The 72,089-nt window shown below is 40.1% G+C and overlaps 2 long non-coding RNA genes across 3 annotated transcripts; one reads left to right on the forward strand and one right to left on the reverse strand.

Annotated features, from left to right (window-relative positions):
- Positions 1-18,088: 18,088 nt before the first annotated feature.
- LOC139354947 (uncharacterized) lies at positions 18,089-54,050 on the forward strand. Of its 2 annotated transcripts, XR_011605774.1 has the most exons (4): positions 18,089-18,563; positions 33,925-34,303; positions 44,183-44,299; positions 44,359-44,629. It is a non-coding gene; the product is annotated as an uncharacterized lncRNA (long non-coding RNA). The 2 variants fall into 2 exon arrangements; XR_011605773.1 differs by lacking the exons at positions 44,183-44,299; positions 44,359-44,629 and adding an exon at positions 52,738-54,050 and having other exon boundaries at positions 18,096-18,563.
- LOC139354946 (uncharacterized) lies at positions 18,722-19,916 on the reverse strand. Its single transcript, XR_011605772.1, has 3 exons — positions 19,798-19,916; positions 19,065-19,725; positions 18,722-19,009 (listed from the first exon to the last, which is right to left on the reverse strand). It is a non-coding gene; the product is annotated as an uncharacterized lncRNA (long non-coding RNA).
- Positions 54,051-72,089: the final 18,039 nt, after the last annotated feature.

Consider the following 72,089-nt stretch of genomic DNA (forward strand, 5'->3'; position numbering starts at 1 on the left):
TATAAAACCCTCTTCTCGTTTTTCTTCATAATGCTCCCTGTTGCCGTTGTGCTTTTCTAACATTTTTTGTTTAGCGCTATCTATATTTTCTTTTATTTTTGTCAATTCTATCTTATTGTTGTGGGCTTCGCTGGGGGTACATTTGGTTGTGGAGTGATATCTTTCATTGTAATTTCTCACTGCTCTCTGCATAATTTGTTTTACTGACATATTCGACGCTTCCGTTTTATATGTTATTCTAAACTTTTCTGCTAGTGAATTGTGTAGTCTTTCTACATCTGAATTGCCAGTGTGACTATTCGGTTTTGTTAAGTGTAATTCTATCCCTTCTTGTCTTAGTAGTTCTTTAATCCTGAATGAATCAAATTCGTTATCAGCTATTATTTTACCTGGTTTGCCTATTTTCGTAAAATGTTCCTCCAATTGTTCTACTATAGTGATATGATTTCTATCATTTAATGGGTATACTGCTGCGAACTTTGAAAATTTATCTATGGTCGTTAAAAAATGTGTATTTTTTATTACATATGTATCCAAGTGTATTATCTGATTTTTATCTGATGGGGTTTCCGTTTTACTGAATTTATTTTGAATAGGATTTCTATCATATTTTATTTCTTTGCAAAAATCGCATTGATTTATAACCATTTGCACCAACTCTAACAATTTTGGAAAGTAAATCTTGTTTTTCAATTGGTTATATGTTTCCTGAATTCCTGAGTGCATATTTTCTCTTACATGATAAAACGAAATTTGTCTTACTGCTTCTGTTTCATGTTCAATATCTTGAGCTCTGAGTGTGCATTTTATGAATTCTAATTGTTTGTTGTCTGAAAACATTTCTATTAGTTTTTCTTGTACTATGTTATACTCTTGATACGATAATTCTGAATAGATTCCGACTTTTCCTTTGTGTATATATTTATTTATTTATTTATTTATTTATTTATTTCGCCAACAGTTGGTACCTTAACTGGCTACTTGTATATTATTAAACTAAATACTAAGGGACGAAAGGTAATTGTAAAGGGTTTTCTTAATTAATTCCCTAGGAGAGCATGGGTCCAGCCGCATGTGAGATGGAAGTTTGTTCCAGTAGAACAAGGCTCTACACAGAGGCTCATTAAAAGCATAGTTAGCTCTATATGCCGGAATAAAAAAGGGTTCAAATGACCTTAAAGACCTACCAGGTACGGAAAAGCCTATGCTACTCAGCAATGCAGGGCAGTCTATTTTGGAGGACAGCAGGTCACAAATAAAAACTAGTGCGCTAGTTGTTCTACGATCTTGTAGGGAAGAAAGGTGCACAAGACGACATTTCGCAGAGTAAGAGGGAACCGGGTCATTAAAGTTTAGAGAAAGAAGGGCAAAAGATAGGAATTTTTTTTGAACACGCTCAATACGATTGATGTGTGTAGTTCCAGTCGGACTCCAGACAAACGAAGCATATTCCAATCTGGACCTAATGAACGAAGAAAATAGGCTTAGTTTCGTGTACGGATCTTTAAATTGCGTGGAATTTCGTTTTACAAAACCATACATAGCGTATGCCTTTGGAATTATGTAGATTATGTGATCCATGAAAGTAAATTTGGTATCAAACATAACTCCTAGGTCCAGTGATTCATTTCTTAAGGAAAGAACATGGGAACTAATGGAATAAGAGCTAAGGACATTAATTAATCGTTTGCTGTACCTAACGTAGAAACATTTTGACACGTTCAGAGGCAACTTATTACGAGAACACCAATTTCCCACATTTACTAGGTCATTTTGAAGAAGTTCACTATCGGAGATTGAATTCACAGACCTAAATATTTTAAGATCGTCCGCAAACAACAGGAATTCAGAATTTGTTATGCAATAGCTTAAATCATTAATGAAGATGATGAATAGAAACGGACCCAAAGCACTTCCCTGAGGAAGGCCAGAAGTAGCCACATACGGGTTTGAGAAAACACCATTGCACTCTACTCTATAAATCCGCCCATCTAAATAAGATTTAAACCAATTTAATATTGATGAATGAAATCCCAATTTCTGCAATTTTGCCAATAAAGCATTATGGGAGACTTTGTCAAATGCTTTGGCGAAGTCGGTGTAGACTACATCAACTTGATGATGACTGATAAACGAGTGGATGCAAAAAAGATTAAACGTAGCTAAGTTAGTGGTAGTTGACCTTCCAGGCATAAAACCATGTTGGTTAGGACTGATGATCCGACCAGCAAGAAAAGTTAGCTGCTTAGCTACAATTCGTTCAAACATTTTTGAAACATTACTTAGCTTTGCAATTGGCCTATAATTTGAAACAATGTTTTTGTGACCAGACTTGAATATAGGAGAAACTGTGGCAAGTTTCCATCTATGCGCAAATACGCCAGTGGAAAGAGACTTGTTGAAGATCATTTTTAGGGGCTCACAAAGAACATCTATACAGTTTTTCAAAATAAATGGAGAAAGGCCATCGCAGTCTAATTTTCCTGAGTCGTTAAAACTCTCAGCCGCCATATGACAGTCCAAATCAGTAACATCTAAGCACCCAATATTTAGCATCGTGGCAATGGCACCGAGTGAATCATCGTCATTCCACAGCGAGCTCGGTTCAAAGTTAGATACAAAATACTTAGCAAATAGATTAGCGACCCCAATATCAGAAGAAGCTGAAAGACTTTCATATGACATATGGGAAGGAAAGTAGGAGGTTGTACGTTTAGAATTGATAAAGTGCCAGAATGACTTAGGATTGGTAATTAGTTTACACTCTATATCAGCAATATATTGGCTGTATAAGAATTTATTGAGGAACTCAAACTCACGCTTATGTTGTTTGTACCGATCAAAGTCGGCAGCTTCACCGCTTTCTATGTAGCGCTTATAGAATTTATTTCGGAGATTTTTGTATTTTTTTAGTCCTTGTGTGTACCATGGTAGTCTATAAGAACTTTGAACTCTAGTTTTAGCATATCTGCCTATAATAGTAGAGAGAAAAGATATAAAAACTTCATAGGTTGTATTCACATCCGCATGCGAGAGGACTTCCGCCCATCTGATATTAGAAATATCACTACGGATAGAATCTAAACTGCTAGAATTAATATAGGTAAGAGGCAAGCGAGAATTATTTGGAGAGAAAATATAACAAGTAATTAAGATTAATAGGGGCTTGTGATGAGCATCACACGCGGCTAGCGGATTATCGCTGCAGCATAGAGTAAGGCATAAATCAGGGTGTACAAAAATTAGATCTAGAAGCTTATTTAAGTTATTAAAAACATGGTTAATCTGGACTAATCCCATACTAAGAAGCTCATCGATGACTAAGATTTCATGAGGAAGATGCAGATTACTGGGAACCATTGCTGAAGACTCAAGATCATGAGCCCACACGAGCGAAGATAGGTTGAAGTCGCCCAAAACACATATATATTGGCCATCTTCCAGCTCCTGGTATAGGTGGGCAATGTTGTCAACATGCGCTTTATATAAATCAAAACTGCTGCTTGGGGGTATGTATGATACTGTCAGGAAAATTGTTTCCATCGGACCAGCGAGAGATACACAGAGTTGGTCGAGCAGAGAATCCTCGTTCTGGAGACAAATAGCAATGCAACGCAGCTCACGCCGCACAGCAATTAAAACTCCGCCACCTCTGGAGCATCGTGTTTTAACGGAATCTCGATCCTTACGGAACACATGATAAAGATTTGTATCGAAGAATTCATTATCGAAGAAATCCATGTTGAGCCAGGTTTCAACAAAAATGATGACGTCATGATCACCATGAGACGTTGCCTGGAAAAGGGATTGAGCTTTCGTACGCATACCACCGATATTTTGAAAATAAATATTGAAATTTGTATTGTTAGCGCATATCCGGTCATCCATGGTCATGCTATCAATAACTGGTCCAGCATCATGGCCCGAATCCGTAAGAGGCCTCGCTGGGATTTTATCATAATTAATAAAATTATTTGTAAGAACCTTCAGTAAAGTAGTGGTACGGATACGAATAGGCTGGTGATCGGCGCTCCAAATATTAGGTGGGCAGTCAATATAAGCATTCAAGATATAACTGCACGCAGGTGAATCCACTCCTGGTAATAATGAGCGAGAACGTTCTACAGCAGCCGCAGTCCATTGTTGTTGTTGATGGCGAAAGCATCTCCAAAGAGCACCTTCAGAGAGAGCACTCTGAGAGAGTTGTTGTAGAAAGTCGAACGTCAGAAAGGTAGAGACGGAGAGCGCATGACTATTAGGCGATGAAGAGTAAGAATCCACCCGATTTTCTAGGTAATTCCGGAGAGAGACGCCAGATGATGAGAGCGCAACTCCGAGGAGCGCGCCGATATTAGAGCCAGGCGGACGGCGAATGTCGCGCACAGCGGACAACAAAAGCTCCAGCTGATGTTGTTGACGGTGCAACGGGAGAGAGGCGCAAGATGATGAGAGCGCAACTCCGAGGAGCGCGCCGATATTAGAGCCAGGCGGACGGCGAATGTCGCGCACAGCGGACAACAAAAGCTCCAGCTGATGTTGTTGACGGTGCAACGGGAGAGAGGCGCAAGATGATGAGAGCGCAACTCCGAGGAGCGCGCCGATATTAGAACCAGGTGGACTGCGAACGTCTCGCAAAGCAAACAACAAAAGCTCCGGCTGATGTTGTTGATGAAGCATCAGGAGAGCCACGGAAAGTGATGTGAGCGCAACTCCGAGGAGCGTGCCGATATTCAAGCCAGGCGGACGGCGAATGTCGCACAAAGTGGACAACAAAAGCTCCGGCTGATGTTGTTGATGGTGCGTTAGGAGAGAGTCAGAAGATGAAGAGAGCGCAGTGAGAAACGCAAGCAGCTGCCGATGTTGTTGCGAAAACGACTCCGACAAATGAGGAAAGGCTTGCAGACGATGTCCCGCAAAAGTATCGACGCCAGTGGCGTCGAACACTAGGGGTTTTTTGACGGCTGACTTGATGATGAAGTTGGTCCAGGCTCCGGCAAATTAGATAAAATTCCATCCCCTACCACAGTGGCCCGCTCTCTATGAATAAATCTTTTGACCTTAACTGAGTTCGGCCAGAAATCGTTTTTGAAGACTATATCGTAAAGCTGATCAGGGATACCAAGCTTGAAATTTACAAATTTTAAAGTTTGAACGTCGACATCTTTTTTTACAAGCTTTGCACAAGTGAGAGAACTAGCATCCACCTTAAGCTTGGTGGACACATATTTTAAAACAGCATTCGGATCTGTATCAGTTGCAAACTTTCCGACATGCAAAAATTTCTTGGTCGGCAAAACATGAAGGTCTTCAGCATTAGGAGCCACTCCAACAACATGTTTATTGGGCTTGTTGTTGTTCCTTCTCCTCTTATTTCGTACTTGTATGAAATTTCCTCTCTCCATATCCAGAGCATGATTAGAAGGGTCAACGACCGCGGAAGCCGTAGCAGCAGCAGCCGCATATGACAGGGGAGCTGCAGCTACGTTGGTAGGCCTCGGTAGACGAGGTTTCGGATTTACATTCTGATGCAATGCATCATCTTTAGGGGGGAACGCCTCCATGAATTTATTTTGAAGGCCCTGATATAAGCGCTCCAGGGCTTTCAATTTTTCATCGAATTCATCTATTTTAGAATGCGAATCATTCGCAACCACACAGCTATCACATTGCCATAGTATATTTGGATTTAATAAGAGTTTGAGCACATCATCCGGTAGGGCTACGCAAGAAGTATGATAGGCGCGACGGCACAAAGAAGAGCAGCGAACAGCATCCGAAGCGCGAAGCTGGGCCAATGTAACATCGGTTTTGCACTCGGGACAGCGGGGAAGTAACATAGCGAGAATTTAAGCACGTCTGGACGCAAAGAAAGCTAGATGACGACTGAAATTTCCTGAAAATATCTCCCATTGTTGGAAAGTCATGTTTTGCTATAAATATTATTGATTTTCCATGTATTGTTTTATACTCGTCTGTTTTACTGTCTGTAATAATTATTTGTGTTTTATATTTGTTAACTATTTCCTCTTTTATATAAAAATGATTGTGTAAATTTTCTTCGGCTGAGTGTACTGTTGATGTTGAGAGATTATCTTCAATGTTTGCTATCATGTTTATGTCTGAAATATTATCTTTGTATTCATTGTCTCTTTCGTTTTCGGTTTTCTTCGTGAGGTCGCTGTCTTCCAGTCTGCTAAGAAAATCTGCCACTCTGTTCTCTTTTCCTTTCAAGTAATCTATCTCAAATTGATATTCTCCTAATTTTAATAACCATCTCTGGTGTCTGGGTGAAATATCTTTACCTTTATGTTTTGAGTGTAAGAATTTTATTGGCTGGTGGTCAGTTAATATTTTGAATTTATTCCCGTAAAGGTATGGTCTGAAATAATTGACGCTCCATAGTATTGCTAGGAATTCTTTGTCTGTTGCTGAGTAATTTTTTTCATGATTGTTTAGCGTTCTTGATGCAAAGCAGATTGGATGACCGTCTTGAGATAGGACAGATCCAATTGCATAATTTGATGCATCTGTAGTTAATGTAAATTTTTTTTCAAAATTGGGATATCTTAAAATTGGGTGAGAACTGATTAAATGTTTTAATTTTTCAAATGCTTCGACATAGGTGGGGTCTTTTAGATTTATTTTAACATTTTTTTTCAAATACTTGGTTATTGGCTGTGCTACTTTAGCATAATCTTTTATAAATTTTCTGTAATAACCTGTTATACCTAAGAAGCTTTTTATTTGCTTCTCTGTTCGTGGTAACAGTAATTTTTCTATGATTGCGATCTTATTTGGATTTGGCTTAATGCCCTCTTTTGTAAGGATATGTCCTAGAAATTCAGTTTCCTTTTTCATGAAGTTACACTTGTCAATCTGTATTTTTAAATTTTTCTTTTCTAATATTTGGAATATTTCGTTAATAGCTTGAATATGTTCTTTTAATGAGGTGCTGAAAATAAGTATATCGTCTAGATACACGACGCATTTTTTATTAATGTGATCCCTAAGTATTTCATTCATAAGTCTTTGGAATGTGGCAGGGGCATTTTTTAACCCAAATGGCATTCTTATAAACTCATATAGTCCATGTGGCGTTACGTTTTTTTTTCTGTTTGATTCTCGGACTAAGATCTGATGGTAGCCTTTGGCTAAATCTATTGTAGTGAAGTATTGAGCTTTTCCTAGTTTATCCAAAATAGAATTAATGTTCGGAATCGGAAATTTGTCGTCTATGGTTATTTCATTTAACTTCCTGTAGTCTATTACAATCCTAAACTTTTTCTTTCCTGAGTTGTCGATCTTCTTCGGGATTACTATAAGTGGGCTAGAGTATCTTGAATTACTCTTTCTAATTATACCCTGTTCTTCCATTTCTTTTATTTGTTTCTTCCTCGTGTTGTGGTGGGTATCTATAAAGTTTTGAGTTTAACTGTTCCTCTGTATTGGTCCGTATTTCGTGTTCAATTTCTGTCGTACTAGTTAGTTGGTCTCCCTCCTTAAAAAAAAGTTTGCTAAATCGTTGTACAATGACTTTAATTTCTCTGACTTCTTCTTCATTTAAGTGGTCGAGTTTCAAATTCTCTAAGTTTTTACTGCTACTTTCTAATACGGAAACTTCTTCGTATTGATATGGATTGTTTATAATTACGTTTTCTTTTTGATTTAAAATTAAAACCTTCCTCTCAATGTTTATAAATGTATTTAAAAAATTTAGGAGGTCTATCCCTATGATAAAATTGTATTTTCTTCCCTTAAGCGGGGCTAATTTCCATCGTACTCTTGCGTTATTTGGTAAGTTAAATTCTTTTGGGGCTGTGGTATGAATTTCGTACGCTATTACGTCTTTGCTGTTAATTGTAGTGTATGGTATGGGCGTATTTAGTCTCATTTTTCTGTAACCGTTAATCTGGTCGCTAACTAAACTCAAGGTGGCTCCTGTGTCTATTAAGGCCACGTATTTCTGTTTGTCTATGTTAAGTTCTATTAGTGGTAACCCATCCGAGGCGGCTTCGTAAAAAAAACCGTATTATTGAATTCTGCCTGTGTATAGTTTTCCATTTGATTATTATCGTGTTTACTGTTCGAGTTATGGTCACTGTTGTAGTTGTCATTTTCGTATCTGCTTTGGTCGGTATTGTTTTGGTGTTGGTTGGCTTCTATGTTATCTACCTCCATAGGTACCACATTCGCTGGCCTATTTTGCCTAGACTGATGTGATCCTGCTTGTTGATTCCACTGATTATTTTGATATCGTCTACTTTGTCCGGAGTTATTGCCTCTAAAATTCTGAGGGGTATTGTTCTGTCTAACTTGTCCTGAATTGTTGCTCTGATAATTTCGATGTACATTTTGCATTGTATTGTTTTGCTGATTATATTGTTGATTGGTATTCTGGTTGTTGTTCCTGTAATTGTTTTGATTAGGTCTACCTTTCCTATACTGATACCTAATGCAATTATTCTCATATCTGCGTTGCATCATTATCTTTAATATAGTGCTTAAATCTCTGACTTCGTAGATCTTGTCTAGTAAAGTGCCTTGTGTCATTTCTTTGGCTGTGTTAACTAATAAACTTTCGACATTACTTAAATCTATAAAATTATCATTCATATGATAATGATACACAATTAATTCATCATTTTTATATTTTATATTTTGAATTTCTACTGCAAGCTCGCTCACCGAATTCACTCTCAGGTCACATATCCTCTTGTAGATTTGGTGCGGCTCCGTGTCTGGTCTGTACCTTAACTTCAAGGTGGCTTTTATCAGGTCCCAGTTGTCCGGCTCCGGGATGTTTATTACTGCATCCTTTGCTTGACCCTGAATTGTCCTGTAGAATATTGTCCTTGTGGCTTCTCTCTTGAGTTGTGGGTCCTCTACCGTCTGTAACAGGTACTCCACGCTACTGAAGAAGGAGTTGATGGAGATTTCCCCGGTTCCCGTAAAGGTTGCCAAACGATTGATGTTTTTGAACAACCGCTCTTGTTGGGCTGGGTTGTTTCCATTTCCTTGGAGCTGTACATACGCTTGTTGCAGTTGCTCCAGCTGTCTTTCCCTTATGGCCAATTGTTCCAAAAGATCCGCTTGGGGCATCTGGCCGTTATCGTGAGCCATCCTGCTATTGTCGTATGAAGCGATCCTTCGCTGCCTTCTTATATCCAGGTTGAGTTGATTTCCTTCTTAGCGCAGTCTAAGTCGATTTTAGTTTGATCTCTACAGGCATTAATCCACTGCTTTTTAGTTGGATTTAATGCTGTTGCGCTGCTTGGTCTGGTTTTGCTTTGATCAATGCACTTTTCTATGCACTGCACCACGTTCACTTAGCGGACTGATTTTTAGTTCGCTTCTGTTCGCTGACTTTTTGTATTTTTTATTTATCACAAAAAATTTTTGTTATTTTTTTTTTCTTCGCGTTAAGTTCGATTTAACTAAACACTGGTAAAACACGTCAAGCGGGTTTGGTGGGCAAAAATCAACTGAATATTCTTTATTGATAATGTTTTAAAGAAAACTTAATTTAGGTTTACAGAAGTGCTTATTAGGTTTTCTTACGAATTATTCTGGTCGACATGTGTAAGATCGTTGGCCTCTAGTTAGCCTGAATTTAATAACGATCGATGAACTATGCATTTCCTGTTTACTGTGTTATATTGCTTATTTGGATTTTATATTTTCTTAGAACTTATTTTGGTTGGCATGTGCCAGATCGTTAACCTGTGCATTTCCTGTTTGCTGTATTGCTTTAATATATTGTTTATTTAGCATTTAATGAGTTAAGCAATTCTTGTACTTTATTATTAAGAGGTGGTAAAGAAGAAATTGGGTTTTGGACATATGTGGGAAGTGAAGTGGGGTTATACGTAACTTGCGCGCCATTACATTTTTGGAACTGACCGTTGACGACTGCATGGATTTTATCGCCGCTTGGCTGTCCACGAACAAGTTGACCACATCATGTGATCGGTTTATATTTTGAGCAGGTTAAAGTTTTTTAAAAAAATGTAATTGGTTTTCCTTCCTGAGAAAGAACAGCACCAATAGCTAAATCAGATGCATCAGCTGTTAGAGTAAATTTTTCATTGTAATCTGGTAGTACTGATTATATTTGTGTGCTTAAATTATCTTTCAGCTCGTTTATATTTTGAGCAGGTTAAAGTTTTTTAAAAAAATGTAATTGGTTTTCCTTCCTGAGAAAGAACAGCACCAATAGCTAAATCAGATGCATCAGCTGTTAGAGTAAATTTTTTATTGTAATCTGGTAGTACTGATTATATTCCGCTTTTACAGCGGAATCTTTCAACTGTATTACGTTTTACGTGATGTATTTTAAGATACTTGCCATTTTGGCCTTCTAAATATTTTGTTAAAGGTTTCGCAATCTTTGCATAAATTGTAATACATTTTCTGTAATATTTTATTAGGCGAAGAAAGCTTCTAAGCTCTCGAATATTTTTAGGAACTGGATATTTTATAGTTGTAGAAATTTTTATCGGAATCGGTTTTCCTTAGATTGTGGAAAACAACGTAACAGAGAAAGTTAGTTTTCATACCCGTTTCAGTAATGTGCCAAGCCCACTCCAACGCCCATAACGCCTAAATTTGTCTACCGCCCACATAACGACATATTGATCTCACGGGTAGGTGGCGCAAGTCAATCTCGCTTTACTGCTTGCATATCTCCATTTCCCTTTGGTCCCTTTAGCTGAGTAACGGGTATCTGATAGTCGAGGTACTCGACTATAGCGTTCTCCCTTGTTAATTTAAAGAACTTTGATTTTTCAATCGAAATTTTCATGCTTCTGTTCAACAAAATTTTAATTTGACAATGAAATTTAATAATGTCGTCTATATAAACACGACACGTTTTACCCACTTGTTTTCCTAAAACATCATCCATTGCTCGTTGAAATATTCTAAGAGCGTTTGTTAGCCCAAAAAGCATTCTTAGGAATTCGTGTTCCATTGTTTATTGAGAATGAGGATTTCTGAATATCTGTTTCATTCATGAGGATCTTATAAAATCCTGATAAATAGCTCTATCATTTTCGGTATTTCTTTCACTGCGTATATCTGTCCTAAGAGGGATCTGCATATTTCTTCAATACTTCAATATTTCATTCTCCAAATCATTTCTTTGATCTGCAGGTGATATTTATACCCGTCACTCGTAGAGTAAAAGGGTATACTAGATTCGTCGGAAAGTATGTAACAGGCAGAACCCCATTAAGTATATATATTCTTGATCAGAATCACTAGCCGAGTCGATCTAGCCATGTTCGTCTGTACGTCTGTCCGTCTGTCCGTATGAACGCTGAGATCTCGGAAACTATACAAGCTTAAATACTGGGATTAGGCCTGCCGATTCCTGAGATTCCTGCGCAGCGCAAGTTTGTTTCAGCAGAGTGCCCCGCCCACTGTAACGCCCACAACCCGCCCAAAACTGTGGCTCCTACAGTTTTGATGCTAGAATAAAAATTTTAACTGAAATGTATTGCTCTCGTCAATACCTATCGATTGACCCAAAAAAAGTTTGCCACGCCCACTCTAACGCCCATAACGCTTAAATCTGTCTACCGCCGGTAGGTGGCGCATTTCTATCTCGCTTTGCTGCTTGAATATCCCCATTTCCCTTTGCTTCTTTTAGCTGAGTAACGGGTATCTGATAGTCGAGGTACTCGACTATAGCGTTCTTCCTTGTTATACCCGTTACTCGTAGAGTAAAAGGGTATACTAGATTCGTCGGAAAGTATGTAACAGGCAGAAGGAAGCGTTTCCGACCCCATAAAGTATATATATTCTTGATCAGGATCACTAGCCGAGTCGATCTAGCCATGTCCGTCTGTCCGTCTGTCTGTCCGCCCGGATGAACGCAGAGATCTCGGAAACTATGAGATTTGGCGTGCAGATTCCTGAGCTTCTTACGCAGCGCAAGTTTGTTTTAGCACAGTGCCACGCCCTCTCTAACGCCCACAAACCGCCCAAAACTGTGGCTCCTACAGTTTTGATGCTAGAATAAAAATTTTAACTGAAACGTATTGTTCTCATCAATACCTATCGATTGACCTAAAAAAAAGTGTACCACGCCCACTTTAACGCCCACAAACCGCACAAGCCTGTGACGCCCACAATTTTCAAGCTAAATAAAATTTTTTGCTGAAATGTATTGGTCTCGTCAATACCTATCGATTGATCCAAAAAAAAATTTGCCACCCCCACTCTAACGCCCATAACGCTTAGATCTGTCTACCGCTGGTAGGTGGCGCATTTTAATCTCGCTTTGCTGCTTGCATATCTCCATTTAGCTGAGTAACTGGTATCTGATAGGCGAGGTACTCGACTATATCGTTCTTCCTTGTTTTATTTTGTGATCGTCACTGTCTCTTATTCATTTAATAAAGTTTAAATTAGAGAAGATAAGTCTTTAGGGAAAGAAGCTGTTAATGTCGAACTATCTGCTTAAGATTTTAAAAAGCCATGGGTTATTTTTAAAAGGCCTAGAAATAAGATTATAAAAGATTGTGAGGTGGTATTTACTTTAAAACATCATGAGATGGAATATCCAGTTATTTTTTTATATTACACAATATATCAAATATATCGCGGAGAAACGTTCGCCCCTGTTGCTAGAATTTCTTCCGTTTTTTTTTATTTCTTGCAAACCAATATATTTATACTAGTTACTCGCAGAGTAAAAGGGTGTACTAGATTCGTCGGAAAGTATGTAACAGGTAGAAGGAAGAGTTTTCGACGCCATAAAGTACGAGTATTGTGTGTCTTGGAAACAAGGAGTCTTGTGAAGCTGGATGAAGCTGAGTATCCTGTGAAGCTGGATGAGGCTGAGTATTCTGTGAAGCTGGATGAAGCTGACGTTCCTGTGACGCTGTAAGAAGAAGCGTGTCCTGTGAAGCTGAATGAAGCTGTGAGTCCTGTGAAGCTGGATTAAGCTGAGTATCCTGTGATGCTGAATGAAGCTGGGTATCCTGTGAAGCTGAAGTTCCTGTGACGCTGGAAGAAGAAGCGTATCCTGTGAAGCTGGATGAAGCTGAAGTTCCTGTGACGCTGGAAGAAGAAGCGAATCCTGTGAAGCTGGATGAAGCTGAAGTTCCTGTGACGCTGGAAGAAGAAGCCGATCCTGTGAAGCTGGATTAAGCTGAAATTCCTGTGACGCTGGAAGAAGAAGCGAATCCTGTGAAGCTGGATGAAGCTGAAGTTCCTTTGACGCTGGAAGAAGATGCGAATCCTGTGAAGCTGGATGAAGCTGAAGTTCCTGTGACGCTGGAAGAAGAAGCCAATCCTGTGAAGCTGGATTAAGCTGAAATTCCTGTGACGCTGGAAGAAGAAGCGAATCCTGTGAAGCTGGATGAAGCTGAAGTTCCTTTGACGCTGGAAGAAGAAGCGAATCCTGTGAAGCTGGATGAAGCTGAAGTTCCTATTACGCTGGAAGAAGAAGCGAATCCTGTGAAGCTGGATGAAGCTGAAGTTCCTGTGACGCTGGAAGACCAAGCGTATCCTGTGAAGCTGGATTAAGCTGAAGTTCCTGTGACGCTGGAAGAAGAAGCGAATCCTGTGAAGCTGGATGAAGCTGAAGTTCCTGTGACGCTGGAAGAAGAAGCGAATTCTGTTAAGCTGGATGAAGCTGAAGTTCCTGTGACGCTGGAAGACGAAGCGTATCCTGTGAAGCTGGATGAAGCTGTAAGTCCTTTAGTGGGAAGGGGGTTGCTTGAGTGTGATCCTTTGTTGTTAAAGGATCACTTCGGGGTCACCAATGTTTATGCCTAACCGAAGTAGACACTTCCGGGTCACACCGCGGGACAAGGGGGTAATGGGCACTTGTCGCTGGCACGGGGACGCTTTGCTGGCAGGACGATCGCGTCGCGGCAATGGTAACGATGGTTACTGCGATGCCGGACCACAGGCGATGCGGAACTGCGCTGAGGTAGAGCTAACGTGGTTAGCTGCTAGTTGGGATAGCGTAATACGAGCCCTATTCCCAGAGGTAGGAAGTAGAACCGCGGAGTTAAGAGGTGTGTTGATAACTGATTTATTCTTCATTTGATACCTGCTTATATACTACTTGGAACACGGAAGATTAGTGTAATGATTAGTGAAATAAGCTATAATCTAAAGTAGGTCAGGGAATTATGATTATGGTGCAGTTGGCTCCGCTAAAACTGCAACATGTGCTGACTGCAGGTGAGTTAGTGAGACATATAATATGCTGATCAGCACTTCTCATCTGCAGTGAGTGCTACTGAGCGCCTGGTACTGTTCCCAACTTGGTTTCTGCTTGATTTGTTGGGTGTGGTCATGCTGAGTACCTTTGGGTAAGAACACTTACCTTTACGACAGAAAATTTGTTGTGAGGTGCTGCTATATCTGATTATTTCACTGTTGGAGCTGGAGTTCCCTAAGGTAGCGTGCTAGGGCCAACATTATATGTCCTCTACACAGCAGACATCCCGACAAGCACACGACTAACAACATCTACGTTTGCTGATGATACACATATTCTTAGCCGCTCAAAATGCCCGATGCAAGCAACTGCGCAGATTGCTCTTCATCTGGTCGATGTTGAAAAATGACTATCAGATTGGCGAACTAAAGTGAACGAACAAAAATGCAAGCATGTTACGTTCACCCTGAACAGGCAAAACCGCCGCTTACGTTAAACAACACTCTACTCCCGCAAGCAAACGAAGTGACATATCTAGGAGTACACCTCGACAGAAGACTCACATGGCGCCGGCACATTGAAGCCAAAAGAACAGACCTAATGCTAAAAGCCAGCAGCCTTCATTGGCTTATCAACACTAAGTCTCCGCTTAGTCTTGAATATAAAGACCTGCTGTTAACTCGGTACTAAAACCTATATGGATGTACGGCTCCCAGTTATGGGGGAATGCCAGCAATGGCAGTATTGACATAGTTCAGCGAGTTCAGTCGGAGATCTTGAGAACAATCACCGGGCCACCGTGGTACGTTCGCAACGAAAACATGCATCGCGACTTAAACATTCTACCAGTCAAAGAAGTGATCGCAAAACAGAAGGAAAAGTACTTTACCAAGCTATTGTTGCACCGTAACCCCCTGGCGAGAGGTCTAACAAGGTTGAGCAACCAATCGCGAAATCGTTGCAATGACTTACACACCCAGCGACCGACTTGAGGGACGCTCAATCAGAATGCAGTCTTAGTATACTGTTAGTTAAATGTTAATGTTAAGATTCGTAAACTTATTCTTAGTCTCAAAATTAAGATAAGATTCAATAAACAAAAGCAAAGTTAAAAAAAAAAAAAACTCTAAAAAATTACACAACTTTGCGGGAACTTATGTCGTTTAGCACCGACATAGTTCCGCGGCTGGCGAAATTATGTCGTTTTTTTTATGGCTTTCTCAAACGTCATAAGATCGCGAGAAATTATGTCGTTTTAAAACGGCGGAATTATGTCAACGCAGAGGACCGTGGAAATTCAGTTGCCAAAAAAAATTGCAAAACAGTGCAAAACTAAATACAATTTTTTTTTTATGGAATGGTTTCATCGCCAAATGATTTTTTCATTGCAATTAGCAAAATAATCAACGATGGGACTTCCATTAAGGTATGCGTAGTGAATGTTCATTAGGGACTTGGGACCACAGTAACGCCACTAGAAATTAATTTTTTTTGTCTTTCCTAGACGTGTATTTTATATGGAGGAAAAAGTCGCTTAAGCGGAATTTGGTCGCTGAAGCAAAAATAGGGTCTAACAGATTCACTAGTCGAAAAATGTAATTTTTTGTTGTGCCACCGAAGTTATCAGAGCTTTCCCGCAATGCACGTAGCACGGTCCTTCTGTCAAGTAGCTGGGCTTGATGACAAACAAAAAACAAATCAATTGAATTGAATTGACTAAGGAATCTGCTGGTATATAAAAAAATTGAAATAAATATAATTGGAATGTTCAACGTTTTTATTTATGTAAATTAGTAGCTTAACGATTCGTCGTCTTAAGCCCAATTTTGCATTACGCGGTATTTTTGGCAGCACATCCCACGCTTTGCAGCAAAAGCAACTATTTCGAATTAATTTCACTTTAGATGGTTGTCATATCGAAATACGGCCCAGAGCCCAGGATGCAACCGATTACTACAATTACAAAGGATTGCATTCCACTATCCTATTTGCATCCTATACTTCGATTACTGTGTTTTTTATTTTTACTACAAATTTCCGTGCCATTACAGGTAGTGTTTGGAGTCCTGTAACGCCGAAATTTTCGTCCCTTTTTTTTATGGGATTTAAGGCGCGTTAAATGGCAAATAGATGCAAACTTGAGGCGCTCATAGTGGAAACGGGCCCTTATTCTCTACCTTGGCAGGAGCATCTTTCCGACGCATGCTGCTGCGGCTTCCAATGTGCCAACATGGGCTTTAAGGGAACTTGCTTGTTATGCCGCTGCCAAGCATCCTGGCAATGGCTGGTGATGCTAGCGGCCATTTTTTCCTTCTTCCAAGGGTGTCACAGAACCGTCTAAGATTTTGGGGACGATTGGTTTGGAAACCAACCAACCAAAACCATCGGTGTCACAGAGTCTATACCCTTCAATTCCGAAAATAAAGTTTCACTCGTGAATCACTTTGTGAATAACGAGTGACATGTCAGCTTGCACTCGTAAAGAATAAGTGACACTACATATAAAATATTGTATGGGATGTCCGCTTTTTCCCCAAGTGAAAATTGAATTAGCCTAGTACTCACATCGACGAAAACCGCGAGCTAACCATAGGAGTGAGCGAAGGGCAAATACGCAGGTAACATTTTTCGTCGGGTCTGTTTTTCAGCGCGGTACTCAGATAAGCTAAGGAAATACCAGAAAAAATACCAGATTTCGCGAGTGAATTTCGATGAACGCCGTTAGCCGCCGCCCAAAGAATAAGAAATTTTTTCGTTGGCGGTGTTCGTGGGAAATTTAAAAATTAATAAAAATGCAAAAAAAATGCCTAAGGAGGTCCGTGCAGATGAAAAAGGACGCCGAATCCAAGCTGTTGCCCGTTATTGTGGGACTTGACCGACAGGAAGCAATACCACAGCGGGGAAAATCCGCACAATAGTTAAAGTGCTGGAGGAGATCCAATAGATAATCCCAGTGGGAAGGAACATGGGACATCGCTCGATCTCCATTGAGGACTCCACGTCCACCAGCTACTTGGCAGCTAAAGCGGAGATGGACGACGCGCCGGCTTCTATAGGGAGGAGGAAATAAGGTCGTCCGCTAAGGGGCAGCTGGAGGAGCCATTACCAGCCATTACTAGGATGCTGGGCGACTTCATGCAGCATCAGACGAAACAACCCCGTTCCCAATTCGGTTTCCACATCCTAAAGGTTCAAGATTTGATTTGTTTTCTGTTTGGGAACAAGCCCAGCTGCATGATAGTAAGACCCTGCCACTTGCATTGCGGGTGAACTTTGAAAACTTCGGTCATACTCCAAAGAATAAGATTTTTCGACTAGTGAAACTCTTAGCCGATCTGAGTACTAGGCTATAAATTCAACTAAGATCAATGCATAACATCTTAATCTTAATGTAAAGCTTACCTGACTTAATTATTTGGACTTTTAGAATCGAAAAAAGTAAATCAGCTGTGCACAACTTAAATTGCTTGCTTTCCTTTCAACAACTCAAACAGAATGCACCAAGTCTTCTCACCCCTTTACTTGATTTCTTTTCTTTTCCTATTCGCTGTTGGCGCATGCCACTGCACCTATACCCTTTCTAAAGCGTAAAAAAATATCCGACTATATAATATTTACCCCTTGAGTAAAAATACCATAAAATAAAAATGTTATTATTAAAATGTTTTATATATTTAAATCAATTTTAACGGACTAAATTTCTATAACTAAACTTATAAATTATATTGTAATAAAAATTTATAATACGTAAGCATAACATTATAAGTAAAATCAATTATTTTAATTTTACTATGATCGAAAAATGTACTTACATAAAACAACATTTTTTAAATTACAATAATGCTCCTAAAATATGAGAGCATTCACATTTCGCTGCTCCACGAAAATTTTTCCGCCGAAATGTTAGTCGCAAGCTGAACATAACGGAGAGACGCAAAAAAAAAATAACGGACCGGCAGAAGTTTGTCTCTGAGAGCGCCGAGTGCAGGCAGATTATAAGACAAAGAAAGAGAGGGGTCCTCCAAATATCTGCCTCTCTTTATTGCACGACCGTTTTCGTAGGCAGTCTTCTCTGCTGTCGTCAACAGCGGCACAGAGTTTTAATCACAAAAAAACAAAAAGCTTATTGCCTTTTGACATGTCGCCACAAGCCTACCCAGTCGTAAGTTGCGGAACGTGTTTTAAAAAATCATAGTTCTGGGTCGTACCTTTTTTACGCAAAACAGCACGCATGCAAATTTTCCAAGGCAAATGTGCGTGCTGGGTGCATTCTATTTCGGTGCCTTCTAGAAGTGTTTCAGAATAATGCATCCAGAAGCATGCCCAAACACCCGGGGCCTGCTTGTTGCTTTCTGCCACCAATTTTACATCAATATTTTCACAGGTAAGTAAAGTGTAGATAATTTAGTTTAATTTAAAAATTTCTCCTGGCTAAACTAAGCGCGTCCCCAAAATAATTTTTACACCAAAATTCTTGATTCATCGCCCTTTAAATACGGATTTTTGTTAAATAGTCGGGCCGGAACGACCCGACACTTGTGGTTGTATTAAAAATAGAAAACAAAACATTTATTCACTTGGTGTTTTAGACTGAGAGAGAGATAATTTCGGAGATCATTTCTTATAACTAATTTAAACATTTTTAAGAAAACTATAATTTTTGTTAATAAACATAAGTTTGTCGACGACGTCAGGCTTTAGGCGCGTCCTGCGGTCAGAAATAATTTGCCCCGCCTTGCTGAAGGCTCTTTCTGACTCGCAGGAAGTGGCAGGGATACATTTACATTTTTTGACCACTTCTTTAAAGGGCGCCATACTGTTCGACGATTCCTGAAAGTATAATAAATTAATAAAAATAATGACATAAAACAATTTAGAAACTTACCTTCCAATATTGCAATGGCTCGCACACTTCGGCCTCATTTGAAGTTTCAATATGCTGCCTGAGCATAACTATGGCTTCGGAGCGCGCCGTGCTATTTTTCGCTTGCAATTTTGCTTGCAAGCAAGTGAAATAGTCCGATGGTTTAGTCTGGCTTGGTGGTGCAGGCTTTTCCGACGCAGACATCTTTCTAATGGCAATGATGAGCTCCTCCTCCAACCCATGGCATGCCTGGTCGGCATTGCTCCGGGTGCAAAAACCCAGTTTTTTGAACCTGGGGTCAATTATCGTGGCAATCCTTGTTACTGATCGGGATTCGTAAGGAGCGAAACGATCTGCAAAGCGTCCATCAATAGCATCAAAGGCTAGTATGACCTCTGGTGTTTTAAAACTGTCCTTTAAGCTAGTTATTTGAATTTGCATTTCGCAAATAATAGGAATAATCAAAGATATCGTGGGGTAGTTTCCACCCGAAATTCTTTTTGTCGCTTTGTCGAAAGGACTCAATAACGTGCACAGTTATTCTAAGAACTCGAGATCCTCTGACACAAAGGGCAAAGGGGCCTTTGCAGTGCCCAGCAAAGCAATGGTTAGTGCATCCTTAGTGGCCAAAATTTGTCCATCTTAGCGCCGTCGCCCGCACCACCAATTGAATGTTCTGTTACTGAAAAACAGCAAAAGAAGAACTTTAATATTATAATAGAAAAAATGAAAAAAAATCTGCTCTTTTACGTACCTTTCCTTTGCCTTTTTTCTTAATAGTGACGGCACAGAAACATCGATGGTTGAAAAAAAACATCGATGATTTAGAAAATTTCAAAAACATCGATGCATCGATGTTTTCATCGATGTTTTGACACCTCTACCGGCGTAGCACGTTATAATCAGATTTGACATCGGCAGAAAAAACTTGTTGATCCTTCCCGACAATGACTCCTTTTTTCCAAGTACTTCTCGGTGCAGTGGATTCCATTACAAGTACTAAGTCGTCAACTTGAAATGGAGTTGTTTTATGATGCCATTTAGTTATACACATGAGTTTAGGGAGATACTCAATTATTTCAGTTAAAGGTCGCGCATTCAGAATGTTTTCCGCTTCCATCAATACTGACTGAAGAGTCTCAACGCGTGGGTAAATATCGCATAAAGTTTTCTTTAATAATACCTTTATGATTCGAATTACCCTTTCCCAACACCCACCGGCAGTTGAAGATCCACTTAATACCCTTTTGAGCCGCTTCGTTCGCCGTAGTTCGCCATCAAACAAACTGATGATCCTTGAGCTCCTTATTAGCACCGATGTGTGCCGTTATCGCCTCGAATATTTACAGGTGTACCCCTACGGTTGACGAAATTTCGTATACAGATTATAAATGCATCTGTCGATAGGTCTGCAGCTAGTTAAAGATGAGTTGCTCTACATGTCATGCAAGTAAAGATAACTGCCAAGCTCTTTTCGTGGCGGCGATCCACCCCTGTATGTGTAAATGGCCGATCAGTGGGGTTTCCGGTAATCCTCGGTCTTTGATACATGTAGAGCAGTGGTCGGCAGCGGCCTATCTAGTGAGCATAGGGAAGTGTTCTGCCCATCCTCTGCTCGCTCACGTATAACGTACATGTTCGTGTGACTTCGGCATGGGTCTTCGGGTCATTTTTTTCTCAACTTCGGCTCGCTTTTTTGTTGCTGCGGCAGAGGATCTCAGTGCAAAGCAGAGAAACGTCTCGCTTCAGCACGCCGCGCGCAAACTTCGTGTTTCTTACACTCACACTAATGCAAGGCAAACTTGTGATGGTATGTGTGTGCCGACCACTGATGTAGAGCATTCGAGCGTTACTTTGTTGCGCCATTTCCTGGCATGCGGAATTCAAAACTTTTGTCGACTTTCGTTGATTATAACCGCCTGATTTTGATGATGATATTTTACATGAAAGTATCTCATGATAAACTTTGTGATCTTTCGGAAGAAGAATAGATTGCCGTCTCGAGCTCGGTAGCATTTTGCGTTCGCAAAGTTCCTCTTCCAGTGGTTTCGTTGAAGCTATGTCAATCATCTGTGGAAAGTTAAATTACTCAAACGAGTGGCAGCGTCCGCGGTGCTTAAGGATGACGGTACCCAGTTCCATTGCGATGATGTAGTACTGGCAAGGATCTCAGCTATTCGGTGGCCGACAAATAGTTGTAACTTTCTTGCTCTCGAAAAAATACATTGCAGTACGGTTTTGGAATCACTCCAAAACAAGATGTCTTTTATAGGTAGCTTAAGATGTTCTTGTATCACGCGATTTAATCGAACCCCAAGAATGGCAGCTTGCAGTTCCAATCTAGGAATAGAAATGAGTTTCTTTGGAGCTAAACGTGTTTTTCCAATGACAAAGGCAACATCAACTTTAGTTGGACTAAGGACACGTAAATAGGCAACAGCTGCAACAGCGGGCTGGCTTGCGTCAACAAAAATATGCATTTCCAATTTTTCATAACAACTTAAGTTGAGAGAGTATACTCGCGAAATTTTGAAATGGTGCATATGACACAGTTCCGATTCCAATTTCCAATTTTCCAACTTGTATGTAACTCTGTTGGTATAGCCTCATCCCAATTTGTGCCATAGCTCCATGTATTCTGTACAAGAATTTTGGCAGATATATGATAGTCCGCATTCAAGCCAAATGGGTTAATATATTGCCATCACTATGCCTAGTAGTTCTTCTTTCCGTATTCGACGAAGCTTAGTTTCGAATTAAAAGATATCTTGCTGCGTATTCCAATACATGCCCAAGAACTTATCACTGCTCATTTGGATCTGTAGACAACTTGACTGTTTTTGGAAGTTTTTACCATTCATGACGCTCTGTAATGTACCGGAATTCGAGCAAAAATTACGTAGGTCGAAACCTCCATAACCATGAGCCTCCACAATTTGCTTACAGATTTCGATGCCTTTTTCCTTTGCTCTATGTACTCTTCAGGATTGAGATTCTTGACATAATCGGCACAAAATGGTGAGCTTATGGCGCCAAATATTAAGGAAGTCATAGCATAATGTCGAATTGGCTGAGTCGAGTCTCCATTTCGCCATAAAAAGCGCTGTGCTGATCAACACCAGTTTCGTGCACTTTTATTTTCGAAAACATTTCCCGTATATCTACAGTTACACCGATTTTGTTTTGTCTGAACTGCATAAGAATGGCTACCAAAGACTTTAAGTTGTCAGGACCTTTAAGTAACGCTTTGTTAAGTGGCATACCTTCGACCTCAGCAGCAGCGTCAAAGAAAATTCGCATTTTATCTGACTTGTGTACTGTTTGTACTGGGAAATGGGGTATGTACCATACAAGATTGGAAGAGTCACTAATTTCAGAGGTACCAAGTTCTCGAGCGTAGTCCTTTGAGAGATATTTGGCCATTTCCGTTTTGTATTTTTCAGCAAACTCTGAGTTAACGTTCATTTTCCTCTCGATTCCATGTAACCTCTTATTTTAGCTGTTAGTCATAACTACGTTTTCCTTCCATAGAATAATATTGCAAAATGTTTTCCCAATCGAATTGATTTTTCGGTCAACGGATATTATGGAGGCAAATTATTCAATCCAAAACTATCAGATTCCACGAACTCGGTAACTACGTCCTGCCATTTGGTGTAGTTTCTCTTTTCACAATATTTTGCGGCAACCCTAAGTGGGCGTTATCGAGCCCGATTAGTAAAACTGGCTTAACGTGGGTACAATAAAGGATTGGTATGTTGGTGAGGTGTTAATATTGATACCTTGAAAAAGACTGTACTGGTAAATCTAGGTTACTTACAGTTTGTACGCCTTTTAGGTCGTAATGTACTTCAGCGTATACACCGGCTATTTCAAGTCTTACTCTTTTAGACATTTATACACCTTTTGTTATCATACCACTGTAGAGTTAATGGAAATTGTTTACCATTTACCTTTTATTGATCTGCGATAATTTCCTCCAACAAGGTCACTGCACTTCCTTCGTCAAACATGGCGAATGTTTCCATTTTTCCATTTGGTCCATACAAATTTACTGGGATGATATGAAATAGGTATGGAAGTGAGTCTGCAGAGTTTGGATAGCAATTGAGTAAGGTCTTCGAATCCGCGGGATCAAGAAGTTCCGAGTGTATAGAATTGTGCAGACTAACATTATGTGTCTGATGGCAACCTTAAATTGTGCAAATTCGCTTGTTTCTGCAAACATGCAAGTTATCCAACCCGTGAAACGGTTCCACTTATGGAATTTATAAACAAATTTTTGAATTCAATCTCAGCTATGTTACCCTTGCCTTCAGCGACATTGCCTTTGCCTTTGTTTAAGATTCTGCCTTTGCCTTTGCCATTCACTTCGAGGGCCGCGCTTGACCGTCCTGCTAAGATAAATAAACCAATCGTAAAGTAAACACAAGCTTCCGTTCAAAGCCCAAACTTTTCCGTTCAAAGCCCACAGTATTGCGTTCTAAGTTCAGAACATATTGCGTTCCGATTTTCAATCAAATTGCATCGGTCAGCATAATTTCATTTCACAACGAGATGCGACAGTTTCAGCATAAGCTTTTATTTTAAACAAAAATTAAAGTTCTGGAAGCTTAAAAAAGGGAAAGCTTCTGGCCGAGGTTCATTGGATAATTTTTTAGAATTAAGAGTCAGTCTTATTTTATCCGAGACCGCGATCGGTTCACAATTTTTAAAAAAGTGTCTTGTATTAATTCAGTTTAAGAATAAAGGTTTATCACCCAAGTTTTAAAAATTAAAAATAAATTTTTTTAATTCATCTATTAACGACAAATTTAATTTGCATACATTTGTTTACTTAAGAATGTTGGCCTACGAAACCACATGGAGTGGTTCAGTTTAGTAATAGCACAGCCACGGGACAAGAGGTAGTCTGGATTTTCTTTGATTGCCACATGTCGTCAAAGCCCACACGGGGCCATTTTCTGTATGTCCGCCACTCTGCTTGCAAAAAAAACTTGCGTAGTAGCCAATGCAACACCACTTCAGAGTCTGACCAAAGAAAAATGCTCTCTACTATGAAATCCAAATCATCTCGTACGGTGTGCCACAGCATCGCGAATAAGTGTGCCGCAAATAATTCCGTTCTCGGATTTGTTAAAGTTTTCAATGGCGCAACTCTAGATTTAGCAGTGAATAACCGAACTGATACATCGTTTTTAATGACTACAGCACAGCCATATGCTCTTGCTGATGCTTTTGCAAATCCATGAATCTGGACCGACCCCTTTCCAGTAACTCCATTGTCCACGTCACAATGTATATAGAAATTGTAACACGACACTGTTTATTAACAACATCGACGAGATTGCATATATGCTATAGCCAAAGTTGTTTAATAAGTATCATTGCTTTTATTGTTAGAGGACTCAGCAACCCCAAAGAGCCTTAAAGTCGCACTGAGAAGGATAAAATAGAGCGAATCGCATTCGAAGTCATACTTGGCAACGAGTATTATCTTGGTCGCCGATTGCGATATATGTATTGCAAGACCATTTAGCCAATGACAGGCCTTCTGAATCTAAAATTTTGACCAGTTCTCTTTGCAGGACTTGAAGTTCCTCTACAGTTTCAGATCCAGCTAGTAGCTCATCGACGTAAAAGCTTTTGCGCAGAGGTATGGTTGAACTGTTGGCCAACCATGAGCAAATAATTTAAAGACAGTCGAGACAATCATTTACACGATGCGTCAAAAGCAACGCGTAATTTTGTTGTAGTACTTTGCGGTCTTAACACACCATTGATGTGGTAGTGATACCAATAGGAACTCCTTCATAAATGCAACGTATAAAGCTCAGACGAGCTGCCTAGGCTCGCAAGACTTGATTTTAAGGGTAAGGAAACTTTTAGCCGACTCAACGGTAATCTGGTAACCGTTTGATTAAAAACTTTCTCGCAATGCTGTTGTTCTGGGGTAAATCTAGCTGCTTGCGAGTCGTCAGGAATTTCCTCAAGCTCAAAGAACTTCTGTACAATGACATCGAGTGATGGTTCTTGAGCCATTATTAAGAGACAACTATATTCTGTCGGTTGACTAGTCACGGATTTAAATACAATTTACATCGACTTATCACAACCCACCCAAATACATTGTTTTGCATTACCAATTTTTCACTTGCACCTGAAATCAGCAACTCAAAAATTGCATCTGCACCTAGTAGCAAGTGGAATGCCTAAGTCCATTTTGTGAATGGCCTTTTCTGGTTGATATGAAGAAATTGATGGTAGAACGCAGAACGACTACTGAACCGAATTGGTCTTTTAAGCAATTGCAGTTTTAGCAGCTGGCCAAACTATTCGATATGAAATTGACTTGTGATCCCTAGTCCAATAACAACAGCGCTACTTGATAACCCCCAAGTCGGCTCTTTATATTGACAAACCAAAACTACTTTACCTGCGTTCACTGCTCGGGCGCGTTTTTTTTTAAGACACTTAATGCAGAGTCGAGAGCCTTTGGCAAATTTAAAGCGGTTGTCAACCAAAAGCGCGGTTAAAGAAGTGCAGTAGGTAATTATGTGTTCAGCTTACTTGCAGAAAAGATACTTGGAGATCTTAGATTGCTCTGTTTGATTGACAGCTAATAATGAAGTTGTACTGTTCCTCTGTCGACTATCCCAATAGGCTTGATTGGTATTTTCTTTAGTAGGTGACGCTTCTACCACTGACAAATGTTGATACCACATAAAAAACTGGGTAGCTCGAATAATTTTGAAACACCGTCGGAAAATGTAAGGCGTTTATTACCGTAAATCTTTTTTAACGCATAAAGGGCCCTAACATAATTACTCACTGTTACTTGAAGTGCATTTACTTTACCTAATGCTTAATCAAATGGTTAAATTTCTTTACGTTTGATAATTGGTCATCATTATGAACCAGCGTTTCAAAAACTCCGATCAGATTATTGTATTCCGAATAGACACCGCTAGCTTAGAGAATTGGGATTTCGAAATTAGAATCCATAGCTTTGTACGCAGCGTCAGCTTGGTACGCGAATATGCCACGCCCAATCTAATGCCCACAAGCCGCCCAAGACTGTGGTGCCCACACTTCTAGTGCTGGAATAAAATTTAAACTGATATGTAATGTATTAATCTCGTTATCAGTTGGCCTCGCTTTGCAGCTTGTATATCTCTATCTCTATCTCCCTTTGGTCCCTTTAGCTGAGTAAAAAATTTTACCTTTTTTCCTTGTTTTATATCCGTTACTCGTAGAGTAAAAGGGTGTTGTGTTCCGATTAAGGGAAGAGGACAGATCGGTTTGAAATTTAATGTCCAACTGTCTTTAATCGGCTCTGTATAGCTGTGGTAGTTTTGGTATGTTAGAGTGTACATAATAACAGAGAATATCGATAAAGTAAACAGCAAATGGCCAAGATTCCGTGATTATGATACATACAATATAACATCTCACCCCTAAATTTACATTTTGTGTGTAGTTTTACGCTTTCTGAAATCTGGGGGTTGGAAACGGTTGACATCTTGGCGCGAACGAGTACTGCTGCGGATGGGGATACCAGATCGACGTGACTGTGACGGTTGAGGTTCATCTAGCTGGATTGGTGCTGGTACTTCATTGGAAGCTTGGCTGGATTGGAGAGGCTATGATGGGCTAGATGGCTGCTGTTCTTCATGTCTTGGGCTTGGCGGTGTTGTTGGTGGATTGGAAGTGTCGGGCATCCACCAAAACGGAGTGTAGTCATCTTTGGAGCTGCTACTGAGGTCATCGTGATCAGATCTCGGCTTAATCTGATTTATGTGGCGCTTAATAAAGCCTGTGGATGTTCGAAGAATAAATACCATACGGCCTATGGACCGATCGATGACAGCTTTTATCCACTTTTCTCCCCTGGCGTAATTTTTGGTTCGGCGAATACTTTTTTGGTTCGATATGCTGGCTCTCAGTTTGTTTTCCAAAAAGTTGACTTAAGATCGACCAGATCGGGCGACCATGTAGAAGTGATGCAGGACTTTTTCCTTCTGAGTTCGGGGTGAAACGATACGAACAAAGGTATTTCGTAACGGCTATTTTTACTGAATACCTTTAATGTTTTTGCCGACAGAAGTTTTAAAAGTTTGGACGAAGCGCTCAGCAAGTCCATTTGATGCTGGGTGAAGAGGAGCTGTAGTAAGGTGGTTAATTCCATGTTGAAGGAAAATTCCTTAAAGGATTCTGCAGTGAGTTGCGGTCCATTATCACTGACATTTGTTTTGGGGTAACCCTCAATTGCAAATATAGCTATGAGCGCTGATATTGTATTTGCAGTTGTAGTTGATGACATTTGGGTTATAAACGGGAACTGAGAATATTAGCATATTAGCCGCTGTTGGGGCGGGGTGGCTTGATCGATGGAAATAGGTGAAGCCCCAAGATCGAATGGTACCCAAAAAAAACGGAAGTACTTTGGGGTTCTACGCGACGTGCGTAGATGTTTATTGGATCACTTGGAAATAAGAACTGCTTAAGCCTAACTTAACCTAAGCGCTCCAGAGCAGAGCGGAGACTTAGGGGAGAGATGGAGAGGGAGAGCGGACGGCAGTGCGAGCGCGCGAGCAGTTGGAGCAGTAATTCTGGATATGTACTTCTAAGAGCCGATTCTGAGGGCTTAGCCGTAGAAAGTGGTGGCACTTCCGTAGAGGATGGATCTTTTGGCAGACTCGGCATTGGTAGGATTTAATACCTCGAGTACGTCTGCCATCCAAGGAGGGGTATGGAACCCATTATTTGGATGGAGTATTCTGAGGAGGACCTTTTTGTACGGAAGCTTGCGCTGAATAGGTAGAAATTATAAGTGGAACTGAGGCGGATAATGGCCTTTGGCCTAGTAGGACCGCTGTTTCGATGCAGCAATCTGTGATGCCGATCTTGGCAAGTGAGACAGTTGTGAGCGCTTGTGCAATCCAGGTATTGATGGCTGCTTGCAAAGCAATTGGAGCACAACTGCTTCCTTTGAATATAGGCTAGGCGATCGTCATTTGTAGGAAGCGTGGACATATACGCACGGGGTGGTTCTTCTTCGAACACAGATCGCAGCCTTTGGGTATCGGAACTAGCCTTGTGTTGAAGGAATTTATTTTTGGAAATTCTGCCACTCGATTCGCGTCTTTGGACTGGACTTGGTGGAAATTGGCAGATCGGAAGCTATCGACGGCCTCAAGAGTTCGATGGCGCTCTGTCAAATAGGAATTAAGCTCAAGCCACGTAGGAATTTCGGCTTTATTTTGGATGGATTGCTCCTATAATGAGAGAGTGAGCTTTGGTAGTTTTGTCGAGCACATATAAACCAGGATAGGGTCCTAATTCTCAATAGTAAAACCGGAAAATTTTAAGAAAGTTAAGCAACCTTGAAAAGTGCGTTGAAGCTCTTTTAAGGCTGCTCCCGACTCCTGTGCTATGGATTGCACATTGAAAAGTGTTTTCAGGTGACTGTTCACCTGCAATCGCTTATTTTCGAAACGCTCAGTTAGGTTATTCCAGGCTGAGCGAAAGCCATCATTGGTGAGTGGGGATCTCGAAACTATGGAATGAGCTTCGCCACTTGTTTTTGAATTTAAATCAAATAATTTTTCAACGGGCGTTAGACTCGGATTGTCTATGTATATTGCCGTGAAAAGGTCCCGGAAAGTCGGCCAGCGAAGATAATCCCCAGAGAAAACCTCTGTGTCGATAGGAGGGAGCCTACAGCCATAAGACGTGGAATTTTGGGACGGAATTACTGGAGCTTGAGGTATTTGGGAGGAGCCTTTTTGGATTTGTTCCATCAGCTGGGCGGCAAATATTTCGTAAGTGGAGTACGTTTGGTAATACTTGGACTTTAGTATGGATTTTGTGTCTGCGGCGCTCTCGCCTGCAGCTATAATGCAGTCGGAGCATATGTCGTATGCTGCCTTAACCGTTTGCCACAAGGAATTGAGGTGGTCGCGACGGATTTTGTTGTTGGGGTAGGAGCACCTGGAGCATTCACAGTGGCTTCAAAGTGGATCAGACAGTCAACTGTGGCCATAAATCGGGTTAAAGCGGATTTTACTGATGTTGCCATGACGTAAAATAATTTAGAATTTTCTTCAGTAAGGAAACGGGCTTAAATCCAATTGGAATTTAGGAACCAATCAAGATTGTAAATATATACGGTCACACTGTCGGATAGGCAGAGTCAATAAATATTTATTATATCGGATGGTCGGACTTATGTAAAGAATTACGGACTTTAATATTGTATTTTTGGAAGAAACATTTATTGTGAGCTCTTGACCCACTGTGCACTGTACGTATGTTTATATGTGGGGTGCGAATAGCAGAATAACGTTGCGGGAATGGGAAAGACTTCGCTTATGTTTGTATGTCGGTGCGTTTGTTTGTCACCTGCACAACTAAATTGCAGACGAAGTACATTTGTGGATATTTTAACTTTCTTTTTCATTTTAGAAATAGTTTAGCCGTTTTTGTAGGTCGAGAAAAGTAGTTGGAGTGGACTGTATTAGAAAGAGTAGTTAGACTGGTCTGTATAAGAATATTTATGTAAATATACACATACAAATAAAGAGTGCAAATCTTAAGGACAATCTTTATGATCGGGAATTTTTTACTGTGGCTGAGTTATATTTTACACACAATTGGAATTGATAATATATTTGAGAAATATTTTTGTTGAATAGTAGCACTGAAATATCTTCTGGAATTGTTTCAAGCGTACAGTTGTGGGCAAAGGGAAACTGGAATATTGTCGGGAACAAGTAACGGAATTCAAATACATATATTAAATGCCGTTGCGTTGGATTAATCACTTTTGGATTTAGACAATATATCATACAGAAAGTTAGTCGAAATAGGGTTCGGAAAACTGGCTGTATGACCGGCAATTATAGTAAGTGGAACTTATCTGGAGCGTTTCAAGCCTGCTGGGACAAAATTAAAGGAAACTCCAGGAGAGGAAAATCCAAAGATTTTGAAATTCGGCTTCGACTGGACCAAAATGTTGGGGCGGGGTGGCTTGATCGTTGGAAAAAGTTGAAGCCCCAAGATTGAATGGTACTCAAAAAAACACGGGAGTACTTTTGGGTTTTTACGCGACTTTCGTAGGTGTTTATTAGTACACTTTGAAATAAGAACTGCTTAAGCCTAACTTAACTTAAGCGCTCCAGTGCAGAGCGGAGACTTAAGGGAGAGATGGAGAGGGAGAACGGACGGCAGTGCGAGCGCGCGAGATGTAGACATCTGGATAAAACTGCCGCTCGACACTGCCTCCTGAAATTAAACGCCCTTTTGACGTACACAGCCACATTGAGTCAAATATAGGACCCGCAAAGTCTGTGTGTATCCTTTCCCAGACACTTGTAGCTTTTGGCCAGCTTTGAAACTCATTTACCGGGGCTTTTACCTTGCAAACGGTGCAACTCTTAGTTAGTTGTGCTATGTCGTCGTCGATACCTGGATACCAAACATACTGATGTGCTAGTTGTTTCATCCGTACTATTCCCCAGTGACCGTCGTGAATAAGTATAAGAATTTTACTTTGAAGCTTGCGAGGAATAATAATTCGGTTGACATCAGAATGGAGACATAGCAGCTTGTTGTTGATCGTAATTGTATTTCGGGATCATCCTGTTGTTCTGGCCAACCAGTTGATACGAAGTTGTATACTCTCTGCAAAATTGTATCGCTTTTTAGACTTTCGTTGATGATATCGGCATTTATTGGACAGGATATATCGACGATGTTATAACATTCCTCTTCCTTATCGAAAAGGGGATCTGAGCTTATAGGATGACGTGAGAGTGCGTCTGCGTTTTCATGAGCTGTGTTTGAGCGATATTTAATATCAAAATTGTAAGCCATCAATATTATAGCCCAACGCTGGAGTCTGTTTAAAGTCATTGTTGACAAATGCTTGCTAGGATTAAAGATTGTGACTAACGGCTTGTGATCAGTTAAGAGAATAAATTTCCTGCCATGTAAATACTGATGAATTTTCTTTACCCCAAATATGATTGAAAGGGATTCCTTCTCAATTCGGCTGTTTCGGACTTGGTGAACGTCAAGGGTTTTCGATGCGAAGGCTATCGGCTTTTCCTTGCCATCTGGATGTATGTGTGAAAAAACAACTCCAATGCCGAAAGAGGATGCATCTGTGGCTAAAACAAGCGGAAGATTATCCTTCTTCAAAGCTCAGAAAGCTTGCTGTTGCTCTGGTCCAAACTTGAAGGGTATGTTCTTTCTACTCAATTGATTTAGGAGTGAAGCTAACTGGGAGTAATTTGGAATGAAATTGCAGTAATAGTTCACTTTTCCCGCATCTAGCTGTTGTAGATTGGAGGGCGGCTTTAATTCCTTAACGGCTTCTAGTCCTGACGAGTTCGGAAGGATGCCCTTAACGCTGACCCTTCTCCCAAGGTACTCAATTTTATCCCTTAGAAAGAAACATTTCTCTTTCTTACATTTTATGCCATTCGCCTGTAAAATGCATAACATTTGTTCAAGTCTGGCTAGGTGTTGGTCCACTGTAGGAGCCGAAATAGTTATGTCGTCGAGATAATTGCTCGATGTCCAATTGGGAATTGACGCCTTGCTTGAAATCGCCGCAGATTCGTAGTGCTCCACCTGGCTTCGGTGCTAGTACATTGGCTTCGCTTCCTCCTTGAACTTATTCAATTGGGCAAACGGAATTTGCCTGCTTTTGTAGAACTTTGGTACGGAATTTGGTTTAAGGTAAATGCTTGCATACCAATAGCCGGCTCAAATACCTCCTTATACCTCTGGCAAAGATCTGTCATTTGAGTCCCCTGCTTTTCAGTGACGTTGGCGATTTGCTGAATTTCAAAATTGAATGTTTTAAGCAAATCCAAGCCAAACAGATTATTGGAACTCTCCACATTAGCCATAATTATCACCACATTTTCCAATTTGTTGTCACATTTTGCTACAGTGTTTAGCTCACCCAGTACAGGAATTTGTTGTTGGCCAAATGCGTGCAAGATTCGATCGCACTTCTGCAGTCTCGGGCTGTTTAGCTTTTTGTATGTATTGACATTCAATACTGACACCGTTGCAGCAGAACCCATTTGGAAGGATACGATTGTATTGAAGAGCTCCACTTCAATCCCAGTTTTGTTTCCTTCAAACTTGATCAAGCTGAAAACGTTGTAAATTGTTTGAATTGACTCTGCGTTTTTGTTTTGTGTTTTTTGTTGATCGGTGTCTTTTTTGTCTTTGCACTGCTTGGATAAGCAAACGACAGCTATGTGCCCCTTTCTGGCACATTTATGGCAAACTGAAACTGAGAGTGACCGCAGCCAGAGCACGATTTTAAAGCAGTTTTGCCGCCTTTACCATCAGAAAAATTGCGTTTTTGATGATTTGATTTTTGTGTGTATACTGCTTTTGTATCAAGAGCTCTCTTCTCACTCTCTTTGATTACTGCCACTGTCTTTGTTGTTGCCTCGTAAGTTTCGGCAATTGAGAGAACGTTTTCGAGCGACGTCTGCAACTTCTGCGGCTGTGCGAATTGCGTCGAATGGAGTGTGCACAATTATTTGATCGCGGATCATTTCATTAACGTAATTAAATGAACACCCATCGAATTGGCAAACAAATTGACACTCTCTAGCAATACCACGTAGATCGGCGACCCACTCCTTATGTGTCTGTGAGTCCCGCATCTGACGTTTGAAGAATTCGAACCGTGCAGCAACAAAATGATGCTTTTGCTTGAATTGTTCTGTTAGTTTTTCCGTTATTTGTTCATAAGTCTGCTGGTCCAAGTTTTCGCTACCAAACAGATTTTTACAAGCTAAATATGTGAGTGCCTGCCCACGATAGAAAATACGATTTTTTCCTATCTGCTGCTTGTACCGAGTAAGCGGAGAAGTGCTGTGTTAATTGTTGGAGGTACGTTTCCCAATTTTGATTTTCTTTGTTAAAGTTTGGAAAAGGCGGGCACACGGATATTTCTCCCGATCTTGCTAAGTTCACAACCACTATTTTTGCGTTCGATCACTGTTGTTTTAGTCTACCGACACGAATTACACAAAATGAAATTTTGCGGCACTTTTTTCGTCGTCGCCAGAAAATGTTGTGTTCCGATTAAAAGGAGACGACAGATCGGGTTGAGATTTAATGTCCAACTGACTTTATTCGGCTCTGTATAGCTGTGGTATTTTTGGTATGTTAGAGTGTACATAATAACAGAGAATATCGATAAAGTAAACAGCAAATGGCAAAGATTTCGTGATTATAATACAAGGGTATTCTAGATTCGTCGGAAAGTATGTAACAGACAGAAGGAAGCGTTTCCGACCCCATAAAGTATACGTATTCTTGATCTGGACACTAGTCGAGTCGATCTAGCCATGTCCGTCTGACCGTCTGTCCGTCAGTCCGTATGAACGCCGAGATATCGGAAACTATAACTTCCTTCTACCTGTTACATACTTTTCCCCGAGTACAATTTATTCTTTTACACCAGGAGTAACTTGTATAAATAGATACAGAATAGCTGTCTTCTCTATCCCGTCCAATTTTGTGCGCCCGCTTTCACTAACAACAACGATAAGATCCTAAAGCATTCAAGTAATTTGAATAATAACTCTTTCACTTTTAGTGTACACTTATAATAATACAACTAGCTTCATTGTGTGATTTCCATATTCATAGTATGCTGGCATACCATCCAAGCAGATGTTTAGCAAATACCTATCAGTACATTCGTATTCTTAGCTTAACACTGACACTTGTGGCTAATGGAATATAGATTTAGAAGGAACTTAACAAAGAAAATCCTTTTAAATGTTATATTTCTTGTTCCTTGTTTCATACGGCACATTTAATCTTTTACTCATTTCAGTACTTACCGATCTACCCTCACGTAACGGATATGAAAAGACTTACCGGCCGCCTGGACCCATACCATCACCACATACACCTCGAATATTTAGAAATGCAGGCTCACGACTTCATGCTGTTACTACGAATGCGACAGTGGTGTTAGTAATAATTTTATGGAAGATGTCCTTGGATTCAAAAACTTTTAATACTGTGGACAGAATTAGCTCTCACAGCATTTAAAAAGTTGGAAGTAAAGCACTCTGAAGCTACAAATAAACATCCGAAGCAGCCGCTACGTTATGTTAGTTCCGTTTTCTTGTTGCTTTGGAATGTTTTTGATCTGGAAGCGACGCCAATCCTACAATACTAGTTTATACATTTATCTAAATAAGCTGTATGTAAGTATAGAACATTAAAATTAAAACAAGAGAAAACGCTTTAATCGACGGTCTCGACTATCAGATACCAGATTACTTAGCTATCAAAAAAGCGCCATCTAACGTTCATTCCTATCGGCTGTCTACGAGATTTCACTATCACGCCGCATGTCTTCAAACCTAGGTAACGCTAGTGAAATTTCGCAAGCCGGCGATTTTCTGTAGGAGATATGTTCCCCATCCCTCTCGCACTCTATTAAGTTTGATAATTATTCATTATTGATTAGCTATAAGTTTTTAATAAATGGTCCGAATTGAATAATTTACGACATGTAAATGTGTATTGATGGACCTGCTAGACGGGTTTTGGCATTATGAATATATATTTATACCCTTGCAGAGGGTATTATGATTTCAGTCAGAAGTTTGCAACGCAGTGTAGCAGACGTTTCCGACCCCATAAAGTGCATATATTCTTGATCAGCATCACTAGTCGATTCGATCTAGCCATGTCCGTCCGTTTCTAAGCAAACTAGTCTCTCAGTTTTAAAGCTATCGGGCTGAAACTTTCCCAAAAGTCTTCTTTCTTTTGCAGTTAGTATATAAGTCAAAACCAGCCGGATTAGACAACTATATCCTATAGCTCCCATAAGAATAATCGAAAAAAAAATTTTTTAAATTATATTTTTGGAGTTTTTTAACATATAACCTCCTACGCTTGGAAACAAAATTTTTTAATTAGTTCGGAATTTCGAATTAAATTTTATCAAAATCATATAGCTGCCATAGAAATGATCGGAAAATTGGTGTGAAAATAATATGTAACAAATTATAGCCTCGGCGTTTTTTGACATGTTATCTTATACTATTGGGAATATCATTTTTTGTATTTTTAAACTTAAAAAAATTAACTGCCTGGGTATACAAACTTATGCTTGCCGAAGCTAACATCCTTTCTTGTTTTTTGATAATTTCTATGGGAGCTATAGGATATAGTTTTCTGATCTGGCTATATACTACCTGCAACAGAAATAAGATTTTTAAGAAAGTTTCAGCCCGATAGCTTTAAGACTGAGAGACTAGTTTGCGTAGAACGGGATAAATAGACGGACGGACAGACAGTCGAATATGGCTAGTTCGACTCGTCCAGTCATGCTGATCAAGAATATGTATACTTTATGGGGTCTGAAATGTCTACTATACTGTGTGCAATCTTCTAACAGAAATTAACATACCCTTTGCAAGGATATAAATATCTAACACAATGTATTCATACCCAAAAAAACCGTATATAACTTTTTTTTATCTTAAATAATTTTCAGGAATGTTTTAAAGGGAAGAGCAGCGAAAATCTTTCATTCGTCATATTTACATGGCTGTACTTTGTATGTGTTGTGACCAGTAGATAAATACTCAGCAAATAAAAAAGAGAGCGTTAGCAAAGAGAGCGAAGACGCGTGGGGTGGGGATGTAACAGATTCACTTAATTTCTGTTAATGTCACATTTGATAAAATATTTTAATTCTGTTCGAGACACTTTATTGGACATTGGTCGTTCTCAAAATTGTTTTATGTAGGTTTTTACTGAAGCGAAATTTCGTGCCAAACGCGCACCCATCTTTTCTTTGTGTACTGTAGAGTAAAAGGGTATATTGGATTCGGGAAAAAGTATGTGACAGGTAAAAGGAAGAGTTTCCGACCTCATAAATTACACATATTCTTGATCATGATCACTAGCCGAGTCGATCTAGCCATATCCTTCTGACCGTGTGAACGCTGTGATCTCGGACACTATAGAAGCAGAAAAAACTTTTTGCATCAAAAAATTTAAGTTTTCAAGACGTGGAAAAAAGTTTAAAAAGAAGATTTTCACCCAAATTCGTCCTTTTCAATAAGTACTGAATGGGTTTAGAAAAGTATTGCATTATTCAAACGGCATTTTAATTACCTTTCCATTGATGCAAAAGTTAACATGAAGTATGTTCAAATTATGAGTATATTTAACATTTGTTTTGTGAAAATACTTCTGACCACCCCTGTATATATACGTGCACTATAGTTACCATCCAAGCGCTATTAGTTACGCTTAGCAAGGAACCCCAGTTTGATACTAGATTCAAGTATTTGTTGTCTAAAGTAAATTTACCAATAACCGTAGCTAGTGCTAGTGTATATTGAATCAGGTAAGTACATTCCTAATAATATAAAATATATACTAAATACATATTTTAAATGTTAGTGTGAGTGTGCAAATAGAAGTTTGCGGTTACATACATATTGACATCTAAATAATGTCATATTGATGACGATTTTATTTAGGGTGTGGGGAAGTTTTTTTTGGCACCTTCCTTCTAGATTTCTTACCACTCATGCATTGTCACAAGGTAGAGAAAGCTATTGTCATATACTCGTATTGTATATGTCCTTTCTCAGCATGATACAAAATCAACTGCTGGGTGATCTTTATACGTTGTAGTAGAATCAAGAATTAATTCTGTCCGAAGATGATATAATCTAAACTACATAATAATTTAAATAAATTAATTCTACTTTTATAAGTTTAAACTTTTATATTATAATTAAAGATAAGCTTTACAGCAGCGAATATTAGCCTTGTGTTTGTATTAACAACCTGAAGAGTCATTCAGTAGTTGTAGTAACCCTGGTTGTTGTGAAAAGTCAACGTTTTGATGATTTGTGCACCTTTGCCATTGGAAAATCGATACTCTCCGCTAAAATAATAATTATATTAATAATAATATAATTAATTATTATAATAATTACTAAAATTAATTCCATTTGTATTAGCCATTATCGTTATTACTCTTCCGTGGCACCTGTCAATGTTTTACTCAATAAATTTTTAATGTTAAGGGGACTTCAAATCCACAAAGTTCTAAAAATTTCTAAAGGGTGGTGCTGTCGCGAGAAGTGGAGTAGGTTTTTTTTTTTTTTTTTTTTTTTATCTTTATTTTTATTTACAATCTGTTTGTTTAAACAATAAGTAAATTTTATAATTTATATTAAATTAACAGAAATAGCAGTTTTCCAGTGAGCCCTGCTATTATATATAACATCTTTCCTGTTTGTTGAATTTATCTATGAGGGAGATCGAGAATATGATATCTTTTCAGTCTTCTTACTGTTAAACTGTTGTCTACTAGACTTAAGGCTAAATTATTTTCGTGGTTGTGAAGTCTGTCGATATATTTCTTACTAGTTTTATTTATAAGTGGAGTAGGTGAACTTGCTTGTTTTTGTATTATATTGCAATTTATGTTTGGAGCTAAAATAAATATGCGCGGAAATTTCCGTTGGTGCATCCGCTGAATTTTCCAGAGCAGCTAGAGACTGCTGGTCTAGTTTTCATTTAATAATAAAACACAAGATTGGATCCCAGGATTTTGTGCTGACATCGAGGTTTTTAAGAATACTCATTGAGTTTTTGATAGACTCATGTAAGGCCCTTAGTTGGCACGAGGAGCCGTCTATAGGCTTATGGTCAATAATTTTTGCTATGGCGGCGAATACTCGTATTTTTCCGTTCTGTTACCTGGCTTTTAGACGCAACCAGGCGTCGTCATAGCCATCCTGTGAGAAGGCTGTGTCTGTCAAAACGTTCCTCGCTTCACCACGAAGCGAACTCTGTGGGATATGTAGTTTTTGACAGGCCGAGTATGTCTTATTATGGTCCAACTCCACAAAGAGATCATGGAACCGTGGCCAGTCTAGATACTCGCCGTTAAACTCCGGAATGCTAATTGGTGGAAGTACCAAGTTTAGGCTCATTGGCGCGTCGTTTTCTCGAAGAAGGTTCATTTCGTATTCTTCGTATAATGTGTGGATTTGGGCTAGCTCTGCTTCTGCCAGAGCTGCGGCCCCAGGTGTGCTGTCCAATGGAGATCCAGGTGCCTTTGTAGGGCTGGGGTGACGGTTGGGGCGTTCGAGGCTAATGTTAATGATGATTCCAATTCCTTGCATCTTTTCTGTAACTGTCGGATCACCGCGTAAATTGCGGAGTCTCCTTTGACTTGATCTCCTGTTGTGATTTTGAGATTAGCCGAAGTTCGTCTGGGGCCTTCGGAAGTCCGCTTCCAGTCGGCATGTTGCCCAGAAAGATTTTCTGATATTTTTCGACCAGCTCCTTAAGTGCTACTAATCGTGAAGAGTACTCACTTCCAGTGGATAATGCCGCTTGTTGGACTTCTTCATCTAGGTCGCAAAACTGCTGCCAAAAATCGTTTATGAGATTTAGCTTACCGAAATAAAACCCGTCTCGGTGGCGTCGTTCGACCGAATCCTTGCCATAATTCTTTATGAGCTGTTGGATCTGTCCTTGAAGCTCATTTTGGTTGTCTAGTAATCGATTGTGTAAATCGATTCTTGTGTGACTTTTTATACCCGTTACTCGTAGAGTAAAAGGGTATACTAGATTCGTCGGAAAGTATGTAACAGGCAGAAGGAAGCGTTTCCGACCCCATAAAGTATATATTCTTGATCAGGATCACTAGCCGAGTCGATCTAGCCATGTCCGTCTGTCCGTCTGTCCGGATGAACGCTGAGATCTCGGAAACTATGAGAGCTAGGCTATTGAGATTTGGCGTGCAGATTCCTGAGCTTCTTACGCAGCGCAAGTTTGTTTTAGTAGACTGCCACGCCCACTGTAACGCCCACAAACCGCCCAAAACTGTGGCTCCTACAGTTTTGATGCTAGAATAAAAATTTTAACGGAAATGTAATGTAATAATGTAACGGAAATGTAATGTTCTCATCAATACCTATCGATTGACCTAAAAAAAAGTTTGCCACGCCCACTTTAATGCCCACAAACCGCGAAAACCTGTGACGCCCACAATTTTTATGCTAGATAAAAAATTTTAACTGAAATGTATTCGTCTCGTCATTACCTATCGATTGACTCAAAAAAAAGTTTGCCACGCCCACTCTAACGCCCATAACACTTAAATCTGTATACCGCCGGTAGGTGGCGCATTTTAATCTCGCTTTGCTGCTTGCATATCTCCATTTAGCTGAGTAACGGGTATCTGATAGTCGAGGTACTCGACTATAGCGTTCCTCCTTGTTTCCTCTATGAATGAAGTAGACATATTGTGTGTCTTGGAAGAAAGAAAAAATCCTGTGAAGACGGATAAAGCTGTGTGTCCTGTGAAGCTGGATTAAGCTGAGTGTCCTCTGAAGCTGGATGAAGCTAAGTATCCTGTGAAGCTGGATGAAGCTGAGTATCCTGTGAAACTGGATTAAGCTGACGATCCTGTAACGCTGGATGATGAAGCGTATCCTGTGTAGCTGTATAAAGCTGAGTATCCTGTGAAGCTGGATTAAGCTGAAGATCCTGTGACGCTGGATGAAGAAGCGTATCCTGTGAAGCTGGATGAAGCTGAGTATCTTGTGAAGCTGGGTTAATCTGAAGATCCTGTGACACTGGATGAAGATGCGTATTCTGTGAAGCTGCATAAAGCGGACGATCCTGTGAATTTGGATGGAGCTGAGTATACTCTGAAGCTGGATGAAGCTGAGTATCCTGTGAAGCTGGATGAAGCTGAGTATCTTGTAAAGCTGGTCGAACCTGAGTATGCTGTGAAGCTGGGTGAAGCTGACGATCCTGTGAAGCTGAATGAAGCTGAGTATCCTGTGAAGCCGGATGAAGCTGAGTATCCTGTAAAGCTGGTCGAACCTGAGTATCCTGTGAAGCTGGAAGAAGCTGTGAATCCTGTGAAGCTGGATTAAGCTGAGTATCCTGTGAAGCTGGATGAGCTATGGTTTCCAGGGCGGGTGGATGTAGTGAACTTAACGGGTCTTCTCACCAGTCAGAGGTTCAGCTTTTGTTGGGATGGGGCTTGTTCGAGTGTGATCCTTTGTTGGTAAAGGATCACGTCGGGGTCACCTATGTTTGTGCATACCCGAAGTAGACACTAGCAAGGCGATCGCGTTGCGACAATGGTAACAATGGTTACTGCGATGCCGGACCACAGGCGATGCGGAATTGCGCTGAGGTTGAGCTAACTTACTAAGGTTGAGCCCTATTTCCAGAGGTAGGAAGTAGAACCGCGGAGTTATGAGATGCGTTGATAACTGATTTATTCTTCATTTGATACATGCTTATATACTTCTTGGAACACGGAAGCTTAGTGTAATGATTAGTGAAATAAGCTATATTCTAAAGTAGGTAGTTGGCTCGGCTGACACTGCACAATGTGCTGACTGCATTGGCGGGTCAGTGTGCCGTTGAGTCGGTGAGACAGTGAATTAGTGAGGCATATAATATGCTGATCAGCAATTCTCATTTGCAGTGGGTGCTACTGAGCGCCTGGTACTGTTCCCAACTTGGCTACTGCTTGATTTGTTGGCTGCTGGTCATGTTGAGCACGAAGACTATTGTTATCTCCACGGTCAAAAATTAAATGAATTGCTGCTGGTCGATAAATTAAACGCATATTTCTCATCAAAGCAGAACTCTAGTTTTGAGAGACATGTATTCAGAAATCTCTGTCCTACAGAAGGAGAAGGTTTTGCTAAATGTGTTTTAAGATTGCGCCTTCAAGTTCTGAAATGTGACTTTGGAGCCACTAAAGAAGAAGTTGAGGAGATTTCCCTTAAAGACAAAATAATCGACAGCTTGGCCGGGGTGAATCTGAAAAAGAAATTACTAGAAATAGAGTACACTTTGGTACAGGTGATCGATGCCAGTCAAGTCGATAAGGAAATCAATAAGCAGTCGGAGATTATGCATTCAAGGCCAGAAACTGAGGCGATAAGAAAAATCTCAGGAGGGCCCGTGAACCCAAATTGGCCGTTTGGCCTTTGGAGCCACTAAAGAAGAAGTTGAGGAGATTTCCCTTAAAGACAAAATAATCGACAGCTTGGCCGGGGTGAATCTGAAAAAGAAATTACTAGAAATAGAGTACACTTTGGTACAGGTGATCGATGCCAGTCAAGTCGATAAGGAAATCAATAAGCAGTCGGAGATTATGCATTCAAGGCCAGAAACTGAGGCGATAAGAAAAATCTCAGGAGGGTCCGTGAACCCAAATAGGCCGTTTGACGGAGAAAGCCACTTTATTCAACGTCTGGTCAAATTCAACCAATCAACCAACCAATTGCTACAAATAATTTGCGTTTTCGAAGCCCCTGTACCCATTGGCAAGAGTCCTTAGGTGTTTGCTTCGATTAATGTAATAAAAAACGGAACGCATTAATTATTCGAGAAAGATACAGCAATTAAAATAAATGTGCTACGTTTCGGGCTTAAAGTTAAGAAAATACAAAAAGTAACACCACCAGTTAAACTATCGATCAATACAGACGTCAAGCCAATTCAGCAACCTATAAGGCGTATACCTGTTGCACCTGAGGATAAAGTAACCGCGAAATTGGAAGAAGCTCTTGCCCTAGATATCATCGATCCAGTGTTCAGGTCATTCCGCCTGGATATCGCCCATGGTTATAGCAATTAAAGAAAATGGCGAAATGACTGGCAAATAAGGCAATTTTTAGGGAGAACTATCCATTACCAGTATTTGACACGTTTATGACCAAGCTAAGAGGCGCAAAATACTTCACACGAAACCATTTTTAAACCAACCTCAAAACCGCCCGCTCGAATTGAGCTATGGCTTTTACGCCTGCAAGCTTATAAATTTAAGGAAAACATTTCCGATACCCTATCCCGACTATGCCAATTAGCATCAACAAATTCGAACTGGAAAGTTACTGAACATGATTTATTTCGAATAATTGAATACAACATCCCATGAAACATCATTACACATTTGCGATATAGCACTGGAGAGTAGTGCTGATTAGGAAATTGTGGAGGCAATGACCTGTTTGTATGCCAATTCCTGGGATAGTGCCACATCCAAAAGTTTTTCCGGTTCCAAATTACGATGATAGGGAACATTATGCTAAGGGGAACACGGCTAATTATCCCAAAGAGTCTGCGAAAAAGAGTTCTGGAACTATCTCATGAAGGACACCCTGGTGAGTCGTACATATAGCGATGATTGAGAGTCAAGGTGTGGTGACCACGCATCGATCGAGATGGGGAAAACTTTGTGAAATCCTGCAAAGATTGCATATTAGTCTCTCAACCGTTGAGGACGGCGTCGATGCAAGGAACAGTTTTTCCGACACTACTGGGACCACTTCCAAACGGCAATGCCTTCTCGTATTCGTAGACTATTTTTCTAGATATATGGAAATAAAGTTTTTACAGTCCATATCATCGGAATCGATTATCGGGGCCATGAAAGTAATATTTTGTAGTTTGGGTTTCCCAAGATATCTGCGAACGGATAACGGGAGATAATATGTTAGTGCGATGTTTGAACTATATTGTAGCAAATTAATAAGGACTCCACCATATTGGCCACAGGCAAATGGCGAAGTCCAAAATATGAATCGACCGCTAATAAAGAGGTTGAAGATAGCTCATCTGATCAAAGCCAATTTTTAAGAAGACATTACTACTCGCAGCACAACAGGAACCTCTCCTTCTGAACTAATGTTTAATCGAATGTTTAGGGACAAAATTCCAAGTGTGCAAGATGTATTGGGTGAAGTTCATGACTCAGAAGAAAAAGATAATAATTCCATACAAAAACATAAAGGTAAAGTAGTTGCAGATAAGAAAAAAGGAGCGAAAGAGGTTAGCATACAGGTAGGCGATCAAGTATTTATGAAGAACTTAGTATTTCCAAGTAAGTTAACACCAAACTTTAATACCACAATACATGAAGTTTTAGAGCGTGAATGTAACATAGAAAAAGTGTCAGGTGGAGGAAAAACACTTTTTAGGGATGCCAGCCACCTAAAGAAGATTCCAGCTGCCAGTACCAGGAAAGGCGTTCCGGATCTTGGATCGACAACCTTGGATTTGGAAAAGTCACGTCAACACCCGTTGAAGGACACTCCCGAGCAATGCAGCGCATCCCACGGACCTGGTTTAAAATTCAAGCTGACAAAGGAGGGATGTGGGAACCGGTGCGAGAGAGTGTTGGGAGTGACTCTCTATTGACCACAGGAAGAGGCGATGGTTCGTCCTCAGATGCCGATCACGCTGACATTCATTTGTTATTCAAGCATCAGCCGAGGGCAGATGTTCATGTGTTTTCTTATATGTAAATAAGAATTAAATAAATAAAAACAAGTGTAAAACAAACGCGTGTGGACTTTACCTATGGCTTGTTATAGTTACTAGAACGAATCTCAGCTTACCCCGTCAGCTGCAAAACCATATATGTATACACACACAAATGTATACAAACATACATACATACACATATACACTCATATCAAATTGGCTATTTCCATAACTTTTTTATTTTTTTTTATTTCCACATTGGACAAAGCGGAATGGGGAAAAATTGGGAATGTTGATTAAATACGGATACAGTTAAATACGGATATCCCCTAAAATTATGAACAGCACATTTTAAAACCACTTTGGCCAAATTTATAACAGAGAAATGGGAAAAGAAAAACTTTTTTAATAAATTATTTTTTAGGGCACTAAGTCCCTTATTGAACCAATTTTTTCTTAGCACGCGTCTTCGAACTATTTCTGTTGTTTTTTTTGTTTTTATATCAAGCCGTTTTTTCTTCATGAGCTTTTTGCCACTTATTTTATTTGTACCTTTATAACTTAGTTAGGATTAAGATAATGTAGAGAAAAGGTGTGAAGGAAAGCCGTGAATCTATTTATATAAAAGTTTATATGTATTTGTTTAAGCATAGGCATGCAATTTTAATTTGAAATTAAAAAATAAGATTGAAATTTGAAATTAATTTTGCCATTGAAGAAAACGTGTAAAATTTATTTATGTGCAAATGAAATATTTTATTTATTTCTATTATTTTTATTATATTTCCATATATCAGAAAGCTCGACAGCAAGATGTTGAGACGATGACGTCTCAGTGGACAAAGCGAAATAGGAAAAACTTGGGGCACTTGGTTAAGGAAGCTTAATTATCGGAAAAACCCAGTTAGTTGCGGGTATGCCTTAAGATTATGAACATCACATTTTAAAAAGACGCTGACAAAATGAATTACAGAGAAATGGCGAAAGAAACAAGGAAGAACGCTGTAGTCGAGTACCTCGACTGTCAGATACCCGATACTCAGCTAAAGGGACCAAAGGGAAATGGAGATATGAAAGTAGCAAAGCGAGATTGAAGAGCGCCACCTACCCGTGATCTCAATATATGGTTATGTGGGAGGTAGACTGATTTAAGCGTTATGGGCGTTAGAGTGAGCGTGGCAACCTTTTTTTGGGGCAGTCGATAGGTATTGACGAGAATAATAATATAAGCTAAAAATATTATTTTAGCATCAAAACTGGGCGTTTTGAGTGCGTTAGGGTGAACGTGGCACACTGACGAAACAAACTTGCGCTGAGCAAGAAGATTTCCGACATCTTGGCGTTTATACGGAAAGACGGACATGGCTAGATCGACTCGCCTAGTGATCATAATCAAGATTTTATATACCTAATGGAGTCGGAAACGCTTCCTTTTACTTGTTACATACTTTTCGAGGAATCTAGTTACCATTTTACTTTACGAGTAACGGGTATAAGAACTTCGGCAAGGCAAAGCTTGTATACCCTTGCAGTTATATTTATTAAATTTATAAATACAAAAAATGATATCCCCAATAGTATATATGTCAGAAAACACCGAAGCTACAATTTGTTTTATATTATTTTCCCACCAATTTTCCGATCGTTCCTATGGCAGCTATATGATAAAGTCGTCCGATTTTGATAAAGTAAAAATCGAAATTCAGAGCTAATTAATAAATGTTATTTCCAAGCGTAGGAGGTTATATGTTTAAAAACGCGGAAGCTATAATTTGTTTCATATTATTTTTCAACCAATTTAGCGATCGTTCCTATGGCAGCTATATTATATAGTGGTCCGATTTTGATACAATTAAATTCGAAATTCAGAACTATTTAAAAAATGTTATTTCCAAGCGTAGAAGGTTATATGTTAAAAAACACCGAAGCTATAATTTGTTTCATATTATTTTCCCACCAATTTTCCGATCGTTCTGCCATAGCTGCCATAGCTATATGATATAGTCGTCCGATCTTGATAAAATTTAATTCGAAATTCAAAACTGATTAAAAAATGTTATTTCCAAAAAACACCAAAGATATAATTTTTTAAATTATTTTTTCCGATTATTTCTACGGGAGCTATAAGATATAAATATCCGATCCGGCTGTTTCCGACTTATAAACTACTTAAAAGATATTGTTTACGTCAAAAGGGCGTTTAATATCAGGAGGCAGTGTCGAGCGGCAGTTTTATCCAGATGTCTACATCTCGCGCGCTCGCACTGCCGTCCGCTCTCCCTCTCCATCTCTCCCTTAAGTCTCCGCTCTGCTCTGGAGCGCTTAAGTTAAGTTAGGCTTAAGCAGTTCTTATTTCAAAGTGTACTAATAAACACCTACGCACGTCGCGTAAAAACCCAAAAGTACTCCCGTGTTTTTTTGCGTACCATTCAATCTCGGGGCTTCAACTATTTCCAACGATCAAGCCACCCTGCCCCAACAGATATAAGACTCTTGGGAAAGTTTCAGCCCGATAGCTTTAAAATTGAGAGACTAGTTTGCGTAGAAACGGGCGTACAGACGGACAGACGGACATGGCTAGATCGACTCGTCTAGTCATGCTGATCAAGATGGGGTCGGAAACGTCTCCTTCACTACGTTGCAAACTTCTTACTAAAATCAACATACCCTCCTGCAAGGGTATAAAAGTTTTATCTTGGACGTTGATGCACTATGGCCAGTACATACATGTGGCCCTACGACACCAAGCAACTTGTTACGCGCGGAGCCCTTCACCGTTTTGGGCGGGTAAACGAAATTGAGGACAGAGAAAAAGACAATGTAACAATAGACAATTAAAAATTTCGGGTCAAAATTCGAATAGACAATATACATAAAATATAACTAATTAGTTGCTTAGTGGGATAGTATTATTGATTTAGAGATAGGTAGTGAGGCGGTAGTAGATTTTAGGTGATATAGTCTGTTATAATCATTGCAAAGTACTCTAAAAGGTTCATGCATTGCATAATTAGAGATACAATGATTTTATACTAGAGGAATATAGTTTCAAGTGAATCTATTTGGCACATTAAAATGCAGGTAACTCGGGACTCTCCACATCACCATGAATAAGATTTCTAATAAACGTAATACCAAGCATAGTTATACGGTTAGCTTATACTGGTAAGTTAATTGGAAGTAGTCTACTAGAGTAGCATGGTAGTATTGTTTTTTTGCACAAACTCAACCCGGTCTATATACACCCCATATTAGAACTCCAAGTAGGAGCGCAGTACTCAAGAATTGGTCGGACTAATGAAATTAACAAGGTCTTTGTGACATAGGGATCATCGAATTCCTTTGACCACCTTTTGATAAATGCCAGCACGCCAAGGAGAAAATTTAAGTTTAGGATCCATATAGACTCCAAGGTCGTCAGCATGCGTTATCCTATCTAACACACAACCACTCAAAGCATAAGTTGAATAGTGAGGGCTGACACAAAAAAGGTCATTAGCTTACACTGAGAACCATTTAAACCTAATTCACTATCCATCCACCATGTTTGAAAAGCATTGAGATCAAATTGTAAAGATAATCTTTGTGCGGGATCATTATATTGCAGGCACAACTTAACGAGGAAGGTTATTTAAAAAAAATGTAAACGAGAGCGGATCAAGATGACTTCCTTGTGTTACACCGGACGTAACTCGGATTCGGGATGAAAAAGAGTTTTTAAAAATGACCCTTTGAGTTCTGCCATTCAAATAACCTAAGATACACTTAAGAAGATCACCTGGAAACCCTAAAAGGTCCAATTTCGGAACTAGAATCGGGGGTTTACAGAATCAAACGCCTTACTGAAATCAGTGTAAACCACATTTGTCTGACGATTTTTCTAAAACCACTTATCACAAATAAAGTAAGCTGCAAAAGGTTGGTTTTCGTCGACCAACGATTTATAAATCCGTGTTGACAAGAGGAAATAGGCGACCTACAGCTGTGTTGCAAATGCGGCGTAATAATGTTCTCAAAGAGCCTAGGTATAGCTGATAGCTTTGAAATACCTCTGTATTTACATGCGTTCAATTTACTCCCTTTTTTATGAACTCCTTCCATCTGTGTGGGAAATCGGACGTTTATAAAGACAAAACAAGGAAGAACGCTATAGTCGAGTACCTCGACTATCAGATACCCGTTACTCAAAGGGAAATGGAGATATGCAAGCAGCAAAGCGAAATTAAAATGCGCCACCTACCGGCGGTAGACAGATTTAAGCGTTATGGGCGTTAGAGTGGGCGTGGCAAATTTATTTTTGGATCAATCGATAGGTATTGACGACACCAATACATTTCAGTTAAATTTTTTTATCTAGCATGCAAATTGTGGGCGTCACAGGTTTCCGCGGTTTGTGGGCGTTTAAGTGGGCGTGGCAAACTTTTTTTTAGGTCAATCGATAGGTATTGATGAGAGCAATACATTTCAGTTAAAATTTTCTATCTAGCATCAAAACTGTAGGAGTTACAGTTTTGGGCGGTTTGTGGGCGTTAGAGTGGGCGTGGCAGTCTACTGAAACAAACTTGCGCTGCGTAAGAAGCTCAGGAATCTGTACGCCAAATCTCAATAGCCTAGCTCTCATAGTTTTCGAGATCTCAGCGTTCATCCGGACAGACAGACGGACAGACGGACATGGCTAGATCGACTCGGCTAGTGATCCTGATCAAGAATATGGGGTCGGAAACGCTTCCTTCTGCCTGTTACATACTTTCCGACGAATCTAGTATACCCTTTTACTCTACGAGTAACGGGTATAATAAAAAGTTTGTGCAATGGTCTACACAAACAACGACGCTAACGAAACTAACAACGCTTTTTGTAAGCCGCCTTATAGAGATTGCCTGGGTTTTATAAGCAATGCATCCATCACAATAGTAGCGCAAGCGTCATGAGAGTCGATTGCATCGCGTACCAGGCCCAATTAGCCAAGGCATTTTGCATGAAAAATGTTCTCGCACGAATGGCACGAATGCTCTGTTGTCCAGCCGAAATCAACGATTAGCCATTCTTTAAATAACAGGCAACGATAATAAAGCTTCGCAAGTAAAAGAGAGAGTTCGAGAGCGGGAGAGAGTGAGCGGGAGTGAGTAAGCTGGGGGAGCGTAAGTTTTTGATGTTCCAAAAGAAAAGTTGTGTGCGGGAGTGCGGGAGAGCGGGTAACTACCGTTTAGACTATTAAGGCTTCAAACAGCGTTTGGAAGAAAAGGAGAAGGCAATTAGAAAAAAACAATAACAACAAACACTGCACAGAGATTAGACTTGCAAACTAATTTTGTTAATTTAAACACAAAACTATCACTATGCACTCGCGAAGCTTACGGATGTTGTAAGGGAAATAAAGAGCTATTGAAATGTAAGAAAATATAAATTAAGCCCCGATAGTTTATGGATAACAGGAACAAAAATTGGGAGACAAAAACACGACCGTTCACTGACAGAGCGAACTTCTTCTTTTATGGCAGTTTGGGGCCTTTTGTTGTACCAAGCCGTGAACCTATTTGTTTAAACATAGGAATGCAATTTCAATTTGAGAATAACAAAATAAGTTTGTTTGATGCTGCTAAAGCTGTTTAAGAGTTGCAAATTAAATATTTTTTTACAAAAGGATATCAGTGGGTATTAAAAGAATTCATAATTAAACGAATCTCATTTCAACCCCGTCACCCCGTCACGTACACGTATTTCAATTGGGCCGAGGTAAAGCTTGGTTCGTTATCGGTCATAAGTACCTTGAAAGTAATTCCATTATTCCATGTTGTATTTCTTTAACTACTAGGAATTTTGAGTAAGCGTCAATACAAATAAAACAAGGAAGAACGCTATAGTCAACTACCTCGACTATCAGATACCCGTTACTCAGCTAAAGGGACCAAAGGCAAATGGAGATATGCAAACAGCAAAGCGAGATTAAAATACGCCACTTACCGGCGGTAGACAGATTTAAGCGTTATGGGCGTTAGAGTGGGCGTGGCAAATTTTTTTTTGATCAATCGATAGGTATTGACAAGACCAATACATTTCAGTTAACATTTTTTATCTAGCATGAAAACTGTGGGCGTCACAGGCTTGGGCGGCTTGTGGGCGTTAGAGTAGGCGTGGAAAACTTTGTTGGGTCAATCGATAGGTATTGATGAGAACAATACACTTCAGTTCAAATTTTTATTCTAGCATCAAAACTGTAGGAGCCACAGTTTTGGGCGGTTTGTGGGCGTAAGAGTGGGAGTGGCACCTTGCTGAAACAAACTTGCGCTGCGTAAGAAGCGTAGGAATCCTTACGCCAAATCTCAATAGCCTACCTATTATAGTTTCCGAGATCTCAGCGTTCATCCGGACAGACGGACAGACGGACGTGGCTAGATCGACTCGGCTAGTGATCCTGATCAAGAATATATATACTTTATGGGGTCGGAAACGCTTCCTTCTGCCTGTTACATACTTTCCGACGAATCTAGTATACCCTTTTACTCTACGAGTAACGGGTATAAAAATGTTAGACTTTGCGCAAGTATATATCAATGCACAAATATTTTCCTTCTTTAGTTGGTATTGGGGCTTCTCCAATTGGAATTTTAATTGGGTGAATATTATATTTGTTTTCATTGCAAATTTTACCATTTCTTATATATTCTTTTTAAATTGTACATAAATTACGCCAATAATATAATCTACAAATACTTTTTATAATTGTCGTTAGTCCCCCATGAACTCGATTGTGTGCTTCTTCTATTATTATTATTGCTCTATCTTCTGCGTTTTCTACTTCTTGCAGAAATATTCGCGTAAAAATAGATTTCTTAGTAAAATTATCTTGTATAGATACTTGAATATGATATAAATCTTCTAAGCTACAATGAATTCCTACTGTTATATTAGGTGGAAGATACTCTCTTAATATGGTTACTAAATTCTGATCGGCATCATATTCGATTATGTGTCTTCTCTTGTTAAAATCTTCCAGTGACTCATGTACTGCATACCTCCCCGTTGTTAATAAGATTTGTTGTTTGAATTGTACTACGAATTTTGTACTACGTTTTCAAAAAAACTACTTTCAGCAGAATACTTTGTGTCTTGATCTGCGTTTGACTGTTTAGATAGATCTAATTCGCTGGTTAAGGTATTGTTCATTTGTTTTCTCAATAATGCATCGTCTGCAACATTTTTATACCCGTTACTCGTAGAGTAAAAGGGTATACTAGATTCGTCGGAAAGTATGTAACAGGCAGAAGGTAGCGTTTCCGACCCCATAAAGTATATATATTCTTGATCAGGATCACTAGCCGAGTCGATCTAGCCATGTCCGTCTGTCCGTATGTCCGGATGAACGCTGAGATCTCGGACACTATGAGAGCTAGGCTATTGAGATTTGGCGTACAGATTCCTGAGCTTCTTACGCAGCGCAAGTTTGTTTCAGACTGCCACGCCCACTCTAACGCCCACAAACCGCTCTAAAATGTAACTCCTACAGTTTTGATGCTAGATAAAAAATTTTAACTGAAATGTATTAGTCTTGTCAATACCTATCGATTGACCAAAAAAAATTTTGCTACGCCCATCTAACGCGCACAAACCTCCAAAGAAAAAAGCTATGACGTCAGAGCCAGACAATGCGAAATGTTAACTTACGCGTGTAAGTTATCCAACCCGTGAAACGGTTCCACTTATGGAATTTATAAACAAATTTTTGAATTCAATCTCAGCTATGTTACCCTTGCCTTCAGCGACATTGCCTTTGCCTTTGTTTAAGATTCTGCCTTTGCTTTTGCCATTCACTTCGAGGGCCGCACTTGACCGTCCTGCTAAGATAAATAAACCAATCGTAAAGTAAACACAAGCTTCCGTTCGAAGCCCAAACTTTTCCGTTCAACGCCCGCAGTATTGCGTTCTAAGTTCAGAACATATTGCGTTCCGATTTTCAATCAAATTGCATCGGTCAGCATAATTTCATTTCACAACGAGATGCGACAGTTTCAGCATAAGCTTTTATTTTAAACAAAAATTAAAGTTCTGGAAGCTTAAGAAAAGGAAAGCTTCTGGCCGAGGTTCATTGGATAATTTTTTAGAATTAAGATTCAGTCCTATTTTATCCGAGACCGCGATCGGTTCACAATTTTTAAAAAGTGTCTTGTATTAATTGGATTTAAGAATAAAGGTTTATCACCCGAGTTTTAAAAATAAAAAATAAATTTTTTTAATTCATCTATTAACGACGAATTTAATTTGCATGTTATGCCCATATTTAAGGCATGCGAAGCCCAAACAGTTCTCTTTCACAATGTCCCATCGCGATTTGACATCAGTTTGTTCATTCCAAATTTAGCTTGATTCCAAATTATGTTCTTCTTTGCACAAAACGCAGACTGAGACTATGTGTGTATTCGTGATAAGTCGTAAGTTCAGGAACGTATTCCAAAAGAAAATTTTTCTAGGTCGTTTCTTTTTTACGCAGAACAACACGCATGCAAATTTTGCAGGGCAAATGTGCGTGCTAGGTGCATTCTATCGCGGTGCCATCAGGGTGTGTTTCAATATAGTGCATCCAGGTTTATTTTTCTGGAAATGTAAAAAAACAAAAATGAAAACCGAAGGTTGCCGAAGCCCATTTTTTTACGATCGATTTTTTTGGTGCTGTTCTCTTGACAAACAAATAATAAAGACAAAAAGGAACAAGCAAGGAAGCACACGATTTTCTTGTCTCTTGCATTTCTTGTCAGTTGAATTTTCAATTCTAAAAGTGAAGTTCGTGCCACGTGTTTTGAAAAAGTTTTTTGCTTTCTGCCACCACAGGGTAAGTAAAGTATAGATAATTTAGTTCAATATGAACACAATAATACAACATAATACATATGTACAATTGTACATATGTACAGTGAACATTCAAAATAAAAACAAATTAATTAAATAAAACTATAACTATTTGAATGTAAATTGTACATTCAACAGTGTAATTGTTTCAAAATAAAAATGTATACATGAGAGCTGGTAGATTGGACATAGGTTGGCAGTCCTTATCACGCTGCGTTCTAAAATGATATTCGATAGTCCATCACCAACAGCCGAATCAAGAGACAGAGAAGTTGTGAAACAAAGTCGTTGGTCAAAAAGTAGTAATTTCAGTCGCAAAATCAGTTGAAAAGTCGCGTTAATCAATATCAAAACTTATGTAACTCTTATGTGTACAAACTATTATATTCCTAAACTTTATTAATAAACTACAGATAATATCCAATTATCTTACATACATACGAGTATTTGTAATATGTATACACATGTCTATAAATATATAATATTGAATTTGCTTTATATCTTTCAGAATCGCAAAAGATGGATGGAAATTATAACAAGGAAGAACGCTATAGTCGATTACCTCGACTATCAGATACCCGTTACTCAGCTAATGGGACCAAAGGAAAATGGAGATATGCAAGCAGCAAAGCGAGATTGAAATGCGCCACCTACCGGCGGTAGACAGATTTAAGCGTTATGGGCGTTAGAGTGGGCGTGGCAAATTTTTTTTGGATCAATCTATAGGTATTGACAAGAGCAATACATTTCAGTTAAAATTTTTATCTAGCATGAAAATTGTGGGCGTCACAGGCTTGGGCGGTTTGTGGGCGGTAGAGTGGGCGTGGCAAACTTTTTTTTAGGTCAATCGATAGGTATTGACGAGAACAATACATTTCAGGTAAAATTTTTATTCTAGCATCAAAACTTTAGGAGCCACAGTTTTGGGCGGCTTGTGGGCGTTAGAGTGGGCGTGGCACATTGCTGAATCAAACTTGCGCTGCGCAGGAATCTCGGGAATCTGCATGCCTAATCCCAGTAGCTTGTATAGTTCCCGAGATCTCAGCGTTCATACTGACAGACGTACTGACGGACATCGCTAGATCGACTTGGCTAGTGATCCTGATCAAGAATATATATTCTGCCTGTTACATACTTTCCGACGAATCTAGTATACCCTTTTACTCTACGAGTATCGGGTACTAAAATATATGAAATTGAAATCCAGTTTTTTGCATTCCTTGGGAAAGCTTACAGATATTTGATTTTTGAAAGCATCTAGTGCATTCCTGGGTACATGTTACATGTGCATTAAAAAAGAGTGCGTCCAGAATGTGTCTAGTTTGTTGCATCTGGGTGTATTCCTGGTCACAGGTCACAGGTGCATTAAAAAAGAGTGCGTCCAGAATGTGTTTAGTTTGTTGCATCTAGGTGCATTCAAAATAAATACATCTACATGCATGCAACGGGTTCATTATTTTTTATACCGCACCCTTGTGAAAGGAATGGACAGATTCATTACTTTCGGCACAGGTTTTTGGTGCCATTTTATAATGAAAGAACTGGTGGTGGAATGCATTCATTTACGACTGGGAAATACTGGCTGCGAGTTGCGGGTAGATAATTGTCTTTCTGAAGTATCCACCACTGCTGGTAATCGACCAACTATTCTTGCAGTAGAGCTCAACCAAGAGGAAAAATCGGTGATAGAGGGAGGTACGGCTTTACTCTCTGCGCTCTTGAGCCATTCCATCTGTAAATGAGTTGGAAGTTTTGTAAGAAGTTCTTCTAATTATGTAAGTGCTCGTTTTAGTTGGACGCTGATTAAAAATTAACCACAATTTTTGGCCAAAAATACTTTTTTTGTTTTTAAGAAAATGACCAAACCGAGTATGGAGTCCTTTCTATAATACATTAAACTAATTTATGCCAAAGTTTCAAAGAAATCGGACAAGTAGATTTCTTTTACCGTATTTTCAAAGTGGAAAATTAATCAAATATTGATGGAAAATGTTCGGGAAGGGTGGCTTGATCGTTGAAAATAGGTGAAGGCCCAAGTTTGAATGGTACGCAAAAAAACACGGGAGTACTTTGGGGTTTTTACGCGACCTGCGTAGATGTTTATTGGATTACTTGGAAAAAAGCACTTCTTAAGCCTAACTTAACTTAAGCGGTCCAGAGCAGAGCGGAGACTTAGGGGAGAGATGGAGAGGAGAGCGGTCGGCAGTGCGAGCGCGCGAGATGTAGACATCTGGATAAAACTGCCGCTCGTCACTGCCTTCTGAAATTAAACGCCCTTTTGACGTAAACAATTTCCCCCCCTTGCGAGGACACCCGTAGCAAGAACCTCAGGATATTATGCTCAGGAATATGTTGGAAGTGAAGATCGGTCGTCCATATGTAGGAGAGTGTGGTGGGCCTTTCCACACTTGTGGCAGTGATGACCACTGCGGCATGAGTCCTTGGAATGATTGTGAGCCAAGCAATTGGAGCAGTACTTCTGGATATGTACTTCCTGAAGCCGATTCTGGGGGCTTAGCCGTAGAAAGTGGCTGAACTTCCGTAGAGGACGGATCTTTTGGCAGACTCGGCATTGGTAGGATTTAATACCTCGAGTACGTCTGCCATCCAAGGCGGGGTATGGAACTCAATATTCGGATGGAGTATTCTTAGGAGGAACTTTTTGTACGGAAACTTGCGCTGAATAGGACGAAATGATGTGTGGAACTGAGGCGGATACTGGCCTTGGAGGGTCGGATGGAATCGGCGGAGTGGTAGGGCCGCTGTTTCGATGCAGCAATGTGTGATGACGATCTTGGCAAGTGAGACAGTTGTGAGCGCTTGTGCAATCCCGGAATTTATGGCTGCTTGCAAAGCAATTGGAGAACAACTGCTTCCTTTGAATATAGGCTAGGCGATCGTCTACCGTCATTTGTAGGATGCGTGGACATACGGGGTGGTTCTTCTTCGAACACAGATCGCACCCTTTGGGTATCAGAACTAGCCTTGTGTTGAAGGAATTTATTTTTGGAAATTCTGCCACGCGATTTGTGTCTTTGGACTGGTGGAAATTGACAGATCGGAAGCTATCGACGGCTTTAAGAGTTCGATGGCGCTCTGTCAAATAGGAATCAAGCTCAAGCCACGTAGGAATTACGGCTTTATTTTGGATGGACTGCTCCCATAATGAGAGAGTGAGCTTTGGTAGTTTTGTCAAGTACATATAAACCAGGATAGGGTCCCAATTCTCAATATTAACACCGGAAAATTTTAAGGAAGTTAAGCAACCTTGAAAAGTGCGTTGAAGTTCCTTTAAGGCTGCTCCCGACTCCTGTGCTATGGATTGCATATTGAAAAGTGTTTCACCTGTTCACCTGCAATCGCTTATTTTCGAAACGCTCAGTTAGTTTATTCTAGGCTGAGCGAAAGCCATCATTGGTGAGTGGGGGTCTTGAAACTATGGAATGAGCTTCGCCACTTGTTTTTGAATTTAAGTGGAATAATTTTTCAACGGGCGTTAGACTCTGATTGTCTATGTATATTGCCGTGAAAAGGTCCCGGAAAGTCGGCCAGCGAAGATGATCGCCAGAGAAAACCTCTGTGTCGATAGGAGGGAGCCGACAGCCATAATACGTGGAATTTTGGGACGGAGTTACTGGAGCTTGAGGTATTTGGGAGGAGCCTTTTTGGATTTGTTCCATCAGCTGCGCGGCAAATATTTCGTAAGTGGAGTACGTTTGGTAATACTTGGACTTTAGTATGGATTTTGTGTCTGCGGCGCTCTCGCCTGCAGCTATAATGCCACAAGGAATCGAAGTAATCGCGTCGGATTTTACAGGCGGATAACGTTGGGGTAGGAGCACCTGGAGCGTTCACAGTGGCCTCAAAGTGGATCAGACAGTCAGCTGTGGCCATAAATCGGGTTAAAGCGAATTTTACTGATGTTGCCATGACGTAAAATAATTTAGAATTTTAATTCAGAAGTAAGGAAACGGGATAGAATCCAGTTGGAATTTAGGAAGCAATCAAGATTGTATATATATATACGGTAACACTGTCGGATAAATATTAATTGCATCGGATGGTCGGACTTATGTAAAGAATTACGGACTTTAATTTTGTTAGTTTGGAAGGAACATTTATTGTGAGCTCTTGACCCACTGTGCTCTGGCGAAGTATCGGTATACGTATGTATGTACACTGTACAAATGCATAAGTGGGGTGCGAATAGCGGAATGACGTTGCGGGAGTAGAGTAGGAGTAGAACGAGTAGTTAGAGTGGACTGTATTAGAATATTTATGAAAATATACACACGCAGCTGGAACACAGTAAAAAACAAGGAGGAACGCTATAGTCGAGTACCTCGACTATCAGATACCCGTTACTCAGCTAAATGGAGATATGCAAGCAGCAAAGCGAGATTAAAATGCGCCACCTACCGGCGGTATACAGATTTAAGCGTTATGGGCGTTAGAGTGGGCGTGGCCACGTGGATCAATCGATAGGTATCGACGAGACCAATACATTTCAGTTAAAATTTTTTATCTAGCATGAAAATTGTGGGCGTCACAGGTTTTTGCGGTTTGTGGGCGTTAAAGTGGGCGTGGCAAACTTTTTTTTGAGTCAATCGATAGGTAATGACGAGACGAATTATTCTAGCATCAAAACTGTAGGAGCCACAGTTTTGGGCGGTTTGTGGGCGTTACAGTGGGCGTGGCAGTCTACTGAAACAAACTTGCGCTGCGTAAGAAGCTCAGGAATCTGCACGCCAAATCTCAATAGCCTAGCTCTCATAGTTTCCGAGATCTCAGCGTTCATCCGGACAGACGGACAGACAGACAGACGGACATGGCTAGATCGACTCGGCTAGTGATCCTGATCAAGAATATATATACTTTATGGGGTCGGAAACGCTTCCTTCTGCCTGTTACATACTTTCCGACGAATCTAGTATACCCTTTTACTCTACGAGTAACGGGTATAAATAGCTATCACTACCATACTCTGACACACGAAATAATACAATCACTCACAGCACTTAGTACACTTACAATAGAACCAAAAAAACGCCAAACCAGATCAATAAATATGATCGGCTCAGCCTGGAAATACATCGCAGGTAGTCCAGATCATGAAGATTTAGTAATGATAGAAGAAAGTTTAAACAACCTAGCAATAAATAACGATGAGCAAATAATAATTAATAACCAACTTCAGGACAGAATTAATAACTTAACCACAATTTCGAACATGTTAGCAAACACTATTCAGAATGACAATCGTTTTTGTAATGAAATTGCATCAAATTTACAAAATCAAGTTAGACTAATAAAAGAAGAAATAGGAAACATTAAATTCGCAATACAATGGGCCAAAATTAACGTAATAAATACCCTATTATTAAATGAATTCGAGTTAATTGAAATAAACAAGATATTCCAAAGAAATAATATTTCCTCCTTTTCCGTTGAAGAAATGTTAGAATTTGTTGATGTGTCTGTTTTACAAAATAAAACAACTATTATTTACATGATCAAAATTCCCGAACTTGAACCATGCAACTACGAAAATTGTTTAATTAAACCTGTTATTAAGAACCAATCAGTAGTACATTTAGATATTAGCGAAATTTTTAAATCAAACAATAAAATATTAGCCTTACCCAAAAATTGTAAAGCATCCAACCTAATAAAAAATGTGTAAGCAAGAAAACACAATAGACCTAAGAGAATTGAAATGTATTTCTAAACTAGTTCAGGGAAACTATAGTAACTCGGACCACATAGAGCCAATAGAAGAACTAGACGATGGCGTAATACTTCTCAACGACTTTGACGGAAATGTAATAGCAGACAACACTACTCGCAACCTAAAAGGCACCTTCATAATTCATTTTTTCAACGATACCATAAATATAAACGGAAAGAACTACACAAATAAGGAAAAAACAATAACAAGATTTGAAATACCACGAATCCAGATAACACCAATAGAAGCCGAGCGTCTACAAATTCTGTCCTTAGAAGCCTTAAAAGCCCTACACATAAAAAACAAGAGACACCTACAAATATTAGAAAGCGATACGACCCTAAACCGAATCACAATTATCACTTTAGCATATGTCATTGTACTTGTTTTAATCACATTTAGAACCTGTTTCCAAAGAAAAGAAAAAGTAATTTTACAAGTCCAGGAAACACTTCCAAAAGTTCTAAATAACAAGACCAACACCGTATCAACCACTAAAACAATAATACCTGAATTCAATAACATTCCATATTTCTAACTCCTCTTGAGGACAAGAAGGATTTTGAGGAGGGAGAGTTAACAACAGCAATATTTCCGCATATTTTTCTCCGAAAACATTGCAACATAGTCAAGCACAAAGTTGCAGCCCAAGTTCAATAACATAAAGTTCAATAACATAAACACGAGCATCCGGTCAGCCGCAACTAAGTACGGAATACGAATTCTGCAGACCCTGCAGATTCTGCAACCAAGCAATTTTGTCAACGCTACCAAAGCCGCTGCCAGCGCCGCTACCGCCGAAGCCAACGTCGCTGCCCCAACCCACAGCTTTAAATAGGGATCGCTATGTAGAGCAGAGTAGTTCCGATTTGTATCTCGAATAAGTAAGACATCTTAATCCAATTTTTGAAGTTTTAATTATTTGGAAATTAACTTATATAAGGGCGACTGGGTCGCTGGAAGCTCTGCCGGCAAACCAGCCGAGCAGGTGCTTGCTGAGGAGTTGGAGGCACTTGGTGGGTCGGAGGACGGCCCCTCCACCGATTCTTCGCTGAGCAGAGAGATGCGAGCGCTTGGACCGGCAATCGAGGACGTGGACCTGACCTGGTTAGGCCGACGTCACTGTGGTGGAGGTTGCAGTTGTAGATGTCATTAGACTTCTGCAAATCAATATACACCACTGTAAAGCAGAGTCTGCTGCTCTTTTGCTTAGCCTGACCGATGGCGGAGCCGACCTGGTCCTAGTACAGGAACCTTGGGTAGTAGGAGACAAGGTTGCTAAACTAAGAACTAAAGAGTACAAGCTTAGGCTTGACCCTTAAGAAGGTAAAATTCGAACCAGTATATTAGCCAAGAGGCATCTTAGTACATTTCTCCTTCGCAATTACAGCAACGGAGTTAGAACCGCAGTAAGCCTGGAGCTGCAAAGTGGCCCCATAAGGATACTATCGGCCCCAGATGCGCTGGTCAGAGGACTGGCAGAGGAATCCGAAAAGCTCAAGAAAGATTTGGTAATAGGCTGTGACGTCAACGCCCATCACTCTCAGCGGGGATGCCCAAACAATAACGATAGAGGTGACTCTTTATTTGATTTTATTTTAAATTCGAACCTATTCTTATGCAATAGGGGCAATGTCCCTACCCTTATAACCAAAAACTGCCAAACGATCATTGATCTTACGTTGGTATCAGATTCACTCGTAGGCGAGGTCAAAAACTGGACAGTCTCTGACGAGCACTCTTTGTCAGACCATAGATTCATAAAAACAATATTGTCCCTTGATTCGCCCTTGCCGGCCAGTTTCGGTTACCCCAGACGAGCCGACTGGCACAGGTACAAAGAAGTTCTGACAAATATCCTTCTAATGGAACCGCCAGAAAGCTTTACAGATCCACAGGAGCTGGTTAGAACAGTAGATAAATTCACAGAAGCATGCAACACTGCCTTAAAAGTTGCATGCCCCATAGGAAAACCAAGGGGAAGGAAAAAGCCCCCTGGTGAACACAACAATTGTCAATCCACAGAACCAACTGCAGATGCCGGTTTAACAGAGCAAAAACGGAAATGAGGATACTAACTGGCTGAACTACAAGCATGAACTAGCCTCTTACAAAAAGGCCTTCTGCTCTGATACGAAAACAACGACTAATGCCGCAAGGCTCAGGAAAATACTCTCTAAGGCAGCCGCGCCCTTGGGCTATCTTCAAAAGGCAAATGGATCATGGACAGACTCCAGTAAAGAGTCCTTTGACCTGCTCCTAGACGCTCAGTTTCCAGGGAGCCAACAAACAGGTCATCCTGCAGAAAGAAGTGCCGGAGAAGGAATCAAATTAGATTTCCTACTATCAGCCGCAACATTAAAAGGTCCAAGCCGAGTTTTAAACTATACAAATCGCCGGAGCCGGACGGGATAACACCGGCACATATTAAACAAGCAGGACAACTAGCTATAAGCTGGCTGAGAAAAATCTTCCACACCATCCTGATAAGCCTACAAAAAACAAGGGAGAACGCTATAGTCGAGTACCTCGACTATCAGATACCCGTTACTCAGCTAAATGGAGATATGCAAGCAGCAAAGCGAGATTAAAATGCGCCACCTACCGGCGGTATACAGATTTAAGCGTTATGGGCGTTAGAGTTGGCGTGGCAAATTTTTTTTTGGATCAATCGATAGGTATTGACGAGACCAATACATTTCAGTTAAAATTTTTTATCTAGCATGAAAATTGTGGGCGTCACAGGGTTTTGCGGTTTGTGGGCGTTAAAGTGGGCGTGGCAAACTTTTTTTTGGGTCAATCGATAGGTATTGATGAGAACATTACATTTCAGTTAAAATTTTCTATCTAGCATCAAAATTGTAGGAGTTACAGTTTTGGGCGGTTTGTGGGCGTTAGAGTGGGCGTGGCACTCTACTGAAACAAACTTGCGCTGCGCAGGAATCTCAGGAATCTGCGTGCCTAATCCCAGTATTGTAACTCTCATAGTTTCCGAGATGTCAGCGTTCATACGGACAGACGGACAGACGGACAGACGGACATGGCTAGATCGACTCGGCTAGTGATCCTGATCAAGAATATATATACTTTATGGGGTCGGAAACGCTTCCTTCTGCCTGTTACATACTTTCCGACGAATCTAGTATACCCTTTTACTCTACGAGTAACGGGTATAACAAGGAAGAACGCTATAGTCGAGTACCTCGACTATCAGATACCCGTTACTCAGCTAAAAGAAGCAAAGGGAAATGGGGATATTCAAGCAGCAAAGCGAGATAGAAATGCGCCACCTACCGGCGGTAGACAGATTTAAGCGTTATGGGCGTTAGAGTGGGCGTGGCAAACTTTTTTTGGGTCAATCGATAGGTATTGATGAGAACAATAAGTTTCAGTTAAAATTTTAATTCTAGTATCAAAACTGTAGGAGCCACAGTTTTGGGCGGTTTGTGGGCGTTAGAGTGGGCGTGGCAGTCTACTGAAACAAACTTGCGCTGCGTAGGAAGCTCAGGAATCTACACGCCAAATCTCAATAGCCTAGCTCCCATAGTTTCCGAGATCTCAGCGTTCATCCGGACAGACGGACAGACGGACAGACGGACATGGCTAGATCGACTCGGCTAGTGATCCTGATCAAGAATATATATACTTTATGGGGTCGGAAACGCTTCCTTCTGCCTGTTACATACTTTCCGACGAATCTAGTATACCCTTTTACTCTACGAGTAACGGGTATAAAAATTGTCAAAACAGTATAGCTAAAAAAATATTAAAATAAAAAAAAACTATACAAAAAAATTAAGTTGAATCCAGTCTCAGAATGGATTCGAACCTGGAATTCAAATCCATCCACGGGTCACCAACATACGCAGAGCGCCACAGCTCGCTTACAAACCACATGAGCATTGCGTCTTTTAGATCGATTCATTTTCGTCAACATAATTCAAGAATCGACAATTGAGACAAAAATTGAATTTTGACTTTTTCACAGCGCGGAGTGTCGTGAGCGAGCATGTCCCCTAGAATTGTCAACTGGATATACACAGCGCTAGTCAAGCCAATCCTAATATATGGAGTGGCTCTGTGGTGGACCGCTCTACACAAACAATGCATCTTGACTCCCCTAAACATAGTACAGCGAATGGCGGCTTTGTGTGTTAATGGAGCCTTTCGAACTACCCAGAATGAAGCGCTGAATGCGATCTTGAACCTCCCTAGCCTGGACCTAGCAGGTATGGAAAGGGCCAAATCGGCAGCCATTCGATTGAGGCATACCGGGCAGTGGAGAGCCCAATTTTATGGTCACGCTAAAATTCTCCAGCATGATAAATCGATTCCGAAGAAAACGGATCTACCAAATCTCTTGAATACAGTAACACACCCTATGAGGCCCTGATTCCAAATAGAGAGGAATGGGAACGGGGCCGACCGAGCTCGACGGACGGAATCCGTTTCTGTACAGATGGCTCCAAATTAGAAGGGCGCTTAGGCGTATCAGGAAGTCATTCAGGCTCACGGACCACTATAGCGTCTTCCAAGCGGAGGTCCACGCTATAAAGGAAGCACACACAGCCAAGCGGCTAGTAAATCAATCTATTCGACAAACACCAACTTCCAAACAATAGCAGACTGTCGAATATCTTTGCACGAGGTGGCTAGTCAGTTTACTATCAGCCTAATATGGTATCGGGTCACCAGGACATCGTTGGCAACTGCATAGCGGACGAGTTAGCCAGGCAGGGCACCATCATGCCTCTCCTTCCGGAAAAGGAGAATGTCGGCATGCCCATGGCAACTTACAAGCTAAGTATCAAGAACTATTGTAACAAACTAGCCAACACTCATTGGCAAAACGCAGTGTCGTATCTCTTACCAGGCATGGAACTACTTAAATTCAGCCGCACAGGGAGTGGTATGCTAGTTCGAGCTCTTACAGGCCACTGGCTCGTTGGCACACATGCCGGCAGGCTAAAAGCCCCAAAAATGACTTCTGTAGAAGCTGCAGGGATGAAGAAGAAGAGGAATCGGTGGAACACCTTTTCTGATTGTGCCCAGCCCTATGCAGACTCAGACTGAAACACTTGGGAAACCTATTCATCAACGATCTTACCGAAATATCAAAGATTAATCTTAAAAGGATAAGCGCTTTTATGAAATCTTCCGGGTGGAAGACATGCTGATCAACCTAACACAGGTTGAAACATATAAGAGTATGATATGTAAGGATATTATTTTGTTTAAAGAAGTAACCTACTTACTTGTTCAAGAGATGCTCATAAAATTTATCCCAAATTATTATTGGTACGAGGTTGTCGGATATGGAATACATAAAATATTTAATCTAAATAATATAGTTAACCCTCCTATTTATGTAAATACTTTTGAAGATATAATTAAGCCAAATAATTTAAATAAGCTATAACTTAAAAGTAAATAATTTGAATTAACTAAAAAAAATTAACAGAAATCCGTATTTATTTGTACAATTTTTACCTGATTTTGTGGGGCACAAAATTTTGGTCAGTGCAGGCCAATCTTTTAGGCCGTTAGATGCCTAAATTTAAGGCTCTGTGTTTTTCTTGCAACCAAAAACACCTCTTATACGATCTACTTAAAAAATACATTTTCTTAATTTTTTGTACATTTGGCACGCTTTATCAAAATCGTACAGCTTCACCCAAGCATATGGATGGCAGCGTACCGAATGTAAAAAAAAAACAAGGAAGAACGCTATAGTCGAGTACCTCGACTATCAGATACCCGTTACTAAGCTAAATGGAGATCTGCAAGCAGCAAAGCGAGATTAAAATGCGCCACCTACCGGCGGTATACAGATTTAAGCGTTATGGGCGTTAGAGTGGGCGTGGCAATATTTTTTTTGGATCAATCGATAGGTATTGACGAGACCAATACATTTCAGTTAAAATTTTTTATCTAGCATAAAAATTGTGGGCGTCACAGGTTTTCGCGGTTTGTGGGCGTTAGAGTAGGCGTGGGAAACTTTTTTTTGGGTCAATCGATAGGTATTGATGAGAACATTACATTTCAGTTAAAATTTTTATTCTAGCATCAAAACTGTAGGAGCCACAGTTTTGGGCGGGCTGTGGGCGTTAGAGTGGGCGTGGCACTCTACTGAAACAAACTTGCGCTGCGCAGGAATCTCAGGAATCTGCGTGCCTAATCCCAGTATTGTAACTCTCATAGTTTCCGAGATGTCAGCGTTCATACGGACAGACGGACAGACGGACAGACGGACATGGCTAGATCGACTCGGCTAGTGATCCTGATCAAGAATATATATACTTTATGGGGTCGGAAACGCTTCCTTCTGCCTGTTACATACTTTCCGACGAATCTAGTATACCCTTTTACTCTACGAGTAACGGGTATAACAAGGAAGAACGCTATAGTCGAGTACCTCGACTATCAGATACCCGTTACTCAGCTTAATGGAGATATGCAAGCAGCACAGCGAGATTAAAATGCGCCACCTACCGGACGTATACAGATTTAAGCGTTATGGGCGTTAGAGTGGGTGTGCAAATTTTTTTTTTGAATGAATCGATAGGTATTGACGAGACCAATACATTTCAGTTAAATTTTTTTATCTAGCATGCAAATTATGGGCGTCACAGGTTTTCGCGGTTTGTGGGCGTTAAAGTGGGCGTGGCAAACTTTTTTTTGGGTCAATCGATAGGTATTGATGAGAACAATACATTTCAGTTACATGTCAGTAAAAATTTTATTCTAGCATCAAAACTGTAAGAGCCACAGTTTTGGGCGGTTTGTGGGCGTTAGAGTGGGCGAGGCACTCTGCTGAAACAAACTTGCGCTGCGTAAGAAGCTCAGTAATCTGCACGCCAAATCTCAATAGCCCAGCTCCCATAGTATCCGAGATCTCAGCGGTCATCCGGACGGACAGACAGACGGATAGACGGACATGGCTAGATCGACTCGGCTATTGATCCTGATCAAGAATATATATACTTTGTGGGGTCGGAACCGCTTCCTTCTGCCTGTTACATACTTTCCGACGAATCTAGTATACCTTTTTACTCTACGAGTAACGGGTATAATTAGAAAATGTATTTCTTAAGTAGATTGTATAATACATTTTCGTTACAAAAGTTGATATCGAAACTTATGTTTGCTGAAGGTGCGATCGTCACTAGATTTTTACCTCGTTAAGAGGTATTTTTGTTTGATATCAGAAGTTTTTGTTTAGGTATCAATAACATATTTAATCTTAATACAGCTTTAATTTTCTTAATTTGTACTTTTACACTTTCAGCGATTTTTTCCCATAGCTGTATTTCTGCCAAACTAACGAGTTTTTCCAAAAGTGGTAGAATTAAAGTTTCTTCTATTAAGCTGTTTAACATCATCTTAAATTTCCAGGAACATCAAATCGAGTTTGGATACGAACATAAAAGGTCAATGGTCAGGCAGTGTAAGATGTTCTGAACTGGTAAATGTGGTCATTTTTGTTGATTAATAACTTTGGTATATAACAAGGGTATTTTTACAAGAACGTGTTGTATACCAAAAGTAGAAGAAGGGCTATATACCTTAAAATTTCATTTGAAATCGTAACAGCCGTTTTTGAGAAATCAGAAAAAAGGCTAAAAAGAATATAAGTAAAGAAAACCTTTGGACCATAATTTTTAAACGGTGGTATTTACATTAATTGTGTTTAAAAGCCGTACATAGTATTTCGAAATACCTTTCTAACGACGTATAGCACAAGCCTGTAGCTTCAGTACTTCCGAGTTAGAGGTATGCAAAATGTAACTATGTATAGCTGTTTTCTCGCCAATTAAGATAGTTTTTCCAAAAGTGGTAGAACTAATGTTTCTTATATTGAGCTGCTTAACATCATTTTTAATTTCCAGGACTTTCAAATAGAGTTTCTATTCCCACAAGAAAAGGTCAATGCTCAGGCAGTGTAAGATGCTCTGAACAGGTAAATGTGGTCATTTTTGTTGAATAATAACTTTGACAAGAGTATTTTTATAAGAATGTGTCGTCTAGCAAAAGTGGAGGAATCTCAAGGGCTATACTCTTTAAAATTTTATTTGAAATCGTTACAGCCGTTTTTGAAAATAAACTTTGGACCATAATTTTAAACGGTGGTATTTAGACAAAAAGTGTTTAGAAGTATTTCAAAATACCTTTCTAACGACGTATAGCACAAGCCTGTAGCTTCAGTACTTTACGAGTTACAGGTATACTAAATTTAGCTATTTATTGCTGTTTTCTCGCCAAAATAGCTAGTTTTTCCAAAAGTGGTAGAACTAATGTTTCTTACATTGAGCTGTTTAACATCATTTTAAATTTTCAGGACCTTCAAATAGAGTTTGGATTCGCACAAAAAAAGGTCAATGCTCAGGCAGTGTAAGATGCTCTGAACTGGTAAATGTGACCATTTTTGTTGATTAATTACTTTGGAACGGGTATTTTTACAAGAATGTGTCGTATACCAAATGTTGAGGAATCTCAATTTGAAATCGTTACAGCCAGTTTTGAGAAAAAAACGTTGGACCTTAATTCTTAAACGGTGGTATTTAGACAAATTGTGTTTAAAGGGCGTACATAGTATTTCGAAGTACCTTTCTACCGACGTATACGGGTAAACAAAATTGAGCTATTTATAGCTGTTTTCTCGCCAAAATAGCTAGTTTTTCCAAAAGTGGAAGAACTTGTGTTTCTTATATTGAGCTGTTTAACATCATTTTAAATTTCCAGGACCTTCAAAGAGAGTTTGGGTTCGCACAAAAAAAGGTCAATGCTCAGGCAGTGTAAGATGCTTTGAACAGGTAAATGTGGCCATGTTTGTTGATTAATAACTTTGACAAGGGTGTTTTTACAAAGAATCTCAAGGGCTATGCACCTTAAAATTTTATATGAAATCGTTAGAGCCGTTTTTGAGAAATCAAAAAAAAGGATTAAAAAAATGTAAATAAAGAAAAACTTTGGACCATAATTTTTAAACGGTGTTATTTAGACAAATTGTGTTTAAAAGGCATACATAGTATTTTGAAATACCTTTCTAGCGACGTATAGCACAAGCCTGTAGCTTCAGAGCTTCACAAGTTACGGGGATACAAAATGTAGCTATTTCTAGCTGTATAGCTGTTTTCTCGACAAACTAGCTAGTTTTGGGACAAACTGACAAACAAAATAAAATTTACATTTTGAGAGGACCCCGAAAATCTTGTTTTGCGTATTACTTTTGAACGGAACATCTGAGGTGTCATTGTGACAGTTGAGGTGTCATTCGACGCGTATTTTAATTAAAAATACAGCTAGGTTAAAATTATCCCCACCGTACCCAACAGATCAAATTTTCAAATTTTAACTTTTAAACGTTCACTACTCCCACACCAATTGATTTTTTTAAGTCTTGGTATGCAATTCTTTTAGTTTTTGCAATACCTTTTGATTGGTGTATCACTCGAAACATCGGACGATTACTGTAGATTTTCACTTCTTCGTGTATAAGTTAACTAACTCAGCCGGGCGACGGCATTAGCCGATCGCCCAAAAGTCCGCTCCGGCCAAACTGCTGACACAGCGTCTGGCCGGAAGCTCATGCATAGCCGGCAAGCACTGCCCATTGGAGTGGCCGCTATGAAGTTCAATTATGTCAGCTTTAAGATTCAGTTCATTTTTAACATTCAAAGAATAAAGAACACAAGTTCATTCTGAAATAAAATAAACACTGACTGAGTCTTTAGGCCAGCAGCGAACGGAGGGCAGTTACCCTTCCAGCGTAATCATCATAACTCTTCAGTAGATGAGAAGCTAATCAACCGACTACTGGCAGCTAATCGAGATCTGCTGCGAAGAAAGCTGGATAATTATCACTTCCAGAGATCACAGCAATTTTGACCATCGGTCAACCGGCTACTGATTGAGGACTGCAGCGAGAAACTCTTCTGCAGCTATTCCCATACTAAACTTAATTGGCGCCCACCGTAAATTACCCATTGATATAAAATTGGGAAACCATGTAAGTGAGCCCCTCATACATATACTTTCCAGGCATCTGCATTTGTTAAATATTTAAATACATACACTGCCAGAATATTTTCTGCAGTTCCGTATTAAAGTTGCGTGTGAACATTTTTTCCAATTAACATACTCGTTAATTGTTTGAGAATTAAATTGGTATTATCACATGAGATATTTAGGGTATTCAATTGCGTTGCAATCGTTTGAAAAGTGTAAAAGTGTAAGCAGTTCCAACAACAATTTCCATACAAAATAGTTTTCAAGGCCTACAACACCCCAGCCTATGTATACAAATCTGTTGTACTTGTGTAGAAATAGGGGGTTAATAATGGGTAGGAATTTTATCTAAAATACTAAAAATATACTGAAAAGTTGGGTTTTAATGACAGAAATTATCATAGCCTTCTTTTCACAAAAATTTAAAAGTTGGCGTTATTTTGTACGTCAATTTCCTGCAACGATATTTTAAAATAGAGGGCGTTCACAATTCTCGTCTGGCAAACTTACAAAGTTTACACTTTTGCAACGCAATTGAATACCCTAATTGTAAATGTTTATCGTTGTATGTTTGCATTATTTACATTTTTTAAATTAATATCTTAGTGCCAAACATAATTGCCCATATATCAACCAGACTTATTAAATATCCCAGACTAGGCGCAAAGGCGCTGCTGGAAAATAAATTAATTTTGCATTTATTGAATTATTTTTTTGGCGACTGTCACTGTCTCATTTAAATTATGTGCGTTTAATTCACCCTTTATATGTAGTTGTTTTTATTTGCTTGCACCGAAATTCTTTGTGTTAGCTTCGCAACAATCTTGGGTTTGTCTTTTTATCGCTCCCCACTCCACTATAACACTATAACTCGACACCCCGACGTTTGTATTCCAATTTTTTTTTAGCTTCGCTTTTTTGTCCATCAGAGCGGCATCTTAGCCACCACGGTCCCTCGACTGTGGCAATTTTTTGTTCCTTCGTTACCAAGCGGTGACTCAGTCTCCGCAGCCCCCTCGCCATATCCATGGGCAAGACTGCTTGAACATACATTAATTCGCTATTGCGATTTAGCTTACACAGCTCCATATGAGCGACCCGTTCCAGCAATATAGGAGTAACAAACAGTTCGACAGCGACTCTGAGTCCGAGACCGAAGGAACGATCAGAGCTTCTACACCGAAAAGTGTAAACGCTAGCACATCCGCAGCCATAAATATGGCATTTAACCCAGACCAAATAAAGGCGGTCGTACAGGCTGCCGTTAACCATGCCCTACAGGAAGCGGCCGCAGACGGCCAGCGTAGGGAAGATCAATTACGTCAGACTGTTTAGGAACTGGCCAGCCAAGTGGCGGCGATACAAATCGCGCCCGCCCAAACAGTAGCCCCTCAGATTAAAGTTTATGCACTTATAGATATAAACAGGGACATAGTTTGTAATGAGCCGCTAGACGCTGTCAAGTGCCTGCCAGAATTTGCGGGAACCCAGGAGACATACGTCTCCTGGCGGCAAGCAGCAGTAGGCGTGTATTACATATTTAAGAACTTCGAGGGTAGTTCACGCTATTATCAGGCGGCTGTTATTATTAGGACTAATATTAGAGACCCTGCCGATGCCGTACTATTTTCATTTGGCACCGTGTTGAACTTCGATGCGATTATAAATCGACTCGATTTCACATACAGTGACAAGCGAACAATGCACTTCATAGATGGGTACCCTCAGACAGGGAAATCTCTCGCTTCTACAGTATTACGACGAGGTGGAAAGGAAGCTTACCCTCCTCACTAATAAGGCAACTATGTCATATGAAGCCTCGAAAAATTCAGGGATGATGCCCTCAGCGTATTTATCTCTGGACTAAAACGCAGTCTCACCGACGTCCTCTTCTCGGCAAAGCCGAATGACATGCCATCAGCACTTGCATTGGCTCAAGAAGTGGAGTCCAACCATGAAAGGTACACCTTTGCATCATCTTTTGCAAGAAGCCAGGAGGATAGGGACAAAAAACTATTTCCGAAGGCGCAAGAGCGCCAACAGGCCAATTCTCATGCTAATCCGCAACCAGGTACTAGTAAAAATCCGTATTTCAATAAACAGCACAAAGCTCAAGTACACTCTGCTACACGCAGTGATAGGCTTCAAAGAAACACTCCGGAACCCATGGATGTTGACCCGTCACTGTCCAGGATGCTTAAACCATCTCAGGCCCCGGCATACCAAAATAGGAAGCCGGCCGCGTCCGATCGATCGGGGCCACATAAAAAACAGAGGGTTTACCATGTCGCGCAAAGCGCAGGCGATGCAGAAGAAACATACACCACCGCAGCTTGTAGCGCGGAGCAAGAAATTAACGACGACGCCATTTGTGAGTACGACTCGGACGTCATTAATTTTTTAGGGGAAAATCTCTGCTACCCGTCATCAGACGAAAAGTAGCGGGGCGTCAAAAAATTTTATCCGACCATATGAGGGATTGAAAGGCGTCCGCCCGGTATAATCGCCATTTAGAGTCCATTCTATTCTTGGCGCCACCACTATTACAAAGAAATGCTTTGTATTAATTTTTAACTTGAAGGCCACGTTCTTCATTTTACCCGATTTGTCCTCCTTTGACGCTATTGTTGCTCTTGACCTGTTAAAACAGGCAGGGGTATCACTTTGTCTAGCCTCCGGCCACCTCAAATGGGGCAACGAAGTAGAAAAAGTCGAATTTCAATCATGCCCCAATGTCAATTTTACTGACGTAGATTGCTCCGATGCACCGCCTCTAGCTAGGGATGCTTTTGTAAAAATTCTCCGTCTGGTGTTGGACTTTCGCAAATTGAACGAAAGGACGATACCCGATCGCTACCCCATGCAAAACATCTCTATGATACTTGGCAACTTAGGCAAGGCCAGGTACTTCACAACGCTAGACTTGAAGTCTGGCTACCACCAGATTACACTGGCAGAGCGCGACCCCGAAAAAACTTCCTTTTCCGTAAATAGGGGGAAATATGAGTTTCGCCGACTGCCATTTGGGTTGAAGAATGCTGCCAGCATATTCCAGAGAACCATTGATGATATTCCAGGAGAACAGAACGGCAAATTCTGCTATGTTTACGTTGATGATGTTATCGTTTTTTCAGAAGACGTAAACGCGCACATCCGGCACGTAAACTGGGTTCTTAAGAGCCTACACGATGCTAACATGAGGGTGTCAGCACAGAAATCAGCGTTTTTTCAAAAAAAGCTTTTTGGGCTTCATTGTCATTAGCAACGGTGCCACTACTGACCCAGATTAAATTAAGGCTATTCAGGAATTTCGCCTAACCTAAAAACGTATTCGAGGTCAGGTCATTCTTAGGCCTGGCTAGCTATTATCGATGCTTTATTGAAGATAGTGCATCGATAGCTAGACCCGTTTCTGACATTCTAAAAGGGGAAAACGGAACTGTCAATAGGCACAGATCCAAAAATATACAGGTGCAGTTTAATGAGCAGCAACGGCTGGCTTTTCAAAAATTGCGTAACATTCTGGCTTCCGAGGATGTCATCCTCATGTACCCCGATTATAAAAAGGCGTTCGATCTAACGACGGATGCCTCAGCACTTGGCATTAAAGCGGTGTTATCCCAAGAGGGACGACCTATTACTATGATCTCGAGGACTTTAAAGGACAGAGAGGTTAATTATGCTACCAACGAAAGGGAGCTGTTAGCCGTAGTTTGGACACTGGCCAAATTGCGCCATTATTTATATGCAATCATGGATATAAATATTTTTACTGACCACCAACCATTAACTTTCGCAGTGTCGGAATCCAATCCGAATGCGAAAATCAATTGGTGGAAAGCTCGCATTGACGAGTCCGGCGCTAAAATTTTTTACAAGCCCGGCAAGGATAACCTCGTCGCAGATGCCCTCTCCAGACAGCAACTTAACGTTGTGGAGGAGGAAGAAGCTTATTCGTGTGCGGCCACTATTCACAGTGAAATGTCGCTAACACACACAATTGAAACCACGGATAAACCTTTGAATTGCTTTCAGAACCAGATAAATCTGGAGGAAGCTCGCTTTGCGTCGAAACACACCTTCGTGCTCTTCGGAAACAAGAAACGTCATGACATTAACTTCGT

The sequence above is a fragment of the Drosophila suzukii genome, unplaced genomic scaffold, assembly GCF_043229965.1.
Source record: "Drosophila suzukii unplaced genomic scaffold, CBGP_Dsuzu_IsoJpt1.0 scf_5, whole genome shotgun sequence".
NCBI classification, from domain to species: domain Eukaryota; kingdom Metazoa; phylum Arthropoda; class Insecta; order Diptera; family Drosophilidae; genus Drosophila; species Drosophila suzukii.